We start from the raw sequence: 66814 nt of genomic DNA, 5'->3' as shown, positions 1-66814 counted from the left end.
GACTTGTGCACAAGTTCACAGGGGTTTTATTTGTAAGAGTCAAACGTCCATCAATAGGTGAATGGATGAATAGATTATGCTCTATCTATACGATGGAATACTACTCAGCAATGAAAAGGAATTCACTGATTCGTGTAACACCACAGATTCAGCTCAAATATGCTGAGTGGAAGGAAGAGACCAAAAAACAGTCCTTACTGTAGGTTCCGTTTATATAAAATCCTAGGAAGAAAAAAGGAATCTATAGCTGTCGGACGAGCAGTTGCCTGGGTGGGGTGGATAAAGATGGATACACAGGAGCGCAAGGATTGTCTGTGATGAACATTATCCTCATGGTGCTCGTGTCCCGTGGCCACATAAACGGCCTCCCAAATTGTGCACTTGAGACCCGCGCAGTTTATGGTATGTCGATTAAACCCCAATAAAGCTGTCTGTAGAGCGAGGACACAAATGGCAAAATAATGACAGAAAATACAGTTAAGTTTTGCACAGATGGTGGGATTACAAAGTTTCCTTTGTCCTCCAATCTCGTTATTTTTCGGCATTGTTTTGGCTACTCTGGGTCCATACGCATTTTAGAACCAACGGGTTGAGCTGTTCAGAAGAGCCAGTTAGAATTTTGGTTGGAACTGGGTCGAAGCTATAGTCAGTTTGGGAAGAAATTAACACCTTAATGATACTGAGCCTTTAGATCATGGACATGGTCTTACCACTCCACTTCCTTCAGCCCTTTTAGTTCTTCAGCAGTGTAGTCTAGATTTCAACATTCATGTCTTGCACGCACACATTTTATGCCTAAGCATTTTGTTTTGGATACTATGGTAAATGAAATTATTTTAAATTTTATTTTATAGTTGTTTCCTGCTGGTATATAGAAATACAGTTGATTTTTGTGTATCCTATGACCTTCTAAATTCGCTTGTTAATTCTAGCTTTTGTTTTGTAGATTCATTAAGATTGTCTCCATAGGTGATTATGTCATCTGCAGATAAAGGTCTTGTCATCAATTTCCCAATTTTCTTTGAACTCTCTTATCACACAACCAAACACTAGCCAATGTGTAAGAATCACTGAGACCCAGATCTCTGACTGTCCTCTTCTTGGCTAGGAACAGCCCTGTGCACTACTCAGGTATCTGCCCACCAGGAAGATTTTCCTGTGTCTTCCGAGCGTGGCTGCAGTGCTGCAGGCTTCCACTCCCTGGTGGGATGGGTACACTGTGGGACCCATGTTTCCGCAGTCAGATGGTCATAAGAAACGCCCGTGAAGCCCAGGTACGGGTTAAGGGGGTGATACCGATGCAACAAGGGGGGCACCTGTTCCTGCAGCTTAGTTGTGTCTGCAGCACCCGCCCCAGCCTGAAAGCGTGTATATTGCCTCCACTTGATGACAGCAAATTGCTGTCTGTACCAAACTTTACGGGTTGGCTGGTTAATTTATGACGGGCAGCTCAGCTTATATGCTAACTGAATTTCCATGAGTTTCTGCTACGGCTCAGCGGTATACTAATTCAAACGGAGCATAAGGGTTTTCAGAAGACTGTTTGGTTATTCTCCAAAACTCCAAGTGTTTGCACTGAGTCCCTGCAGGGGCTGCCAGGGGCTCCACGCTGCATCTCTATCTTCCAGAATCCTCCACGCCCCATGGGTCCGGCCAGGTCAGTGTTTCTCAGAGTGTGGCCCCAGAACCTGCAGCAGTGGCATCCCCCGAGAAGTTGTTAGGAATGCAGGTCCCCAGATCCCACCTCAGACCTGCTGACTCAGAGTCTCTGAGGGTGAGACCCAGAATCCTTGCTTTGGGTGCGGGCCAGGGTTTACGCGGGTGACTTGGGAACTGCGCTAGGCCACAGCCCCCTCTTGCCAGTGCCGCTCGCTCTGGGCTCCCCTCAAAATGAACCCTATGAATAACTTGGGAAGCAGGCCAGCCCACTGGCCTCCTGCTCGGTCTCTGCAGCTGCCCCTGCGGGCTTGGCCGGGCTTCCCACCGCAGACCCTGAGCTGGCCTGACGGAAGCCCTTTGGGAAGCGCAGGCCTGGGCTCCAGCCTCGGCACGTGGGGAGCTTGGGGTGCAGGGTCCAAGCATCTATCCGGACAGATGGCCACAGCAGCATGGCGTGCCCGGGGGCGCTCCCAGGCTGCTGGCGGCTTTTCTTTCCGTCTGCTCGCCGCCCTTTGTCCCTCGGTGAGGAGCAGCCGGGCCAGGGTGGCCAGGACCCTCTGAGGGCAGGAGGCTGCTGAGCACAGAGCCCGGCGCTGCCCTGAGGGTCACGCCGGAAGCGATTGTTATTTCGGTCCTTTTCGCACTGTGTGAGGGTGGTCAGCAAGCAGAGGGGAGAACGGAGGCTGGGACACCTCATGAACGTCGTGTGACCCGTGAACTTGGGGTGAGGCCTTGTCCGGCCACCTGGAGCCCTGGCATCCTGGTCGGGTGTCGACGCCTGCAGCATAGGGTCAGAAAGGGCAAGGGAGCTGTAGCAGAGGTGCTCCCATGGGCTCCGAGCCCAGCGCCCAGTGAGGGTCCAAGCACCATGGTTCTGCTCGTCCCCTTACGTCTAAAGCAAAGCCAGAGGGAGCAAGGCCGGAACTGGGCCACACGTGCCCTGCCAGTGCCCTGGGCAGGGCATCCTCTCCCACCCTCTGTTGGCACCGCCCCCGAGAGTCCCTTCTTCCCTGAAAGCAGCAGGACGCCTGAAGCCAGCTCTCCTGCACCCCACTCTTCCCCCTCCAAGACTTTGCATGTCCAGATTAAACTAGCCTGAGCTGCTGGGACCACGTGTCGGGAGGCTCTGACATGTTCTAAGCTGCTCCCCTCGAGAACGGGCCTGTTAAGGTTCTTCTTTGTTGTGGGTTGAACTGTGCCCCCAAATTCAGATGTTGAAATTCTAAGCCCCAGGACCTCAGAATGTGGCCTTAATTGGAGCTGAGGTCTTTGTGGAGGTAATCAAGCTAAAATGCAGCATTAGGGCCGGCCCTGATCCAACATGACACAGACACACACACACACACACACACAGAGAACACCATGTGAGCATGAAGGCAGAGATGGGGTGATGCTTCTACAAGCCAACGACGCCAAGGATGCCAGCAAACCCCCAGAAGCTGGAGGGGGGCCTAGAGCAGGGTCCCCCTCAGTCCTTGAAAGGAGGCGGCCCCGCCGACGCCTTGATCTCAGACTTCTGGCTCCAGAACAGAGCGAGGATGCTATTCTGTTGTTTAAGCCACCCCATCAGTTATGGCAATCATCACTCTTAAAATCTAGCCGGGGACCGAGCCCATCGCCAGTGTGGTGACACCCGAGCTCTCCAGCTCTTCCGAACAGAGCTTTGGGGTGGCGTCCCTCCAGCCAGGCACCTCCTGGCAGACGTGGATCTGGGGATGAAAAAGCACCTCCCCTGCTGTTGAACTGCTGTGCTCATCTGGCTCCACTACCCCGCCCTCACCTGCAGGTGGCTTTCGGAAGCTCGGATAGAATTCTGCGTTTATCCACCATGGCTCCAGCCTCTCGGGAATCTCGAAGGCCTTGACGTCAGTGCATGGCCTTTGCCCTCCCGTGGATGGGGCACCTGTCGGGGGAGCACGCACGCTGCCTCCCAAGTCAGGGTGAAGCAGGCTGCTCGAGACAGGACACAGGGCGACGTCCAGCAGCAACTTCCTCGGTTGGCGGCACCCAGACGGGTGTCACCAGTGGGGCAGAGCCGCTCTGGGGGCAGCAGCTGGCAGCCAGAGCCACAGGCTCTCCCCTGGGCCCCCCCACGGGCTCTGCGGCTGCAACTGGTCCACAGCAGACAGTGAGCGACTGCCCTGAGGGTCGGCAGGACGATACTCTGAGATGCTTCGTCCATCCAGGGCTCTGAGCCAACAGCAGCCACGCCAATAATAAACTCTGGGCAAAGTTCCAAGCATGAGAAGGCCGCCGTTTAGTCAGCTCTAACTGCACAGGTTCCACCCGCACAGGTGCCGACAGGGAGGACCCTGCCGGGGATGATGGAGGTGCACAGGAGCTGGGCAGCTGCCTGCTGTGTCTTCTGCGGCCAGGCTGCAGGCCCAGCTCCCATGTCATCCTGCTCCCGAGCGCCCGGGCTTTTCATCCTGAGTCACTGTTGGAAGAGAGGGTCGGGTGGGGCGGGGAGGGGGGGAGCGTTCCCGGATGCACGCAGGACTCTTCTCCTCGGTGCAGGTTCGCCGACACCGTGACAGGCCACCCCTGTCCGTGTCTGTCGTGCACAGAGGCAGCTGCCCCGTGCTGTTGGGCTTGGGCCACAGCTACTCCCACCTCCCCGGCCCCGGCAGGGTTTGCTCTGCTTCCCGGGTGTTTCCATCTAGTATGTGTGCTTTTAACATACACATCTGAGCTCACTGGCTCTGCTCTGTGTTCCTGTGACCCTGTCCATTAGGCCCAAACCCAGGACCACTCCTCTTTCTTGAAACTCACATTGTGGAGCAGCTGTGGGGAGAGCCCGCCTGCTGTGACGGCCACTGGTCACAGATTCCAGGTGGCACATCACCATCTTCGGAGATCCCTGTCCCCTCCCCGGGTGTACGGAACAAACTGCGTCCCCAAAATTCATGTTGAAACCCTAACCCCCGTGCGATGGTCCTAGGAGTTGGGCCTCTGGGAGGTGGTCAGGTCACAGGGGCTCAGCCCTCATGAGTGGCACCAGTGTTCTTATAAAGGTGGCTCCAGAGCACTTCTGGGTGCTTCTGTCGTGTGAGGACTTGACTTCCAGCCAATCTTTCCATGTTCGTAAGCTGCCCCGCCTGTGGCGTTTTTGTCAGCATAGCCAGCGGAAGCCGGGACCCTGAGTCGTGGGTTCTGCCATGGACCTCAGTCCTGCCTGGAAGAGCAGCTCCTGCCGGTTCCTTCCCCGGTACCAGGTACCAGCCCTGTCCCGGGCACCAGCCCCTGGTGGGGAGGCTGCCGGAGGGGCAGTGAGGCGTGGTCCCCGGGATGAGCCATGGGGGCAGCGGCACTGAGCAGCCAGTGTGCTCTGCGGGCCCCTGGTAGAGGGACACTGCCGAGGAGGGACATACGGCCCAGACGGAGTGGAGAGCAGCTGGTGTGGGCGCCCCTCTGCAGCGACCGCAGGGCAGGAAAGTCAAGGCTTACACGGAGCGGGGAGGGGAAGGTTTCGGCCCAGGCTTGGGTCACCAGGGCCTCCACCACGTGCAGAGCCAGGGTGCCACCTACCTTGATGCTGTCCTGCACCTGTGCGTCCTGGGCCTGCTTGGTGGCCTGGGGACTCCATTCCTCCGCATCATGAATGTGCAGTCTTGCTGGGGGTCATCTCAACAATGATTCCGAATCAGTCCGTTCTGAGCCAGTATCGACAGCTGTGGCTTTCCGAGCTGTCCCTGGAAATCGTGTTCCGATGCGAGTGTGATTCGAGCCCCTTGATTCCAGTCGATTCACGCTCCATGTGGGCAAAGCGCGGCGACGCTTCGCTCCTTGCCTGACGCGCGCGGACACTGGGTCCTGCGAGGGGTCGGCTCTCGGGCCACAGAAGGACCCGCGTCTCCGCAGCCCGGATCCGGGCGAGGATCGGGTACCTCGCGGCCGGGGCGCAAGGCCGGAGGAGAGAAGGCAGAGACCCGGGCGGGGTCTGAGCCTGCCCGTCAGGGCAGTGGCAAGGGTCTCCGCGGCCCGGCTAGGGACGCCCACAGGACCCCAAACGCCAGACGCAGGATCCCTGCCCCCAGGCCGGCCCAACTCGAGTGGGACCGGCTGGTGGAGGAGATGCCCCAGGGCGCCAGACCTCGGGAGGGGCGGCCGAGGCGGGAGGAGCGGATGGAACCGACGTCTGGGGAGAGGGGTCGGTGCAGCATCAGGAAGGCGGCCCCTGCGGCAGCGGCGGGAAGAGGGAGAGTGGGCAGGAGAGGGGGAGGGAGGCGAGACCCGGCTCGGCCCCGCGGGATCCCGCGCTGTGCCCCGCGCGCCCGCCGCCCAGCTCCCTCCCCGCAGCGACTGCTCATCCCGGGCAGAGCGGCGGGTGGGCCAGGGGAGCCCCCGCCCCAGGCAGATGCGCGGGACAGCCCCGGGGGGCGCAAGCTAGAGTAGGAGGGAGACGGAAAACCGCCCGTCTCGGTCCTGCGAGGCCTGGGACCCAGAGGTGACCCTGCTCCCGCTCGCCCCAGGTTCCGGGGCGCGCGAGGCCTCGGGCAGAGCGCGCTGCTGGCAGCTGACTGGCGCCGGCGGTCGGGTCCCGCGGGGCGGGGCTCGGGGGCGCGTCCGGGCTCGTCCTCCGCCCACCCGGTGCGGCACGGAGGCGGAGCCAGGGCGGGTGAGCGCCCCCGGTGGCCGGCGGGGCGGGTCCCGGCGACAAGATAAGAGGCCGGAGCGCAGCGGGACGGGAGCGGCATCTTCCGCGGACGCTCGGTGTCAGGACCCCAGCAGAGCCGAGGCTGGGGCGCGCAGGTGAGGCCGGGCCACCCCGTGGCCCGCTCCCCGCACAGGTGCCCCTGCGCATCCTCCGGGCGCTCCGCTCCCGCCTCTGACCCCGAAGGCTGCGGCCGAGGGGCGCCCGGCCGGGGCAAGCACCGTCGGGGGGCGCCGTGTCCCGCAGGCTGCGGCGTCTCCAAAAGTCACCAACAGTTGGGGTGCACAGCGCCGCGACAGTGCCATTGGCGATCTTAAGGTGAGGTGGCCGAGAGGTGCGAGCCCCGGAGCGGGCACGGGGCTGATGCGCGCCCCCGTGGCCCCTGGCCCCATCCTGCCCCAGGCTCGGAGAGACGGGGCAGGGGCCGGCTGTCCCCGGCTTCCCTGAGGCACTGACCCCTGGGCCCCGGGGCTGTTTGTGGCAGACCCCTCCCTGCTGAACCAGACCTGCCCGGGGTTGGGGGCACCTGGGCAAGCGGCCCCCAGAGCCAGCAGGGGTGATTTTCTCAGCCATCGCTTCTTCTCACAGGGCTTAGTCTTTGACCTTTAAGATGGGGCAGGGGTGCAGGGTTGTGGGGTGCTGAGCGTCCAGGCTGTAGGGTCGGACTGCAGCTCTGTTTCTGTCCTGGGTGCGGAATCACACTTTCTAAGCACCACATTCGCTTTCTGTACCCAGACCTGGCCTCTGAGGCCGGGGCTTCAGGGGTGGGGTGAGCTCACCCCAAATGCAGAGCCGGGGTCTCCCTGGCAGGTGGTCCCCGATGCGCCTGCGAGGGCCACTGTCAGAGCAAACCGGCTGGGATCTGGCGCCTGCACAAGCCCAGCCCTCTCCGCTGGACCCCACTGCAGGCCGGTCCCTCCCGCTCCTCCCCACCCCCAAGTCCCTTCTGTCCCTTTTCATTCATCTCAGGAATGTGCTGTCGTGTTTGTCACAGAGACGTGGTGCATACAATGACATGTTGTGGGTTTCTGTTCAAACTTGGTTGCCGAGGAAAATAACCCCTTTACCGCTGCCATCCTGCTACCTTCTGCTTCAGAGTATGTGTGTGTGTGTGTGTGTGTGTACGTGTACACATGCAAGCGTCTGCAGTTGAAACATCCAAATCCCAGAAGAAGTCATATTTGAAGCTGCCCTGGGCCTCGAGGGCCCACCTTGCTCTCAGCCGTGTAATTTCTGTGTTACACACTGTGTGTAATTTCTTCTGTTCTCCTTGATTATATTACCCAGAGTTTCATGAAGGTAACCTGGAGATGATTTCCCTGGTAAAGCTGCTACGTGCAGGAGCTAGTCCTGTAAACCCCCAGGTAAATCCTGACTGGAAGGGTTTACCTGACCGGAAGCTCTTGTCCCTGCCCAGCCCTTCCAGGTGTGGCCGCAGGTGGTTGTGGAACGTGCAGCCATTCCTTGAAGGAAACTCTTGTAATCGTTACTTTGAAACTTTGAATTCCCGTGGCTGACTCTGGTTTTAGAATGTTGCTTTTGACTTTGGTCTCTGAGTATAAAGAATGTATGTGCACTGTTGTGAAGACTTACTATTGAAAACGATTTGAAGATTGTCAAATTACTCCCTGGCAATGTGGGGAGTGCGGAGGTAGCATCTTGCATTATTACTAAATTAGAGAGGACACAGCGTTGCACTTTGACGGGAATGGAGAGGGGTGCGGGGGAAGGGGGCGTGGAGCAGAGACTGTCCTGAGGTCTCCACGGCCTGTCTCCCAGCCCCACGGGGAGGGTAGCTTATCTCCTACTGTCCTCAACCCTGGCTGCGTCCTCTTCGGTGCTTGGAGTGCATTTGTTCTGCCCCAAAGAAATGGCTGGAAATGCCTCCGATCTGCGCTCACGCCACCGGGGGCATCGTGATCTGGCTGCTACATCGGTGCATTCCTGTGTGTTTCTCTTTCCTGCTGGCTGTAGACGGAGAGGGAGGAAGCACTGAGTCCGGGAGGCCATGAGTAAGAGCAGGTGCTCCGTGGCACTGATGTCTTCCGTGGTGGCCGCAACGAAGGAGGCCAATGCCACGGGCCCGAAGGCGGTGGAACTCGTCCTGGTCAAGGAGCAAAATGGGGTGCAGCTCACGAACTCCACCCTCCTCAGCGCCCCGCGGAGCCCCGCGGAGGCCCAGGAGCGGGAGACCTGGAGCAAGAAGGCCGACTTCCTCCTATCAGTGATTGGCTTCGCCGTGGACCTGGCCAACGTCTGGCGGTTCCCTTACCTGTGCTACAAAAACGGCGGGGGTGAGTGCGTCCCCCCCCACCTGCGCCCTCCCGCCGGCCAGGGCCACAAGGCGGGTATCTGGAGGAATGCGGCATGAGTGGGGCGCAGTTTCCCCGGATGAGTGTCCTGGGACTGTAGACGTAGAGCTCCGAGTGGTCTCCTTCCCTGACTGTCCTTTCCAGCCGAGGACACTGAGGCCAGGAAAGCGGGATCCCCGAGGGAGCGGTCAGAGGCACCGTGGCTCTGCTTTCTGTTTCCAAAGGTGACTTTCACTTTGGAAAAGAAAACTCTCCAAGGCCCAGAGAATGGTATCTTTGGCTGATTTAACCAGTGTTTACAAAGCATGCAGAGGCCCTTGCAGTTGCCGGCACCAAAGATGCCCTGGGAGTGTGCCCATCTCCCTCCCCCTGCACAACCAGTCCCAGAACTTCCATGTGTGGGCTTGAGGCAGAAAACTAAGAAATGGGCCAGGGTCACCACAAAAATTCAAGCTGAGAAGCAGTTAGGTTGGCGCCTGTTTCCTGTGAGTCCCCCGACACTGCCACCCCCTGTCGGGGGTCACTCCATGCCACACACTTGGGGCTTCGGGAGACTTCCTTGGGGAGGGCCTGCCAGGGTGCCTGTGAGTGGGTCGGCATTTCGGCACCCCGCTTGAGGCCTAAGCAGGGACAGAAGTTGCCCCAAGACAGGCATCACTCTGGGGTCTCCCTGTCTCCCCCGCCCCTCCCTGGAAGAGAGCCGAGACAAAGCCCCCTTATCTGAGGCGGAGCGAGAGGGCTTAAGGATGCTGAGCCTGCAGGGGCCTGAACTTTGTGCCCTGAGCGAGGCTGCAGCCCTGATGGAGGCAGGCTCCAAATGCCAGGGGCCAGGCAGGGTCACATCCCGAGGATTCACAGCTCAAGAGGGCAGACATCTCCACAGAGGAGGTGGGGGGGACACAGGGCAGGCCCTGCCGCGCAGGTGGGGAAGGGACAGCGCCCAGGAGCAAAGCCACGACGTGGGCGGTGCGTCATCTGCTCTGCTCTCAGGGCTGACCCATAACTTGGGGAGGGAGCTGACCGGGAGTCTTGCAGGGATGCGTTGGGGCACAGATGACAGCGGGGGCCAGGCATGGAGGCAGGAAGCTCACCACCCCTGCCTGCAGGGAGCTTCAGGGAGAAACAGGGACAGGACACGGATGACAGTGGTCATGCCCAAGACACACATGGTCGGCTGGGACGGCTGAGCCCTCGCTCCAATGACAACAGGCCAGCCCATCCTCGGCCCCAGGCTGAACATGCTGTCGTGTCCCCCAGGTGCCTTCCTGGTCCCCTACCTGTTCTTCATGGTCATTGCCGGGATGCCGCTTTTCTACATGGAGCTGGCCCTCGGGCAGTTCAACAGGGAGGGGGCTGCCGGCGTCTGGAAGATCTGCCCTATCCTGAAAGGTAACGGTGGGGACGCCCCCTTGCACCTGGCGTGGTGTGGACCAGGGCAAGGCTGGAGCAATTTTGAAGCAAGTCAACCCCAGCTGTGTGCATTCAGTCCTGCTTTGCTAGGTGTCTAGGCACGTGGACACATCCTTTTAATTTTGGTGCTACTTTAAAGATCTGTAGTGACTAAGGATTTGAGTGTGTCTCCTTGTTCCCAGGTGAGGCCAGCCTGCAATTGATGAGTAGTGTTGTTTTGTCAAAGTGCTAAAATAGTAGCAAAGATAAAAAATACTCCTATCTCTAGATCTGTCATCTGTCATCTATAATCTATCTGTCATTCATCTATCCATCTGTATTAGTTTGCTAGGGCTGCCTTACAAAGTGCCACAAACTGAGTGGCTTAAATAATAGACATTTGTTGTCTCAAAGTTCTGAAGTCCAAACTCAAGGTGCTGGTGAGCTTGCTTCCTTCTGAGGGCTCGGGGGGGGGGCCTGCTCCAGGCCTCGCTCCTTGGGTTGTGGGTGGCTGTCTTCTCCCTGGGTCTTCACATCCTCCCTGCATGTGTGTCTCTCCATCCAAACTTCCCTTTTTACAGGGACATCAGTCACACTGAACTAGGGCCCACCCTGACTTGATCACCTCTGTAAAGACCCTGCCTCCAAATAAGGTCACATTCTGAAATACTAGGGGGAAAACTTCAACAAATGAATTTTGGAGGCCATGATCCAACCCATAACACGATCTATCTACCATCTGTGGTGGAGTTCTTCCTTTCTGACGGCCTGCTGGGTGAACCCAAAGGCGTGAGCAGCTTTCTCCTAGGCTAGATGATGCACAGCTCACTCAGCAATGGAGCTGCAGGGAACCCCTGGCCCAGCTCACCCCACACGCCTCTGCAGGGCGAGGCGGCAGCTCTGGGTTCAGGTGCCCGTGCTGGGCGTCCCCTTAGCAGGATTTGCTCACAGAAGTCAACGCTTAAATAAGAAGTCACTGGAACGGCCTCTGGTGCGCTCGGGGTTCCCGAGGGTGGAAGCGCAGGAAGCTGAGACTGCGGGCGCCTCTTCAGAGCCGGGCAGGTCGAGGGCACGGCCGGTGTCTTTGCGGGCAGGGCCGATGCCGTCAGGGGCGGCGAGTCCCCCCTGACACTTCAGGATGCGTGAGTTCATCCTGACCTCCGGGCCTGCCGGGCAGCCAGCATCTCTCGCGATGGGCTGCGCAGCAGTCGGTAGTTACACAGCACGAAGGTGCCGGGTCGGACGTGAGGCGGGCCCGCCCTCAAGTGACCGTCCTGGGGGGTGCCAGGGAAGGACGTCGGCTGTGCGACACGTTTACTTCTGGAGCAAGTTGTCAGTTTGCGACGTGACATGACCCCAGCCCACACCTCCCACCAGGGAGTCCAGAGCTGAATCAGAGTAAATCAGCCTCTCCCGAGAAAAAGGACGCTGACCCCAGGGCTGCGGGCCCGCAGACAGAAGCAAATTTCCAGCTGTGTGTCCTACCACAGAAGAATTTTCTCCAACAAAACTGCCAAAGTGAATTTCTGTACTGCAGTTTGTAGAACATCCATAAGTGGTCTCCAAGGGTCTCGAAGGACTCGTTAAGCCTGAAGAATTTGGCTACTGCAGAAAATCCAACTCGAACAGTGAGAGTGTCAGCCCCTCCGCAGGGAAGTTACGCGTGCAGCTGCGGAGCAGTCAGCACGGCCTGGCCTCAGAGGCTGGAGACCCGGGCGGACGCCGGCTGGCTCCGAGCTGCGCCCCACGCCACGGCCCCGCCACGCTCCTGCCTCCCAGGTCTGGAAACTCATCCTCCTGGAGGGCTGTGCGGGGCCAGTGAGGCCACATGGAGAAGCACCCTGCAGCGCCCGCGGGCGGAAGCTCAGCCGGAGCCTGGTCAGCCCATCTTGTAACTGGGGATTTTGGGAAATCGCACATCACAGAAAGTCAGCCGTCGAGCCTTGGAATCTTTGTGTTATCAACACAGGGCTGTTTGTTGCAGATCAATGAATCAACGCAAGAACTTCTATGTGTGTAGAAGAGACGCCTTGAATAGTTTGATACTAACAAAGCTACAATCGCTAGCAGGTGATCCCCTGCTCCTTCAGGTTAAGTTTCTCCATGGGATGCCCACTGGACAGGAGGTCGGCATCGCTCCTTGAGTTAGGTGAGGCAACCCGTGCTGTTCTGGATACCCTGATACACGTGCCTTCCTTTCCTTCCTTGTCTTTAAAAAAAAGTTTAACTAATAAAATTGCACGTACTTTCATGTGTCATTAAATAGGGGGAACACATGATAAATGAAGACATCAGTTAAAATGCCCCAAACGGTCATCATGGGGCCGCAGGTCCTCCAATGGGGGATTGGCGCATCCGGGCCCTGCGGAAGGGAACCCAGCTCTCTGGGGAGCCCTCTTCCCCGTCCTTCCCTTCCCTGGACCTGGGAGTCCTTCCATGGGCCTGACTGCACTGAGATCAACCCGAAAAGGCCAGGCAGTGGCGCCCACGGTCAGGGCGAGGGCCCTCAGAGGGCCGTGCCACGTCCTCGGTCCCCGGCACTGTCCCTCCAGCGGCTGCCGGTGATGCCAAGGGCAACCAGTGTGACCACAGGGCCTGGGAGGGGGTCTCTCCAAGCTCTCCCTCCCTCTCCTTCCTCTGTCTCTGTCTCCCCTCTCCCCCTCCCTCTCACTCTCTTTCCCTCCCTGTCCCTCCCCTCCCCCTGCCCCCTCTCTCTCATACACACACACACACACACACACACACACACACACACCCCAAGTAGATACGAAAGGCGCTCAGACCGACAGCGGAGGAATTCTCTCCTGTTTTCTTCAAAGACCTGCCAATGAATCTTGCAAGGAATGGGAGGCTGTTCCATCAGGGCGTGTCCTCCAGCTGGGGTCCTGGAATTACTATTTGTCCCCGACACCCTCTTCCTGCTAAAGCCAGCTCTGGGGAACGCTCTGGAGTGACCTGGCTTTAGTGGTGGAGAAGGGGGCTGTTGTCCCTCCTGAGGCCCGAGGATGCTCCGTTTCAGGTCGTCTGGTTAATTGCCTAAGATAACCCCCACTGTGTGTACGGCATGGAAAACACTTATTTTATTGACTATAAAATAATTTATTATATTTTGTGGTCAATTATATTTTAGTGTGGTTTACCAAACTCTTCCTCTTTCTAAAAAAGAATTGTAAGTGGCTTAAAATAAAACAAAATGCATGCAGAGTTAATATTAAAAATACTGAACAAACTGAAATTTAAGAAAATTGACCTTAAGAGCTGTGATTGAAGTTCACACTTGGTCTTGAGCTTCCTGGTAGTTGGACAAAAGAGGAACTCATCAAGTTCTCATTCATATTTTCACTGGAAGTATTAGAGGGGACCGAGCCTTCCACCTCCTTGGGAGGGACATTTCCGGTGGCACAGAATAATAGAAGAAACGTATCAGGTGGAGCTTTATTTAGAGTATATGATGACGTATGAACCCTGATCATTCACTGACCAAGAGCATTCTCAGAGCAAACAGGGCAGTGGATTTCGTGTGGCTGGATCTTAAGTGAGACAAAGGAAGAACTTGAAGGCAGGGTCGGTGAGGGGCTGCCCTTGGGCGGCCCAGGGCCAGGGCTTCCTGGGGCTCTGTGGTCCTGGAGGACAGAACTCAGAGGCACTGAAAGAATGGCTGGCGCTCACAGCCACATTCCTAGGAAATCGTTCCTTCACGCAGGACTTTGGGGCCGCTGGACAGCAGCGCCCTTGGATGGGGGACCCTCCAGGGCTGGTGTGTTGCTGCTGATGGGGTAAAGCCCACGTGCCCTGGGAGCCACATCAGCCCGGGGCACCCTTGTCCCTCTGCTGTGACAGCGAGAAACCTGGCCTGCCCAGCGGAGGGCTATCCACACGGCGGTGGGTTCAGAAGGACCAGAGGCGAAGGCAGCTCTCTCTCTGACACCGGATTGGATCTGCTTTAGTGTTTGATCAAAAGCTCCGTTGAGTTCCCCAAACTTCAAGTGGAGGAGTTGGTGTGTGGCGTTGTCACCCTCCAAAGATTTCCAGGCAGGCGCCCACGGCCCACTCACCACCAAGGAACACCTTCCGTGACGCAGTGGAAGCAGCGTGGCTTCCGCCGACGTGGCTGCGGGGCGAGTTCACGGGGAGCCACAGCATCTCCTAAGGAGCTCAGGGAGCGGAAGTGCAGTCAAGACTCATTTCGCGTGGATGAGCCCACGTGGGAGGAGCCCTTCTGAGGAGCAGTCTGGGTTTCGTCATCGCTGCTACTGAGCACGTTTTCCAGGAGGGACCACGTACCAGGGACTGTTTGCTTTTAAATAAATCACTCCTGATACTGGATCTGTTTAATATCTACACATAAATAAATTGTAGTCCCTCTCTTTTTGCTTTCAGGGTAGGAAGAGAATTTTAATGACGTGTCCTAAACAGGAAAATAGCTTCTCCTAAGGGCTAGACCCATAAAAAACGAGCCAAGCCACTCCCCAAAAAAGTCGGCTTGAAGACGAGCCCCTCCCCGGCCACAGGCAGGCAAGACGGGGCAGGGCGCCCACCAGGTTCTAAGACAGTGACGTTATCGTTATAGCCCAAACTAGTCGTAGCAACAAAGCCGGGAAAGAAGGCTGAAACAAGAGAGCTCTGCGTGGAGCCTGACACAGTGACCCACAGTAATGGGCCCCGGCACTGCTTGTCCAGCACTGAACAGGGAGGAGGTCTCACGGCCAGACCACCCGTCCACCACAGCCAGGATGTCGCGTCTCCAAAGACTGCTCACCACTCTGTTCTGCTCCAGGAGCCAGGAGCCCCTCAGGGACTGTCACAAATTCCAGGGCTTGTGATCCTGGAGAGGGCACTCTGACGAGCCCTGGGGGGCCCTGTGTGGTCATAGGTGACCTTTGGAGACCCTGGATGGTCATGCATGGTCCTGGGTGATGTTGGGTAGACCCAGCTGACTCTGTTTGCCCTGAGTGGCCTAGAGGGGCATGGTTAGCTATGGGTGGCCATGAATGGCCCTGGACAGCTCTACGTAGCCCAGGTAGGCATGGATTGTCTTGGAGGCCCTGGATGGTCCTGGATGAGCCTGGGTGGCTGTGGAAGAGCGTGAAAGACCCTAGTTATCCTTTAGTGACTATTGGTGGCCCTGCATGGCTCTGGGAGGCACTGGGCATCCCTGGGTGACCCTGGATGGCCTTCATGGCCCTAATGGCATGGGTGGCCCTGGATGGCCTTAGGTGACCCTGAGTGGTTTGGGGTGGCCTTTGTCGACTTGGTGTTGTTCCTAGATGGCCCTGGGTGGTCCTGCATGCCTGCGGATGATTCTGATGGTTTTGTTTGGCCGGTGGCCCTGGATAACCCTGGGTTGAGTTGCCCTGGGTGACCCAGAGTGGCCCTAGATGACCTTAAGTGAGCCTGGATGACCCTGACTGGCTGTGAGTGATGGTGGACAGCCATGGATGGCCCTTAGTTACCCTGTATGTCTGTGGGTGACCTGGCTGTACCAGGGCATCCCTGGATAGCCCTGCATGTCTGCATAGACGTCAAGGGCCATGGATGGTTTTGGAAGTGGGCAGCCCCTTCTCTGACCATGACACGAAGTCTGGGACCCACACTTTCCCTCGTCTTCTGGCGTGTCTAAAGGCGCTGCCTGGTTTCGGGAAAGCCCAGGTGGAGCTGTGACCGGTGAGGGGAGGGGCAAGGGTGAGCTGCTGATGGGGCCGTGCTCTCCCCACCAGGCGTGGGCTACACGGTCATCCTCATCTCACTCTACATCGGCTTCTTCTACAACGTCATCATCGCCTGGGCGCTGCACTACCTCTTCTCCTCCTTCACCACGGAGCTGCCCTGGACCCACTGCAACCACACCTGGAACAGCCCCCGCTGCTCCGACGCCCGCGCCCCCGCCTCCAGCCCTGACCCCAATGACACCTTCAGGACCACCCCTGCCGCCGAGTACTTTGAGTAAGTGGGGGCCTCGGGGTCTGATGACACCCCCGGGGGTGGGGAGGGGGAAGCCGGGCCAGCCACCCACCCCTGCTGCCTCCCGAGGATGTGGGGAGGACCCCTCCCTGGCCTGTGCCACGTCCCGTTCCTCTGGGCTCTTGTGGGCTTATTTCTGACCCCACCTCAGCAGCTCAGCACGGCTCCTGCAGGGAGACCTCGCAGGGAAGGGAAACTGGATGGGCTGCCCCGCCTGCTCCCTGCGGCCCTTTGGGGTCTGTTGGGGGGGATGGCCTGTGACCCTGCAGATGCCGCAGGGAGGAGGCGTGTGGGGCTGGGCTCCGGGGGCTGCAGCACCGCCTCCAGAGGGGGCCGGGCTCCCCTTTCTCAGTCACCTTCCCCTTCTCCCTCCGCTCGAGTCTGGTCTCCAGCCGGAGGCGGGATCATCAGACAGTTGCCCGAGGTCTTCCCTGAGGGAAGGCACTGTCCCACTCCTGGGGCCTGTGGAGCTGGGTGAGACACCAGGTGTGCAGGAGAGAAACTGAGCCTTCGGGCCCTGGGAGAATCTGTCATGTGGGTGTAGGAGTGACACCGCCAGAGGGCAAGGGATGTTCATGGAACCTGCGGACATTCAGCGTCTGAAGTTGCGTGTTTCTTTGCTCTAGAATCCCCGCCACATGTGGGGAGCGTATCTCCAGGACTGGCTGCTTCAGAAAGTGGCAGCAATGGGCAGGAATGGAGTGAGGCGGGGTTTGAGGGGCCTGGGGGGACCGCCGGAGGGATGGGGTGCCTTTCTCAGGCATTATTAGGAAGAGCATGGTTAGGGTGGGGACGAGGGTTGTGTGTGATGGGACTTGTTTTATTTTTTGGAAGATACTCTTTTTGGCGGTTTGGGATTAGAGAGTGAAGGAGTCTGGGGAGGGCAGGGAGGGAGGTTCTGTGAAGAGGGGAAGAGAGGGGCCACTGAGAACCCGCCTGCCTGGAGGAGGGAGAGGCCAAACCTGGGGGGTGAGGGCCTGGGTCTCCAGGAGCTCTCAGGAGGGGGCGAGCGGGTTTCAGAGGACAGGCGGGAGACGAGAGTCCACCTGGGATGGGTCCCATTAGATCTGCCTGAAAGACACCGATGCGGACATACCCGCGAGAAATGGAAACCCAGGCCCTGTCACCTGAGTGTGTGGGCAGGACTCAGAGTGACAAGCAAGCAAGAAATGATGGATTCATCCAAGTAAAGGAAAGCAGAGCGTTCACCCAAGTTGCCTGTGCCTTCTTCTTCTTAGGAGATTGCTGCCGGCCGGTTCAGTACCGCATTTCCCGAACTTAAGAGCATCTCATGGACAGGTCAAAGCCCGGGCTGCAAGTACTCTCACCAGTGGCCCAGCTCTCAGGTTTAGCGTGTGATGGGAGACAGGGGACCAGAAAAGAGAGAGGGAGGGGTGGGGACCCCTGCACCAGAAAGCAGAAAGGGGAGACACAGACATGGCTGTGGGCGAGCACCTGGGAGCATCCCACCCGTCCCACCACTGACAGACGTGCGGAGACAGCTCTCGCTAGAGTTGGGTTTAAGTTATCATTTCACCAACAAAACGATGGCTAAGTTTTCAAGCTAGTGTGTCTTTTACAACTTTAAGATGGATTTTGGTGCAATTTAGAATGTTTAGAAAGCTTTAAGAGATATCAAATGTGTTAGGTGAGGCCATTTGGGGATACTTACCTTTTGTTTGGGACGTGTGGAAAGAGTTGGTTTATCTAAGTGATTTTTCAGATAAGAAAAATAGAGGGAAAAAACTGATTAGTCAATGATTTATTATTAAGAATGCTAGAAGGAAATATATGTGATAGATGAATTAAAAAAAAAAAAAAAAGAGCTGACTAGTGAAGTGTGTTTGGAAATTCCAAGTCTGGAAGAGAAAGATTGAGCTGGAAAGCTGCCTGAACCCTCCACATAAAGGGCTGTTAGCAAGAGCAGATGTCCAACCGTAGTTGGAGGTGACCCTGGGACAAAGGCGGTGCCTTTGAAGGTTTACGATGAAGTCATAGATCATTAACGACACGATGAGTTATTAAACTGCACTGATGACACACCAGGTGATTTCACTAACGGTGGTGACTGGGTTTCCCTAAGACAGGCCCCACTGACTGTCAGGTCTGCAAAGGTTTTCTGGAATGTAAACCCACTTTATAAAGCGGATCTTTGTGGAAAGCATTACATGTTCTTGAAGGCACATGTAATTAGGGAGCTCACATCCCACCATGAAATTCCATAAAGGCCAGGATAACTATAATCATTGAAGTAGTAAAGCTGTAAGTGCTACAAAGTGCATGTGGGCTTTGGAAACCCCAAAATTGGCCCCTGTAACTCCAACTAGTTTTAAATTTCCCTCAACTCCGTAAACACTTATTAAAACCACCTTCACCTACTTTCTAATATAAATTAGAAACCTATATATTTAAAGCTACAAACTTGCCTTTAAGAGACTGCTTTAGCTGCCTCCTGCACGTTTAATATGTTGTGTATTAAAGTATTCCCTGATCTGCCTTGTGATTTCTCCTTTGATTCACAGGAGATTTTTAGAAGTTTGTTGTTTGATTTTAAAATATTTGGAGGTTTTCTAGATATATTTCTGTTATTGATTTCTAATTTAATTCAAATTTGGTGAGATAATATATTTTAAAACCTCATTATTCCTAAAGATACTGAGATTTGTCATATTGCCCAATATATGGTTTATCCTGGTAAGTATTCCACATGCACTTAAAAAGAATGTGTATCCTGCCGTCATTGGGTAGATGTGTTGGCTAGGTCCTGTTAGCTCCTAGTGCTGTTTAAGTTTTCTACATCCTTACTGTCTATTTGTTCTATCAGTTACTGTGAAAGGAGTGTCGAAATCTCAGTTATAATTGTGGATTTGCCTATTTCTCTTCACAGTTCTATCAGTTTTTGCTTCATTCATGTATTTTAAAGCTCTGTTCTAAAGTGCACACATGTTTATGAATATCAAATCTTTTAATTGAGCCTTTTTCCATTATGAAATTCTTTTTTTCTTTTTCTTTTTTTTTGGCTACTTCGGGTCTTTGTTGCTGCGCGCGGGCTTTCTCTAGTTGCGGTGAGTGGGGGCTACTCTTTGTTGCGACGTGTGGGCTTCTCATTGTGGTGGCTTCTCTTGTTGCGGAGCACAGGCTCTAGGCACACGGGCTTCAGTAACTGCGGCACGCGGGCTCAGTAGTTCTGGCACACGGGCTTAGTTGCTCCGCAGCATGTGGGATCTTCCCAGAGCAGGGCTCGAACCCATGTCCTCTGGACTGGCAGGCGGATTCTTAACCACTATGCCACCAGGGATGTCCCTATTCCTCATTCTGATGTCAGCTTTGTCTGATATTAATATGATCACGCCAACTTTCCTATGAATAGTGTTTACATGGGATATCTTCTCCATCCTTATGTTTTAAACCTTTATGTATCATATTTGAAGTGGGTTTCATGTAGACAGCACAGAGTTGGTTCTTACTTTTTTATTCACTATGACAATCTCTGTCTTTTAATTAGAGTGTTTCCAATCAATAATTATCAGTATGGTTGGGGTTTAGTCTTTCATCTTGCTTGTCCCTCTGGTTGTTTCTTGTTTCCTCTGTTTATTTTCTTTGGAATTAATTAATTATTTTGGCTTCCACTTTATCTACTCCATTTGCTAATAAGCTCTAGCTCTTTTTTTCTTGTGTTGTTTTGTTTTCTTGCCCACACCACACGGCATGTGGGATCTTAGCTCCCCGACCAGGGATCAAACCCGTGGCCCCTGCATTGGAAGCGTGGAGTCTTAACCACTGGACCACCAGGGAAGTCCATCTATCTCTTTGTCTTAATTTTTAGTGGCTATTACAGGGTTTGCAATCTACGTCTTTAAGTTATCACAGTCTACGTTCTCCTGACAGTGTGGCCCTGGGCCAGGGCTGGGCTTCTGTGGGCTCCCAGCATGCAGTGGCCCACCTGCTCTGCTCACCTGGAGGGTGGGCCCTGCATCTCCACTAAGGCTGGGGTCCTGGCCTTTCTGGGGTGGGGGGCGAGGGGTGGGGGTCTCCAGGCCCATCAGGCCAGGTCCCTGCTGCCATGCCGAGTGGGGGAGGGCAGGTCTCTGCACAAGCACAGCCCCCTGTTCCAGTTCTGGGCAGGGAGGCAGCCCCCCAGGACCCCCATCTCCTTCCTCTCCAGGCGCGGCGTGCTGCACCTCCACGAGAGCCAGGGCATCGGCGACCTGGGCGCCCCCCGCTGGCAGCTCACGGCCTGCCTGGTGCTGGTCATTGCCCTGCTCTACTTCAGCCTGTGGAAGGGAGTGAAGACTTCCGGGAAGGTGAGGCAGCGAGGCTCGCCAGCTGGGGAGTGGACAGGTGGCCGTGGTGGGGTGGGGAGTGGGCTGGTGGGCCGTGGTGGGTTGGAGAGTGGGCTAGTGGGCCATGGTAGGGTGGGGAGTAGACAAGTGGGCCGTGGTGGGGTGGGGAGTGGGCTGGTGGGCCGTGGTGGGTTGGGAGTGGACTGGTGGCCGTGGTGGGTTGGGAAGTGGGCTGGTGGGCCATGGTGGGGTGGGGAGTAGACAGGTGGGCCATGGTGGGGTGGGGAGTAGACAGGTGGGCCGTGGTGGATTGGGGAGTGGGCTGGTGGGCCATGGTGGGGTGGGGAGTAGACAGGTGGGCTGTGGTGGGTTGGGGAGTGGGCTCGTGGGCCGTGGTGGGTTGGGGAGTAGATAGGTGGGCCATGGTGGGTTGGGGAGTGGGCAGGTGGGCCGTGGTGGGGTGGGGAGTAGACAGGTGGGCCGTGGTGGGGTGGGGAGTGGGCAGGTGGGCCGTGGTGGGGTGGGGAGTAGACAGGTGGGCCGTGGTGGGTTGGGGAGTGGGCTGGTGGGCCGTGGTGGGCTGGGGAGTGGGCAGGTGGGCCGTGGTGGGGTGGGGAGTAGACAGGTGGGCCGTCGTGGGGTGGGGAGTGGGCAGGTGGGCCGTGGTGGGTTGGGGAGTGGGCAGGTGGGCTGTGGTGGGCTGGGGAGTGGGCAGGTGGGCCGTGGTGGGTTGGGGAGTGGGCTGGTGGGCCGTGGTGGGTTGGGAGTGGGCTGGTGGGCCGTGGTGGGGTGGGGAGTGGGCTGGTGGGCTGTGGTGGGTTGGGACAGGTGGCTGTGGTTGAAGAATGATGTCAGGAGAGTCCTTTAAACATGAAGACAAGCACAACAACATATTTTTGCTGATGAAAATAGTTTGGTCATTATCTGGGCACCCAAAGCAACGATGACCAGAATGCCCCCGTCACTTGGGCTAACACTTGCAGGGACCTTCCAGCACCTGAGAGTCTTCCGATGGCCACAGGTGCTCTCCTCCACTTCCCCCACGGCCCAGAGTCCATCTTTCACAAGTGATCCAGGTGCCCATTTGCGCAATCCGTGCAAATCACTCACATCTCCCTCATCAGAAATTCAGCCACTGCTGCCTACTGCCACGGCCCAAATGCAGAGGAGGAGTGCTCCTTCCTTGCCAAATTGTTCGTCCTATTTTAATCCCTGGGAAAGACAACGTACAGGATAGAAGGCACTGGACAGTCTCGCTCCAGGAGGCATTTGTTGAGCTGGTGTCCTGTGACTGTTTGGGACGCCGGGCTTCCCAATCCAAGGCCCCCCTCTCTGAGCACAAGCCATGAGGGCGACCCTGTGCCCAGCCATGCCAGCCGGTGGCCGGTGCGGCCCAGTGACACTGTGCTCTCCCCAGGTCGTGTGGATCACGGCCACCATGCCGTACGTGGTCCTCTTGGCGCTGCTTCTGCGAGGCATCACCCTCCCTGGGGCCGTGGACGGCATCAGAGCGTACCTGAGTGTGGACTTCCATCGGCTCTGCGAGGCCTCGGTGAGTACGCCCTCCACGCGCGGCCCCAGTCCGTGCAGGCTGCCAGGTGGCTCATGGGGCTCTACGACCCAGGCAGGAGACCCCAAAGGCTGCAGCCGGGCAGCAATTCCCACTCAGTCCGCTGTGTGCTGGGCCCACCCAGCAGAGTTCCCCGTCCAGGTGGGAAGGGGCCGTGTGGGCAGAGCGAGAAGCTGAATGGACCAGAGTAAGGCCATTAGGGGAACAGGTCGCCTAGGCTTCTGCAGGGAGAGAGCGGGAGTCGGCTGCCCCTCGACCTCTTCGCTGTGGGCCATGCTCTCCCTGGAGGAACGCTCCCGCTTCCTCGGATGAGCACCTGTGGGCCGCCCGGTCTGTGGCCGCTCAGCTGGATCGCAGCCACAAGCTCTGGCCCCCGATGCATCCTCGGAGCTGGGCTGAGGCTGTGTGAGCCAGGGCCCCCCCCTCGGGGAGCCAGACCTTGAGGGTCAAACACCCCAGCGCCCCCGGCACAAAGGCGTGACGTGACCGCATCGTGGCCAAAACTTAGTCCACAGTCAGGCTGCAGGTTTCTTCAGCAAAGGAAGAAGTAATTCTGGGTTGAAATGTGAGAAGACAACCTCGTGAAGAGAAGAGGCTCGGCCGGCAATGGCGGGGCGGCGGGGGGTGGAGAGAGAGAGAGCCAGCAGCATCGCAGGGACACAGGCCCAGAAGCAGGGTGGCCATGGGCGGGAGGCAGGGGTCACTGGAAAATCAGGTGGACTAGACTGGGGCAGAGGGAGGGGCCCCAGGGAGGCTGAGTTACCGGGGGCAGCAGGAGGGGGAGGGCGGTCTCGGCTGAGGTGTGGGGCCGGGGCCTGACGCTTCCAGGTCGTGAGAGAGTCGGCTGTGGGGCTCATCGGGCTGGAGGAGGTACCCTCGGGGCAGCAGTGGGGAGGAAGGGCGAGAAGGGGAGGCAGACGTGGCTCCGACCCCAGGAGCCCTGGGAATGGGGTGAGCTGGCAGGGCGGAGGTCGGGCGATGAGGAGCAGCGAGAGGAAAGCGCCACGGTCTCGGTCCCATAAGCGCACAGGCGAGGGCGGCCGCGAGCAGTGCCGGGCACCAGCTGGGCAGCCCACCCGAGGACCGAGGCTGTGAGGGCAGCACACGGGTCTCCACGGACGGCTAAAGGGAGAGTCCGTCCAGCAGCGGGTCCGGGGCCCCACAGCTGCGGAGCCGAGCCCGGGGAGCTGAGAGGTCAGCAGGGCATCCGTCCTCGGGAAAGCCCGCGGCAGCTGGGGGGTGCTGGCAGGAGGAGGTGGCCTTGGGCGTCCAAGGCCAGGTGGGCGTGATCTGGAAGTCAAAGAGAAGTGGGGCGTCAGGCAGGAAGGACGGACAGCATGAGAGTGTGCAAAACAGATGCCAGGGGTGCGAAGAAAGTGGAGAACAGTAGGAACCGGTGGTTGTCACAAGTGAGGTAGATTGGCAGATGGATGAGACAGATAATAGATTTCAGGTGGACGGATGATAGATCCTAGACAGGCGGTAGATGACGGATGGATGACAGACGGACAGGCGTAGGTGGTGCGCGACGGAGACACAACAGGACTGGACCTGACCTGAGTGTCCCTGCCTCTAACAGTCCCGTCAGCTAGGGAGGGAAGGAGCAGAGACCACAGACCAGGCCCACAAGCACTGGGCTCCTGGGAGACCGCGGTCCCCGAAGGGCAGGTCTATGCAGTCCCCAGCTCGGAGCGGGGGGCCGTTCCCGGTCCCTCCGCGGGGTTCTGGCTGACTTTGCACCACGTCCTTCAGGACAGAGCAGGGCCTGGGCCTCACCAGCTTGGCGGCCGTCCTGAGCTGTCCTCCCAGGGCTGCTCCGGGCCCAGGTGCTGCCCGTACGCCCTCTCCCAGGCTCAGGGCAGCCTCCCTCAGAGACCGAGCGGCCCTGGCACCCTTCCCCTGCGGCTTGGCAGTGGGGGGCCAGGTCCCACAGGCCCCGAGGGGCTGTGGTTGGGGACTGGCCCAGATCGGGGCGCAGGGCCCCAGCACCGTCCCAGGCTCGTCCCTGACCACGCCCTGGGGGTTCAGCCATGGTGGCTCAGTCCAGAGGGGCCGCAGGGAGAGGCCTGGCCAGGTCCTCACTGGTCCAGGCCGGGTGGGAGCGGAGGTTCCACTGAGGGGCCTGCCCAGCAAGCGGATGGGGCGGAAGTAACTGTCGGCTCCGTCCCTTCTTGTGCCCCTGGCACCGGGGACCCTGCGCTGCTCTGACGTGCAGGCTGCCCTGCATCCTGGGGGCCACTTCTAGATCCCCATGGGGATGAAGGGGACTGCCTTTGGGGTCGGCGTCACTGTCCTCAGTGGCATCCAGAGGCCCAGCCCTTTCAGGCCGTCCAGACTCTCAGTCGTTCATCTGCAGCTCTCGTGGAGCTTCTCCATCGGGCAGGCGGGGTCTGGGCTGGGACAGACAGAGTGCTGTCCGGGAGGGCTCCATTCCAGCAGGAGAGAGGAGGCCGGGAAGTAAAGGAAGGGCAAGTCCAGGTCAGTTCTGAGAGGCTGCCCAGGCGGGTCCCAGGGTGGACCGTGGCCTGGGTTTGGAGCTGGGTCCTAGGAGCGGCAGTGAGCAAAGGCCTGGACAGATGGCCGGGAGGCGTATCCTGATGGGTGAGCTGCACGTGCAAAGGCTCTGGGGTGGCCACTGACCCTGTGAGGACCTGGGGTTAAGAGGAGATAGGAACCCCCGGCGACACCGGCTCCTGTCTGCAGCTACCTGCCCAGACGGGCTGGCTGATGACCAGCACGAGGGGGCCCCTTGGCCCCCTGCCCACCCAGCCACTCTAGGCCTTGAGCTGGGAAACATGCTGTCCCCAGCTGGGGAGCTCTGGAGTCACTGCCTGAGGACCCCGGCCCACAGGCCTGCACCACGGGCTGTGGGGTGGGGACAGCCCCCAGGACCCGCCAGCCCAACAGGTCTGGCCAGTCCTCCAGGGTGGGTTTCCACTCTCCTCCTCATCCCTGCCCCAGGCTGTGCAAGGCCAAGGGGGGCCCACATCACCATCACCAGGTGGTCTCCACATCACCCTGACCCAAGAGGGTCGTGTCTGACTTTTAAAATACCTCCTTGGTCCAGTATCGACTGCAGGCCTTCACTTGTCATGTGTGTCAGCGCCCGGATGTCACCTGTGCCACCCCCAGCAAGCACACAGTGTCAGAGCCACGGTCGGCTCCACAGGCCTTTCTGCACGTCCCGCCGCGTGCTCACCCTGCACTCCCCGTGTGCTTCCACGGGAAGGACAGAAAGCGGGTGTTGGCGGGCACGTGTCTGATTGAGGCACGCACATCACACAGCATTTTCATAAATTAGTGCTGTTACCAGGGTCACGGGCCAGACCAACCCTCGCCAGCTGGCGTGATGGGAAACCGCAGGTCCTGCAACAAGACGCAGCCCCCTGTGTATCAGGCCCTCTCAGGCCAGCAACATGGGAAAGGTTCATTCCCTGAGATGACACTTGCTTGCTGACAATGATGTCGAGTTTAAGTTCGACCCTGTTCCTTGGAGCCCCTGGCAGCGACGGTGCGGCCGTCTGTGGGACCACCCCAGGGCCGCTCCCTGTCCTTGGGCTGGCTGGGCCCCCGCAGGGACCTCTCACCGCCGCTCTGTCTGTCTCTCTGCTCCGCGCAGGTCTGGATAGACGCCGCCATCCAGATTTGCTTCTCGCTGGGAGTGGGGCTTGGCGTGCTCATCGCCTTCTCCAGTTACAATAAATTCACCAACAACTGCTACAGGTGAGTCCTGGGCTCCCGCAAGAGGGTCTGCAGAGTCAAGTGGGGACACAGCTGATATGGGGGGGCATCGCTGACTTTAGGAAATAATGTGTCCCTGGATGAAGGGAGGGGAAAATGAGCTGTGCTTGCAACTCTAAGCCAAATGGCTTTTAAAGTGGAAATTAAACAGGGAAGCTCTAGGCACAATGTTGATTGTGGCTTTAAGGGAGCATTGAAGCGGTGAAGATGCTGATCACCTCCCTGGGAGGAGGCATCCCGGACCCCCCCCCAACCCAGGCCCCTTCCTCTGCCCCCCTCCTCCATCCCCTGCCCCACCCAGCCGGCCTCATCCTCCCAGCACTCAGGGTCCGTCTCCTCCCCCACGTGCCCCACGAGGAAGGGCCTGCGTGTGTCCCCACCTGGCCTGCACCTAGGGATCCTGGGCCCCAGGGGCATCCCAGACTCTGTGCAGAGGCCGCCGGGGACCCGGCAGCAGGACAAGCAGGAAAGTGGCTGCACTGTGCACCCAGAGCTGTGGTGGCATCTCAGCTGGGGCCGCCCAGCCCGGATGACCTGAGTGACCTGCAGCCACTTGCTGGCCCTGAAATCCTTCTGAAAACAGAGAAAGAATTTCATCCAGGACTGCTTTCTTTGACCTTCATGAGCCTGTATTTATTCTCTTTCATATCATGAGGATAAAAATGCGGTAAAAATACAAAGGCGGTGTGCACAGCAAAATGGCCAAACTGACTGCTACCCAGAGGGCCACACAAAGGTGGAGTCTGGATGGCAGGGCCAGACAGCCCCTGCCTGAGCCTACCCTGTGCCCACCTGAGTCTGAGCACGCTGCAAACGTCCTTCCACTCGGGCACCAGGAGGGCTGACCCCGCACCCCCTCCTCCCCTGCTCTCTGAATTCTCAGCCGTCAGAGGGGGGGTCCACAGGCCGGCAGGAGCGAATGGGAAACACAGCATGTGGGGCCCACCAGACCCGCCCCGTCAGAACCTTCATCTTAGCAAGCTCCCAGGAGACATCTCAAAGCCCCGCCTGGCAGCCCCTGTCGAGCAGGGGTAGGGACCCTTGTGGTCGTCTGTGCTGCCCACCTGAAGCCCCAGCTTTGCTGGTGGGACTGTCTTGCCTTCAGCACTGAGTCGGGAGTCCCAAGAGTCCCTTGGTCCCCAGGCAAACATGGACGGGCCGTAGGGCCTGGCCTAGCCAACGTCTGGCCAGAGCCCAAAGCCGCTCAGTGGGGGGTGTCCGGGTGGGAGGTCCTGTCACCGTCACCATCACCGGGTGCCAGCCTCCCTCCCGCAGGGCAGCGCTGGGCAGCCTCTGGGGCTGCAGGAGGGGCAGGCCTGCTCGACTCGGGAAGCGCCCCCGGAGCTGCCTGCCCCAGACGCAGTAAATTACGAATAATGACTGGAAATTGCAGCGGCTCCAGGCCGGGTGCTGAGACAGCGCGTCTTGTTCCTGCAGAGACGCGATCATCACCACCTCCGTCAACTCACTGACGAGCTTCTCCTCCGGCTTCGTGGTCTTCTCCTTCCTGGGGTACATGGCCCAGAAGCACAGTGTACCCATCGGGGACGTGGCCAAGGACGGTGAGCGCCCCCCACCCCGCCCCCCACCCCGCCCGCCCCCGAGGTTCAGGCTGCCCAGTTCTCGACGAGCGTCTTCCCTGCAAACCTAGAGGGGAATGCATAGGCCTCCAGAGCCCTTCCCAAGAGCTGCTGACGCACTGAGAACAGGATCCTGGGTGCAGCGCACCCACCGCCTCCCCGCGCCCCCCGCCCCTGCCCCCTCGGACCACGGTGCTGCACGCAGAGGCTGCCGCATGTTTGCCCCGTGTCGCAGTGCTCCTTGCAGAGGCCACTCGGCTGCAGGACGAGGGTCTGGTTCCCCTCGCTGGGCGGCCCCCGCCGTTGTTTACACCTGGCCAGGGACGTGAAGTTCAGGGCTCCGAGTTGTACCAAGCGGCACGGACCTCGGTGTGGTCAGCCAGAAGGAAGCTGGGCTGGTTTGGACATAGCAGTTAATCTGTTCCAAAGCTTTTCCTCCAAATACCCAGTGGCCATGGCACGTGTAGATGGGATTTGGATAATAGCCGAGAATCCCCTGAAGTGTCTGGACACGGTGACAACAGAGACCCATGTTCCCAACCTGCTCACCATGCCGACACGGACACGGAGTGTCTGCAAACTAGGAAGTTAGCTGAGGGGGAGTGGGCGGGGGAGGGCATGGGCCCAGGTGACACAGGGACCAAGCTGGGCGCCGCAGGAGAGAGCCCCCGGGGTGCTGGGCAGAAAGTCACGGCTTAGGCAGCCTGAAGCTAGGTCAGTCCAGGACCCCAAGGCCTCCCGCGACGGCTGCCACCCTCACCGGCCTGCAGGATCGTTCTGTGCGTGAGCCAGGAGGAGCCTGCCCCGCGATCGTCCCGCTCAGGGCTGGGCCCCTCCCTTCCCCTGGGAAGCCCCTCTTCTCCCGGGGGCTGGGGGACTGATCTCCTCCTGGGTCTTCTCACTCTTGAGCGCGAGGGTGGCCTTCAGGGAGGGGCTGAGGGGAACAGAGGGCCAACCCCACCTGCGCCCTGAGCTCTCAGCGGGTTGGCCCCCTCAGCCCATCCAGTTCTTGAGAAGTTGAGTGTTGGGAGCCGCACTTTTTTTTTTTTTGAATTTTTGAATTTTATTTTATTTATTTTTTTATACAGCAGGTTCTTATTAGTCATCAATTTTATGCACATCAGTGTATACATGTCGATCCCAATCGCCCAATTCATCCCACCACCACCACCACCCACCTCCGCTTTCCCCCCTTGGTGTCATACGTTTGTTCCCTACATCTGTGTCTCAATTTCTGCCCTGCAAACCGGTTCATCGGTACCATTTTTCTAGATTCCGCATATATGCGTTAACATACGATATTTGTTTTTCTCTTTCTGACTTACTTCACTCTGTATGACGGTCTCTAGGTCCATCCACGTCTCTACAAATGACCCAATTTCGTTCCTTTTTATGGCTGAGTAATATTCCATTGTATATATGTACCACATCTTCTTTATCCATTCGTCTGTCGATGGGCATTTAGGTTGCTTCCATGACCTGGCTATTGTAAATAGTGCTGCAATGAACATTGGGGTGCATGTGTCTTTTTGAATTATGGTTTTCTCTGGGTATATGCCCAGTAGTGGGATTGCTGGATCATATGGTAGTTCTATTTTTAGTTTTTTAAGGAACCTCCATACTGTTCTCCATAGTGGCTGTATCAATTTACATTCCCACCAACAGTGAAAGAGGGTTCCCTTTTCTCCACAACCTCTCCAGCATTTGTTGTTTGTAGATTTTCTGACGATGCCCATTCTAACTGGTATGAGGTGATACCTCATTGTAGTTTTGATTTGCATTTCTCTAATAATTAGTGATGTTGAGCAGCTTTTCATGTGCCTCTTGGCCATCTGTATGTCTTCTTTGAAGAAATGTCTATTTAGGTCTTCTGCCCATTTTTGGATTGGGTTGTTTGTTTTTTTTAATATTGAGCTGCGTGAGCTGTTTATACATTTTGGAGATTAATCCTTTGTCCGTTGCTTCATTTGCAAATATTTTCTCCCATTCTGAGGGTTGTCTTTTCGTCTTGTTTATGGTTTCCTTTGCTGTGCAAAAGCTTTGAAGTTTCATTAGGTCCCATTTGGAGCTGCACTTTGAAAGCAGGAAACAGAGGTTTGGAGACGGGATGGACAGACCCCTCCAAGACTGCGGTGGGAAAGCTGGGGGCTGGGATGAAATCTCAGCAAGTGTTTCCAAATCCATACTCTTTCCTGTAGAAAAAAAAAAAAAAAAAATCCAATATAGGCAGGAGGAAGGGAACATAATGCAAATAAATACAGAGCAGTGAAATTTACTCACTGTTGCATTTATGCATTTTCACCGCTCTTTTGCCCTTTATTATGATAAATAGCAATAGTTTGCAAGAACCTCCATTAACCCCTGAAAGTAAGCTGAATGTATTCTATGCATTTCCATGACAAGCAAAGTAAATGTCATTTATAGCTCTAATTCTCAAGAAAACAGGGTGAAATGTTAACCCAGGAACAGAAATGAAAGGTGAGGATATTGGCCTTACGTTCAGCCAAGCAGATGGTTATCTTCCTGGGCTTGTGGCATTTAGACTTTAGAGCTTTTCAAACGAGCCACCCCTTCGGTCCACACTGGAAACCCTGCTCCTTCCAGGGGTTGGGGATCGCAGAGCACAGGCCTGACACCAGGGCTCCTAAGAGACCTTGGAAGATGGACCCTGGCTCTGGCCTTTGTTTGATTCTCTAGAAGGATCAGTAAGTGCCCTGTTCCTAACAGCTGGCACCCGACACAGGCCTTGCTGAGGACGAGGGAACCGGAGAAGTTATGTCACACCTCTGTGATCAAGTACTCGGGAGACCGTGCCAGTGAGCTACAGGGCACATCTTTTTAAGTTAACCATGAAAATGATCAACTAGCGGTTTCCTGTGGGCATCTTTTTTACTTTGGGATCATTTGCAGCCAAAGTGCCTGAGTCTTGGTTGAGTCCTGAGCCGCTCCATCCCCACCTCCACCCAGATCCCACCTGCTGGGGGTAAGGGAGCACGTGTGGTTCCCGCATGTGCCCATCCTGACCCAGCAGTCCCACTCCCAGGAGTGCGTCAAAGGGTCAGAGGAGGCTCATACGTGAGCAGAAACACACTGCCTTGCCAGGAGTGTATGGAGAAGCGCTCCCTACACTGTGGTGTCTCTGTAACAGCACGTGGTTTTTAAAGGCGATACTTAGAGTAATATGTTGGCACAGAAAAATATCCACAGGGGCTACATGAACCACAGCACGCCCAAGTGTGTGCGCATGTGTCCACGACAGGCACAAAAAACCAACCAGGAGGCGCCCCAAGTGTTTGGAGGGATGAAGGGTAGGACCCCGGGAAGCCGCTCCCGCCCTCTTCCCGTTGGCTGTGCCCCCTCCTCTCCCAGGGCCCGCGCAGCCCCGGGACACGGCTGGGGGCTGGAGGGGACACAACAGAGGCCCTCCCTCCCATGGATCCGGTTTCCATTCTCCAGAGTCCTGGGCCCTGAATTCCAGGAGGGAGGACTTTCCAAGGAGAGCGGAAAGAAGGCAATGGGCAGGGTTTTGCGCCCTCTTGTGGTCTCCGGGTGGGGGCAGGACTGGGGGTGACGGGAAGCAACGGCGGGGTCTGCTTTCAGGGCCGGGGCTGATCTTCGTCATCTACCCCGAGGCGCTTGCCACGCTCCCGCTGTCCTCCGTCTGGGCCGTCGTTTTCTTTGTCATGCTGCTCACCCTGGGAATCGACAGCGCCGTGAGTGACCTCGGCGCTCCGCGTGCCGTGGGCCCACCAGTGACAGCCAGCCCTCACAGGGCCAGGCCGGGCCCGGATGCCCTTGCGGGTCTCCCAAACCCCTGGGCCTGCACAGAGCCCCTGCGTGGGAGGCAGGGTCCCACAGTAACTGGCAAGGAGGCTTCGGACCAACTCTCCCCTCTTCTTTCCCTGGGGGGGAGGGGGCACAGCAAGCCCCCTGCGAGTCCTAAACACACAGGCACAGGGCCGGCGGCAGCAGGGCAGTGCAGGAAAACAAGGCAACGGGGTGACGGGACACACAGGGCCCAGGAAGCCTGACTCACGCTTTCCCTGCCCCTCAGCCGCCAGGAGGAAGGGTGCCCTTGCGGGGTGGGAGGCGGAGGCTCCAGCCTGGCCCTCTGAGCATCCTGTGGCGGCCCTGCGTGCGTGTGGGCGCTGGCTCGGCAGACGGACTCCCTCAGGCTCTTCCTGCACGTGGCCTGCTGGGGACCGACAGCCGAGACCTCAGGCCCCGTGTTCATCCGAGCTTCCTGGAAAGTGCAGAGGACCACGGATCCCCACCACGTGACTGCTGGTCACGCACTGTAGCCCTCCACCTCCGCCTCGCCATCAGCCTTGTCACCTGCCCACTGGGTGGGCACAGCCCTTGGCGGTGACTCCCATAAACAGCACTTCCTGGACGAGGTGGTCCCAGCAGGGCAGAGAGGCTCCCCAGCTGGCCGGGCTTCGTGGGCGACACCCCATCACGACAGTACTGAGAGTCAGGAGGGCTTAATCAGTGAGGACATGGCCAGTGGCCAGGCCAGGTCCTCCCTGGGAGCAAAACGAAGCTATGCTTGTGGGACAGACACTTGCTTAGAAAAGCCCAGCAGAGCTGAGCCTTTGTGGCGATGCAGGGGACGGTATTACGTGGGCCACGTAGCACTCCACCCCCCTCTGGCAACTCCTCACCAGAGGGCAGGGCATCCACCCCAGGTCCTCCCTCTCCAGTGGCCGTGTCACGAGAGCAGCCCTTGCCGAGGGTGCATTCCGCACCCCGGACACCGTGCAGCTCCTGATGCTGCGCGCGTCCGCTGAGTTACCCGTATAGGGGCCTAGGCGGGGTGCAGAGCGCCGGCCCCGCCCCCAGCGCTCCTCTGCCCTGTGTCGGCTGCAGATGGGCGGGATGGAGTCGGTGATCACCGGGCTCATCGATGAGTTCCAGCTGCTGCACAGGCACCGGGAGCTCTTCACCCTCCTCATCGTCCTGGCAACCTTCCTTCTCTCCCTCTTCTGCGTCACCAACGTACGTACCTGCGTACCTGCGCTCGCCCGCCCGACGATGTCTCATTAGCATTTGGTGTTGGGCAGCAATGGTTAGTGCTGTCAGACCAGACAGAACCACAGCATTTCCAAGGGCTGCACCCCTCCAAACAACCCATGGCCTGTAATACACGGGTGGCTGTGGTCACACTCGGGGTGGCCTTGAACACATGCGGGGAGCCACGGTCACTCAGAGTCGCCATGGTCTCACGCGGTCCCTGGGTGCCTGAGCACTTGGTCCGGAGTGTTTCAGAACCCGGGCAGCTCCCTAGGACGAGCCCTTGGATTTGTGGGGCAGGAGGGTCAGGGGAGGCCGGTCGGGGGGATGCAGGACCCAGGTCCTCCCCCTCACCGAGGCCCTGCCAACTTTGACATTTGCTTGCTTTCATCCCTAATTGTTGGGGAGGAGAGGAGTTTTTCTTTTTTGTAATAGGTGGGTCCCTAAGTAGCTGCTTGTGGACTGAATTTTAGTGATTCAAATAACACTCTCTAGGGAGTAAAATAGAAGTTGTCTGTCAACTGAAACTGCAGGCCAGGTTTATGTTTCGGAAAGAGCACGTTCGTGGGCGAGGCGTGCCACACCGGGCACCCCGAGTTCAGCAGGCGCTCCCCTCTCTCCTAGGGTGGCATCTACGTCTTCACGCTGCTGGACCACTTTGCGGCGGGCACGTCCATCCTCTTCGGGGTGCTCATGGAGGTCATCGGGGTGGCCTGGTTCTACGGTAAGGACGGAGCTTTCCTCGGGGGGCTGGTGTGCTTCAACCGCAAAGACCCAGCCACTGTGCCGTCATCGCGACCGGCCGGGCCGGCGTCCTTGGGCTTTGTCGCTGTGCTGCTTCCTTTTTGGCAAAGCTGCCCTGCACTGTGGTCACCACACATCCCAGAGGAGGCTTGGCAGCCAGCTGTCCAATGGATCAGTGAAGACAGCCTGGACGGCAGCCCGAAGTCCTCACTGCGGTCAGAGCACCCGGTGTGGCCACATAATCATGCTGCTGGTTCTTGAGGAGGAAGGATTTGCGAGGGCGCTGGGACACTGGCTGGTGCTGGAGGCGAGGTCTCCGCATTTGCAGAGCGCAGTCGACCAGGACCGAGGTGGCAGGGGAACAGGCTGAGTGGGCTTCTCTCTGGGGACGTGCCACTAAGGCCCTCAGCTGATGGGGGGATGACGGTGGTGTTCGGAGAGCCGCTGCTCAGCGTCAGGCCAGAACTCCTGACCCTGCACGGACAGCACCACCCGGACCCCAGACCACCCCCCACCCCGGTCCAGCGCTCATTCACGCCTTAGGACTGGGAGCCCCTCGAGGTCAGGGACCTGCTGGTCAGCAGGCAGCCCCTGGAAGAGGCGCGGCCCAGCCTGCAGCCGTGCGCCCCGGCCCCTCCTGGGGTGTCCCCCATGTTTCCCGGGATGTCCTGCTGTAGGTTTGACAACTGCAGAAGCTGTGCGCTTTCCAGCCTGCTGCCCGGGCCCACCTTGCTTTCTCTCCGCTTCTTCCCTGTGCCCTGGGGCCGTGGTGCCGCTCAGCCCTCCCGGCCAGGTGTCTCTGGGGGAGTTTGCGGTGAAAGCTCGAGATGCCGGGCGCGCTTCCCTGCGCGTGCGTGTGCTTCCGCCCGAAGCCGCGGGCCTGTGCTGCGCGTGTGCTTCCGCCCGAAGCCGCGGGCCTGTGCTGCCCAAGAACCACAGCTTCGCAGCAGCCCTGGCGCCACAGGAGGGCTCATGGTCTCTGCCTCGGCCCTGGAATTATAACCCGAAAAGCACTCTAGCTTTGAGAGGCTTAACCTGGCAACTAGTTCACGTTCCAAGAACACTCTTCCAATTATACTTACTTTTCTACAGAAAAGGGAAATATCAAGCTCTCTGTGCTTTCATGGGCACCTGGAATCAATACTTGCCTATAGCTTTAAATGATAATCTCCCCACCCCAAAATAAAACCTCAGAGAAAGAGAGAAAGTGCTTCAAACGTGTCCCACAGCCATGAACGTGGGGCTGGTGGAGACGGGAGGGAGGCAGGCCCTGCAGCGAGCGTGTGCTACCCAAGGCCTCCGAAGACAGAGGTCACGCCGTTTCTCCGGACGGCAATTCGCACCCAGAATGCGCCCACCTCTCAGTGCCCCCAGGTCCCTGTGGTCTCAGAGAGGAGGACCCGGTGCAGGAGGGGCTGGCCTGCCCTGGACCTGCTTCAGGGGCCGAGGGGCCTGGTGGACACACCCATCTTTGCTGGCCTTTGGGTTCAGCCTCCTCCACCCCACTTCTGCAGAGTCTGAGTCCGGGATCTGACGATGGGGCTGGAGTGTGAAGAGGGGATTCTGCATGGAGGTGTGGCTCTGCTGTGTCCCCACATGTGACACAAGACTCGGCCAACCAGCTGCTGTCACATGACCAGAGGCCAGGCCAGGCTCAGGGCAAGAGAAATCACTGTAAGATCTGGAGAAAGCTGCAGCACATGGAGCTTCTAGAAGTAGCTTTCCTTACAAAAGAATGACCATTTACATAAACGGAATGTCATTCAGCCTTAAAAAGGATGTTCTGACGCGTGCTACAACATGGATGAACCTTGAGGGCATTATGCTCAGTGACATAAGCCAGTCACAGAAGGACAGATCCTGTAGGATTCCCATGAGGTCCTTGGAAGAGTCAGGTTCACATAGAAAGTAGGATTGGGGGGGGGGGTGGCATGGGCTGGGTGAGGGGATGGGGAGTGAGCATTTAATGGGGACAGAATCCCAGTTGGGGAGGATGAGAAAGTTCTGGAGATGATGGTGGGGATGGTTGCACAACAATGTGAATGTATTTAATGCCACTGAGCTGTGCACTAAAAATGGTTAAAATGGTAAGTTTTATGTTATATGTATTTTACCATGATTTTTGTAAATGAAAAAAAAAGTGATTACAGAGGGGAAGCAGGGATGGCCGTGGGCCACGGGGAGGAGGACCTGAGATGGGAGGAGGGCGGAGGCCCCACGGGCCCCCTTGGGGTCATCGGTGATCCCAGTGTCGCCACGGGGACATGCATCGGGCCCAGGTCAGCAAGACCCCTGGGCGGCTGGGTGGGGCGGCCTGGGCACCAGCGTGCAGCCCGAGCTCCAGGTCTGCTGGGGGTGGCCCGGGGTTGGTGAGGGCCCGGCGGGGCCCGCGTCTCGGGCAGGTGCCGTGCTGACCGCCTGCTTGGCCACCTTCCCGCAGGCGTGTGGCAGTTCAGCGACGACATCAAACAGATGACCGGGCAGCGGCCCAGCCTCTACTGGCGGCTGTGCTGGAAGTTCATCAGCCCCTGCTTCCTCCTGGTGAGGCCCCTCCTTCCCCGCTCCCCTGCCACCGGGTCCAGCAGGGGCCACGCACGCCTGATGCTGGGGGAGGGGCTCGGTGCTGCCCGGGGACCAGGGTCTCCACGGGCGGGAGTCAGCAGGTCACCAAACTCAGGCAGGAGGGCAGGCTGGCCCCCCAAATCCTCTGGTCTCCTGAAGATCCCCCCCGACTGGAGCCACTGAGAAACCACTCACGGGAGGCAGGGCTCCCACCCGATTAAGGCCCGTGTGCATCCCGCTCGGCCCCTGTGCTTGGAGGGCGTCAGCTGACCTCTGCCTGGAGGCCCGAGAGAAGGATTAGAACCTGGGAAGACAGGTGCTCAGATGCGAGGCCGGATGGGAGCCGCTCAGGTTCTGTGACAGCGCGGCCCCCAGGGCTCCCCAGTAGCTGCTTGTCGTCCCGGCTAGGGGTCTGCAAGCTCGGGCCTGCGGCCAGGGCCACCCACCGCCTGTTGCGTTGGAGCATGGCCGTGCTGGTTCACCTACGCATCCACACCACAGCCTCAGAGCTGGGTGGCTGTGACCGAGCCCCAGTGGCTCACGAAGCTGGAACTGCCTGCCCTGTCTGGTGGCCCCAGGCTGCCGTTCAGCGGCTGTCCAGCTCTGAGTGCAGAGCCCAGGCCGACGAGCACCTCGTGACCTTGGCCCTCCTCCTGCCCAGCCAGCCCAGCGGCCCCCAGGGTGTCCACGGACTGGGCAGGGGCCTCGGGCAGCACCCCCTCCACCCCGAGGGCCAGTGAGAGAGGAGGCGGAGTGGGGGTGAGGCTCCCAGTTCAAGCCCCAAGCTCCCTGAGCTGCTCCAAACCTGCAGCGGCTGCTGGTCACCACCAGCGACCCAGCAGCCTGGGGCATGTGACCTCCAGACCAGCCAGGTGTCCTGCTTCTCCCCGTGTGGCAGCCTGAGAGGTTTACAAGGGACAGTGAGAGAATCCCCGCCCATCAGACTTAAGAATTGGAGGGATGTGCGCCCCCCAGGCACCCCTGCCCCGTCCTGCAGCAGCGCCAGTCTGCAGAGTGCACACAGACGCCCACTGCCCAGGTTCACGGCCTAGTCCCGTTGTGCGGGGGACCCTCCGCTGGAGCCACCCGCTTGGTAGCCCTGCCCCCGGCCGCCCCTGACCCCTGTCCCTCGGTTCCAGTTTGTGGTCGTGGTCAGCATCGCAACCTTCAGGCCCCCGCACTACGGAGCCTACATCTTCCCCGAGTGGGCCAACGCGCTGGGCTGGGCCATCGCTGCGTCCTCCATGTCCGTGGTGCCCATCTACGCTGCCTACAAGTTCTGCAGCCTGCCCGGCTCCTCGAGGGAGGTGTGTATCTGGACGGGTCTCCCTCACCTGCCCTTCCCCCCCCCGATTGTGAGGCCACCAACAAGGTCAGGCGGGTGTCCCTGTCCCAGGCCTGCTCCTGCCTGCTCATCTCTGCCCAGCAGGAGGGGCTGGAGGGGCCAGTGACCATGCCAGAGACACGTGGGCTGGTGTGGCGGGTGGGCTGTGCGTGTGTGTGTGTGTGTGTGTGTGTGCGCGCCTGTGTGTGCCTGTCTTGTGTGTGTGTCCTCACGTGGGCACATACACGTGCGTACTTGCCTGTGTGTCTCTGTGTGTGTGCACACATGGTCTACAGCGTGCAGTGCAGGTGGAAGGGCAGTGGTCTGAGGGTGGGGTGGAAGCAGGGGACCTGCCCTCTTCACCTGGGGCCAAGCAGGGCCAGGGGGATCCCCAGGCAGGCACCCTCGTGTGGGCTGGGGGTGGCTCTGGGCCTCACAGTTGGTCGGGCATGCTCCTGCGTCACCTATGAAGGAAGGGGTGGGTGAGCTGGGCACAGGGGTCCCTCCACCTCACATCTTGTTGCCGGGATTCCTGGAAGAGACAGAGGACACCTTTGCTCAGGGCCCACCGCGAGCTTGACGTGGAGACGAACCTCCTCCAGTAGCGGCTACTTCGAGCTGGGCTGGACTTTGCTCCAGGGTCTAAGGAGATCCAAGCCATCAGCTCCCACATCGACAGCAGTTGACCAGGGCCCGTTCATGCCGCTGAGGCTGGGCCGGCGCCCACAGTTGCTCCTTCTCTTCTAGAAACTGGCCTACGCCATCACGCCCGAGAAGGAGCACGAGCGGGTGGACAGAGGGGAGGTGCGCCAGTTCACAGTGAGTGCCACTCTCCCCACTGCCGGCCAGGGGCGGAGGTGACCTGGGTGGGTGCTCCCTGCTCCAACACCAGGGCGAGCTGCTTGGTCAGGATGCCAACGTCAGCTGTGAATGCTGCCCAGCCAAGTCCTTCCAGGACGTGGACACTCTGACTCAGAAGCTGTGTAAGGGGCATGATTTTAGGCAGGGGTGGGGTGGGGGCCTATTGGGACAGAGAACTTCCCCTTATGCAGTTTGAAGGGTCGCGACTTGGTGCAGGATACTCTGTTTGTGCTTTGCTTTCTGTCTCGTTCATTTCAGCTCTGTCATTATTTCTGCCTTCTACTTTCATTGGTCTACTCTGTCATACATTTACTAACTTCTTAATTTAGACCGTGGATCATTAATTTTCAACCTTTCTTCTTTTCTAACATAAGCATTCAAGGCTAAGAATTTCCCTCAAAATACCTTGTTGGCTGTGTTCCACAACTTTTTTTTTTCTTATAATTAGAAATTTTTGTTAACATCTTTATTGTAGTATAATTGCTTTACAATGTTGTGTTCGTTTCTGCTGTATAACAAAGTGAATCAGCTATATGTCACAACTTTTAACATAGCATTTTGTGTATCATTTAGTTCTAAGCATATTTTAATTTTCACTGTGACTTCTTCCACCCATGAATGCTTAGAAGTTTGCCTTTAAATTCCCAAATATATGGGGATGTTTCATTTATCTTTTTGTTATTGATTTCTAAATTAATTGCATTGTGTTCAGACACCTTTTTACTCATTCTTTGGAGTGTATTGATACTCCTTTATGACCAAGCACCTAATCAAATTTTATAAATGCTACGTGTATCTTTAGATGAGATGTATTCTCCAATTGTTGATATGCAGTTCTCCTTCTGTCCATTAGATTGGGCTTGTAACTGCGTTGTTCAAATCTTTTACAATTTTGCCCATTTTAGCTCTGTTTAACCATCAGTAATCAGTAGATATTTATGGGATATCTGACCTTGAAAGCGTATTTGTCCAATTTTCCCTTGTAGTTCTACTGGGCTTTGCTTTATCTATTCTGAGCCTGTTTTCTGGGACAGGTATGGGTTCAGAATGATCACATCTACTTGGCCGATCCTTGTTCCCTTGCTGTGTTTTTGCTCTTAAAGTCCTTCTTGTCTGAGGTGACTACAGCTGCACTAGGTTTCTTTTGAGTTTACCTGAAATGTCTTTTGTGATCTTTTAACTTCCAACTTTGCAGTCATCTTAACATTTAGGAGTCTTTTGCAAACCTCGAATACACTGGAATGCTTTAGTCTGGCAACTGGGCAGATTAATCCATTTATATTTGCTGTGATTATTGGTACAGTTGGGCTTGATTCTGCTATTTTTTAACTGTTCCATTTTTTAATGTTTATTTTTCCACCTTATTATTGCCTTTTATGATTGATTTTTTGGTCTTTTTTTTTCCTTGTTCCACTGTTTCCTCTCTGTTTGGAATTTATATACTTTATTCTATTCATTTTATAGTTGTTTTTGAAATTGTACCATGCATATTTCACTTTAAGTATAAAGTTAAACATTATCTGAACCCCCATCCTGAATACCACAAGGACTTAAATTTTCCTCCTACAGATTAATAAGCTATTATTGTCCAATATTCCATTTATGTCATTTTTAACCCACAAATTAGTCACTATTTTTATTGTTGTTATTTTGTCCAGAAACTTCCCTGGACAAGTGTGCATGTCCAGTGTTTATTTGTTCTACTTTTTGGCATACACCTTTCCTTTGAGGACCGTTTTCTTGCCTTTTGAAGAAGCATCCTTCAGACATTCCTTTAAGGGGGTGTCTTAATAAACTTCCTCACTGTTGCATGTCTGTGAATGCCTTTACTTTGCCCTTATTTATGACAGAGTTTCCGCAGGCACGTGGCTCTCGATCAAGTTATGGTCTTTCAGCATTTTGAAGATGTTGGTTCTCCACCTGCAGCCCTGCGGTCCTGCTGAGACATGTGGCCCCATGGGGCGGGGTCCCCGGACCCGTTCCAGCTTCCTTTGCATTGGGTGCTGCAGTTTCCCTGTGATGTGTCTGGGCATAGATTTCTTTTAGTTATATTATTGCAAAGCTATTCTAATTAGTTTTATTTACTTATTCCTCCTGGCATCTCTTGTGTGCCCAGGGTCTGTAAATTCAAGTTTTTTGTGAGTTCTGGGAATTTTGCAGCCCTACTGAAATCTTGCCCCTTGCCTCTCTGCTTCCGTCCTGGGCTCTGCCATATGAGGCTCCTCTGGGTCTCATACTCTTTCAGGTGTCTTTTTAGGTTTTGTGTCCGGGTGCACCATTGTACATTAGTCCACCCGTGGCTATTTTTCATTTATTTAACCACATTACAGAATAAACCCTTGTGAACAACCGTACAAAACTCCACCTTGATAGTAACTCACATCTACCTCTGTGTCTGCCACCCTCCTGCCCCTGAAGTCAACACCATCTCAATCTAGCTGAATATTTCCCATGCATTTTCTGCTGCACAGTTTTGTTGCATCTGTAGGTGCTGCTATATTCCTGAAAAGTAGACTGTTTGGTTTCAGTTGTTTTTAAACGTATTGAAAGGGCATCACGCTGACTCTTTGGGTTCATTTCTCCACTGTGCTCGGTTACAGCACCGTACTTCATGCTTCTCACACCCACAGTCCACTGAGCCTCTTGGAACTGTGGGTTTATCATTTTCAGTGTATTTGGAAATTTTGGGCTATCATTTCTTCCATTTTTTTCTGCCCCACCCCCTTCATGGGCTCCAGTTACACATATTTTAGGCCACGTTAATTCTCTTCCCTCTGTGTGTTTTATTTTGCGTGCTTTCTGTTGCTTTTGTTTAGTCCACTAATTTTTTTCCTCTGCAAAGTCTAATCTGCTAATGATCGCATCCAGCACACCTGTCATTTCACACATTGTAGTTTTCATCTCTAGAAGTCCACGCTGGGTCTTTTTATGTCCTTCATGCCTCTACTTACCTTTTTGGACATATGGACTGCAGTTATAATCACTGTGTAAGTCTCTCATCTGCCAGTGTCAACATCTGTGTCTGTTCCGGGTCAGTGTCAGTTGACTTTTCTCATAAGGGGTTGAATTTTTCTGCTGCTTCACACATCTGGTCATTTTTAATTGGATTCCGGATATTGTGAGTTTTACCTTGTTAGAGGCTGGGTATATTTGTGTTCCTTTACATATTCTTGAGCTTTGTTCTGGGTCGTCATTAAGTTACTTGGAGACAGTTTGATCTTTGGGGAACTTGGTTTTTAAGACCTGTTAGGTGGGACAAGGGCAGCATTTAGTGTGGGGCGGTTTCCAATGCTGGTGCAAGACCTGGGTGACACTCTACCCGGTGCCCCGAGATCCAGGAGATGCTCCAGCCTGGCTGCGGGGTGGGCACAGCTCCCGTCCTGTGAGTTTCAGAGACGTTTCCCGAATCCTGCCAGGAGGGTGTCTCCGGCCTCGAGTGCCCTGAATGCTCAGCTGAACCCTCGGGTCCCTGTGCACGTGCCCAGGGCTCCCAGTGCCGCACTCGCCCCTCTGCAGCTCCATCCTGTGAACTCCAGCCGCCTTGGGCTCCCCAGCGCTCACCCCACCTCATCAGGCCAGGGGTTCACTGCCCCACCTGGGCATCCCCTCCCCCGCTGAAGCCTAGAAAGCCCCTCGAGGACGCAATGGGGCAGTTGGACAGATCCCCCTGCTTGTCTCCCTCGGGGAATCCGTCCTTTGTCGTCTGGCCTCCTGTGTCTGAAAACCCATTATTATATATGTTTTGTTCATTTTAAGCTGTGTCAGATGGTAGAATGTATTCAGTCCCCATTACTCCATCTGGACCAGAAATATCTTTTTTTTCTTTTGGCTGAGCTGCGCATCTTGCGGGTTCTTAGTTCCCCGACCAGGCGGTGAAAGCGCCGAGTCCTAACCACTGGACCACCAGGGAATTCCCTGGACCAGAAATATCTTTGTCTGCAGCTGTGGCCGTTCACTTTGACGCTGCACATGGAAGTGCCACGTGTGCAGTTATGGAAAAGCGTCTCCATCACGTACCCCCTTCCTGTGTCCCCCTCACTGACAGTTACACTGTTCACTCTCTGGAAGCAGCAGTTGAACTGTGCAGAACTGTAAGTGGCATCTATCACTTTTTAAACCATTTCTTACACAGCTGCCCGGTAATCTGAGGACCACAACCGCTCTGGTCCGTGGGGATCTGAGCTGGAGTTTCTGGTTCTTGCCGACCCGCTCGGGGTGGCTGCTGCCTGTGCTTCTGCTTTCCTGCTTGCAGCTTCTGGCTTGATCTCCACCTGTGGGGGCTCTGAGGGGCCCCGTAAGCACACCTTCCTCTGAGAAGGTCACCTTCGGCTCATCTGTGGCCAGGACAGAGGGCCACTTCACCCCCGGGGTCGGGTCTCAGCTGGGGTCCCAGGTGTGGCCCCCTGGCCTCGGCACTGGTCTGAAGTCACCACGGAGCCACTGCTCCGGCCCCCGGGGCGTCCCTGGTCCAGCCCTGCCCTCTGGCTGCCCTCTGGCTGCTGTGTGGGTGTATCCTAAGCAGGTTCTCCCGATGGTGACGGAGGGCCCTGCGGTGGGGCCAGAGGCAGCATCTTCCTACCCCCGGTGTGGCTGTGTCAGAAACAAGCCCTGCCCGTCTTTGTCTGGAAATGTTTACAAAACACGGTTCTTGCCATTTAGTGTGATCGAATGGCTTGTTCTCAAAAATAGGCTGAACTAACAGCTGGGTAATAACAGGCGATGACATTTGTGGACAACTAAATAGGGCCCCTGTCCATCTCACCCTTCCCCGAGCGGTGAACGAGGCCTCATCCCACACCCGCAGGTCACACAAAGCAGACAGCACCACAGGGTGCAGGGTTCCACTGGGTCGGGATCAGAGGCCCCAGGAGAGAGGCCACAGGGGGCCAGAGGCATCACAGGTCACATGCGAGCCAGTAGGCGAGCGCTCTGGACCAGCCCAGGCACGCTGGCATCCAGTGTCCGTCCATCAGCTGATGTCACACTGGCCTGGGATGGCAGAGGCTGCTGGTCCACGCTCTGGCCCCTTGAGGCCACTGTGCCCGCCGACATCTCTTTGTGAAGTGATGGCTTGTCTCCATAAATTAAAAAGGGCGTCAGGTCTGTGGTGCCCCAGGAGCAGTGCTGGTCCCCCAGCCGCCCGCTCTGCTCAGGGATCTCCCAGCTACAAGCCGGGCCGCGGCGCAGGAGCTGCTTTTATCCAAGGAGCTCCTCACTTCACGTCTGAATAAGCCTTGTTTTCTTTCCAGCTCCGCCACTGGCTCGTGGTGTAGAGGGGAGCGGAGGCAGGAGGCCCGCAGGGCACCATCCACGGCAGGACAGAGGCAACGAAGAAGGAAAATCTGAGTTTTGCGAGAAAGGAGGGCCGCTCCCACTCCGTACCTTCTGCTTCGCTGGACACTCTCAAGTCCTTCCCTCTGACTGGTCACACCCTCTGTGCCACAGGGAGATGACCCTGTGTCCGCCGTGTCGCGGTGTAACTTACCTAGTCTGTGCCCATCCTGCAGGTAGAAACGTCTGAGTCGTGTTCTGTGCGTTAGAGCTGCTCCCTTCACCCTGTGCCCACCCCGGGACCCCCTGGAGCCCACAGCTTGCTGTCATCTATGTGTGGAGGAGAAATACGATAATTATAGATTACGGATTCTCTGCTGAGAATCCCAGCGCTCACAATAGCTTCTTGGATCCTTTGTTTTGCTCGTATTAAAAAAGCCAAGTGTCATATTTTGCCTAATTGTGCAGAGGTGAAATGGCGGAAGCCATACAAAAGGTGACAAAGTGGGACCACGTGTCCCCACGTCACACAGGTCTGCTCAGAGCCCACGGAGGGCCGGGGCCCGGGTGTGAGATGGGGGTGCTGTTTATTTCCTTGTAGCTACAAGAAAACTCCATAAAATCCATGTGGGCTGCCACCACTGCTGCCCGACGTGGACCCCCAGCCACGAGCAGTGAGTGCGTCCCCCGTGGTGTCCCCGGCCATGCAGAGCCCCCGAGGTGGCAGCCTGGAGCCCCGCAGTCTTGGGAGGGAGACCCCGCCGGAATTTTCTCTGAGGCACGTGTCACGTCAGGAACAGCACTTGTTTCCTTAGGGAACGGCTTTTAGAATCGTATTGACACGGGAATCAAAGCCAGTTCTCAGAATGCAGGGCTGGTTTCTGAAATCTGTTTGCTGACGTTCCTGTGGTCCTTGGGGAGGATGTTGGACTCTCAGCTGAGAAATGCTCCCAGCACTGCCGTCCTGGAGGGAGCACGGCCGCAGTCCAAGGACGTGCTGCTGGGCCGCAGGAGAGGCACTGCCAGACAGGCCCACGGAGGCTTCTTGGCCATCCCTGCGAATGGACCTCGGCCCAGGCCTGTGGAACCGGCCGCTCAGGGGAAACCAGCTTGCGGACCGGAGCTCGAGAGGAATCGGGCCCACCCCGTCCTTCCCAGGAGTGTTGAGCACTCGTGTAGAAAACCCACGTTGTCCACGTCCATCTGTCTCACAGTGGCCTCTTGTGTGGTCGTCACCAACAATAAAAGAAACCCATGGGAAAGCGGCCGTGGCTGAGTCGCCGTGTTCCTGCTCGATGTTTTGTGCAGGACGCTGCCTCGGGCCGCCACCTCCCCCTCGCGTGAGAACCTGCCTTCACTCACCTCTCCCTGGCCAAGGGCAAGCACAGCCCCTGGGCCTCCCAGGTCCAGTGGGCTTAACCCAGACCCACCCCAGGGCCCCCGCTGGCTGTGCGCCATCCCCTCCTGCCCCCCATCTGTCCCACCTCTCTCTCAAGCCCTCACCTGCCTGGTCAGCTCCCCTGCAGTCTCCCCAGGTGTCCAGACTCCAGCCATGTGGTCTGACCGCTGCTACTGCCCAGCCCAAGAGCCTCTTCTGGGGAGACAACGCCAGAGTCCTGAGTGGCTCCCTGCCTTTGGTGCCTAAGGATCTCTTATCCACTCTGGCCAAAGGGGTCCTTCTAGACACCAGTCAGCTCTGGCCGCAGCCCAGAGGAGAGCTCTGTGGTTTGTCACTATGCTTGGACGCCACCTCTGGAAGTCTTCTCTGGGTTCTGCCCCCGCTCAGTGCTCCTTGAACCTCCAGTCTCCCCAGGCCTCCCCAGCAGGTGTCCCATGGAATGGAGAGTGCTCACTGTCTCCCCAGTTTGCGCAGGAGCTCCCCTGGGAGCAGGGGCTGAGCTGGTCTCATTCGCTTCTGCCATTGTCTTAAATAGACCTGGTACACAGTAGACAGTGGCACTCAATTTATATTTACAGATGAATGAGTTAATGGATGGGTATTTAGGTGGATGGGTAGGTGGATGGATAGATGGGTGGTTGGTGGACGGGTAGATTGATGGATGGATAGAAGGAGGAAATGGAGAAAGGAGGGAGGGAAGAGGGGTAGAAAATGCATGGATGGGTGTGTAGACAATGAATGGACAGATGATGGAGGGATGGATGAATGGATGGATGGAGGGCTGATGGGCAAGTGGTTAGATTGATAGGTGGATGATGAATGTATAAGTGGAGGAATGGTGGATGGATGGATGGGTGAGTGGATGGATGAGTGGATGGATGGGTAGATGGATGGATGGGTGGATGGGTGGATAGATGGGTGGGTGGGTGGATGGGTGAATGTATGAATGGATGGATAGATGGATGGACGGATAATAGGTGGATGTATGGATGGATAATAGGTGGATGGACGGGTGGGTGGATGGACAGGTAGGTGGATGGGTGGAAACACAGATGGTGGAAGGTCCTGTATTACATCTGAAAGTCATTCTGGTCCAGTCTCACACACCCCAGTGGGACTAGCCATCTGAATGCTGTGTTTGGCGTCTGTTCTCCAAGGGGAGGTCAGGCTCTTTAATACAAGTGAAACGTGTCAATTTTGAAACACCTGAAGAAGTGTTTTCTTTCCACACTAACCTGGTGCAGAAACCAGCTCCCTGGGCAGGAAGAGGCTGCCTGTGCCCTGATTCTGTTGATGGGAGGCCTCGGTCCCTCTGTCCACACTGCACTTTGCCATCAGATTGACACTCTTCACCCAGTGACCTTTAGACACAAAATCTGGGTGTTAAAGCCCAGAAAAGCCGTGTGATTCTTCCTTTGAGAGAAGCATTTTAATAAAGGTTTGGCAACAGTGAAATAGGTGATTTAAAGGGTAAACGGATTCCTCCGCAGTTGGCTCTCTTTGGTTTTGCTCCACAACTTCTCCCTTAATCTCTGTAGATGCACCTGACCAGCATCTTTACCTGCCTTCTGGTCACTGACAGCAGGAAAAGGTCACTTTTTTTGAGACACTTAATTAGCAAGTCCTGTGTTCCGTGGTCCCCTGTGGAAGATGCTGCCACGCCCTGACCTCGGGGGACCTTCCTGCTCCCCTCTCCCCCCAAGGACCCCAGGGCCCCAACACCACTGACAGAGCCTCCTAGCAGATCGGGGGCCTGCAAACCAACCCCCCACTGAGCACAGAAGGCCCACCCAGAGCTAGGAAAACAAAACGAAAGACAATAGTCCACCTTCCCAGCCGCTGGCCTTAGGTAATGGTGCCCCAGGTGACCCCGGCCGCCCCTGCACTGGGCCACGGCAGACAATTTTTGGTGCCATTACGCAGAATGGAAAACATTGGACTATGCCAATTTAGTGAGTCTGGCTTGAGTTTTTTTCAATTTAACAAAATAGAAAATATCAGAGTCAGTGCACCTAAGAAGGGCAAGGTCTGCTTTGTGAAATACGTGTTTCAGGTATGCATCTTACCTGCGTGAGGGAGTGACAGAGAGAGAGACAGAGAAAGTCAGAGACAGAGAGAGACAACAGGGTTGGGGGAGACAGGCCCTTGCGGGTCAGGGTCAAAGGCCTGGGGGCCCCGCCCTGGGTAGGGCAGCGACCACCCCAGTCTGCCCGGTACCTCCAGAATGGCCTAGTCCCCAGCCCCCTGGGGCCCCACTGCGCCCCCCTGCGCAGGCTGGCGGGGTGGCTTCCATTTACTTAACAAAACTTAAAAATCAAGTCAGGATTGACTCGGTGCTGAAGATATTTACCTAGAATTTGAATAATTCTACTTATTCCAGGAACTAAGTTCTTCTTTGCTTCAAGTCATTTGCTGTGTAGACGAAGGATTCTGTGGGGCAGGACGTTTCTCTGGGTTAAAACCCGCCTGGTGTCTGTATTTACGCAGCAGCGCGGTCGGCCAGCTCCTTCCCACCGGGATCAAAGGCTAATATTTGGAGCAGCTTTTCAATAAATGTATTCAAAGATGGTGTTATGACCCATCAGCTATTAAATGCTCTGATATCTTTAAAGCCTTGTTCACACAGAGAAACTAAATGTAAATTCTAAAATGTTCTATTACACCAGAAATGATCACCTTGAAAGCTTAGAGATCCAGCCCCGAAGGCAGTGAATGAGAAGCCGCCCGGAGGGTGACCCTGGGCTCCACCTCTGGTGATGATGCCAGGCCGGGCTCACCCTTTATCTCCCGGGTGGGGACTTCAGCTTTCTGAGGAGGAGCGGTAGAAGGAGGCAAGGGCAGGGCTGGCCCGACTGCCCAGGTGAACAACTGGCCCTGCCGCTGCCTGGGTCCTCACTGCCCACCTGTTTGCCCACCTGTTACAGGTGCCTCCCCCTGCCCACCTGGGCGGCTATTGAAAGGATTAAAGTGTTACAATGTGGAAAGTGCTGAGAAGTCCTGGGTGAGTGTGGCTGGTGGTATTTCGGTCTGCTCTTGGCGGTATCTCAGACAGACAGCTGACATTTTCTAATATGCTTCCTGGTTACTGCTGTCATGTAGAGAAGTTGTTTTTAATCCAGTTAATAGTTTGTTTTTATGACTCTATCTGACTTTGGAAATGCAAATTTATTTGAACCCCGAAGTTGTCCGTCCTTCACTCTCTGACCACAGCACCATTACCTCGTGGGCGCGTTGGGATGCCTGTCACTCTGACGCGCCCCCTGTTGGCGTGGCCCGGGTACGCCTCCCTGCAGGCATCCACGGTGCCCACGTGGATACGGGGGCCAGGGCTTTGGGGACGTGGGCGCAGCCTCGGCCGGGAGACGCTCTGCCCGTGCAGTGAAGTGTCCGTAGCAGCCGACGAGGACCGGGAAGGAAGTGCCTGTTGGGCAGGAAGGAGGGCGTGGATAATGCCAGTGCGGATGGGCACGCACGGGTCCGAGGCGCACCCCCCGCTCCCGTGGGCCCCGCTCTGAGAACCTCGTAGATGTAGACTGAGCGCAGCGCCCACAGCCCCTCCTCCAAGCCCCCATCCCCTGGCGCCACGCCTGACTGATGGGCGTGACCCTGGGTGAGATGGGAGGGCCTGGCCGCGGCCTCCAGCCCTGCGCTACCCTGCGGGGTCTCTGGGTCCAGGTCTGGAAGTCAGGTGTTACATACCTGCCCCCTGTGCTGAGGCTCTTCGGCTGGGAGAAAGTCTGAGACCTCCTCATGCTCTGATGGAAAAACACATCTCTGCGTTTGGGCTCATATCAGGAAACTCTTCCCTGTTTTAGCAAAACAACAGACTTTTACCAAAAAAACAAAAAATGCTTTGAAATTAAAATGGCGCAAAGTGAGATTCCACACGACAGGCAGGGCTGGGAGACTCCAGGGACACGAGGGCAGAAACCGGCTCTTACGCCAGCGCCTCGGGCGAGTCCCAAGGCCTCCCACACAGGCCTGTCGCCCGGGACCAGGAGCAAACGGGGCAGGTGCGGAAGGAGCAGGGCTGGAGCAACTCCCCAGCCCCCGCCTGCAAACGCCCTGTGTGTCTCCGAGGGTCCCACCGACCACCGTCCGGCCCCCTGGGTCCCTGAGCGGCTTCCCCGTCCTACTCAGGTCGACCAGACCCCGATGCACGTGTGCACTGGCCTGGCTGGGGCATCTTCTCTGCTATCCCCGCCCCGGGAGGGTGTGGCTCACGCACCCAGGCTGCCCCACCAAAGCCCCCACCTCCACCCCACAGAGGTGTTCACCCTCCCGGGACACCTCCCGTCTCAGCCACAGGTGCCCCAGGCCCCGCCGTGGACCCTGTCTCCAGTCGCCATTGGAGGAAACGAGCCCGAATGGGGACGCGTGACCCTTGCCCCATGGCCTCTCCCCTGTCCCATGCCGCAGGCCTCCTCTGCTCCGAGGGGTCTGGCTGCCCCGCCTCCCAGAGCTCACGCCCTCGGGTGCCCTGCCCCCGCCGCCCAGCCTGCAGTTCCCATCTAACTGACGGGACGCAGCAGAAATGAAGGGACAAACCGCGGATGCTGCACCCATTTTACTGGAGTCTCCCCCGTGATGAGGACGCAGATGGCCCAGGTCACAGGGGCAGCGGGAGTAGCCTCCGGCCAGCAGCCAGCAAAACCGAGTCCGGGCCTGCGGCCACGAGAGCAACCTGGGGGCTTAGACACAGTCCTTCCCCATCAGGCCTCAGACAGGCCGCGGCCCGAGACCCTCTCCTGCCCGGCCCCCAGCCTCCCGTCACGGCAGCAGTGGACAGACTGGCAGACCAGTGGCTGAGCAGGCCAGGGCGTGAGGCCCCCATAGCTCAGGGGAGGCCGGGAGGGCTCCGAGTCCCGCAGGGCTGGGGCAGGAGGGCGGAGCGTTCGAGGGGCCCCTCGATGGCCCACCGCCCTTCCTGCATTCGGGTTTGGGAGCCAGCTGGGTCCTGCGTGCATGTGAGCCCCTGGCCAGCAGGACTCAGCACTCAGTGTGGACGCGTTGAGTTGGGGCTGAAGAACGACAGAGGCCCCGAGGGAGAGCTGGGGCCTGCAGCCTGGACACCAGCCCCCGGGATTTCCAGGACTCTCCCCACTTCTTGTCCATTACCTGAGAGTGTGACCTTGTTAGAAATGGGGTCTTTGTGAGTAGATTTGGTTAAGATGAGGTCGCACTGCAGGAAGCCAGGCCCTGATCCAGTAGGACTGGTGTCCTTGAAGAAACAGGACATTCGGAGATAGACACATTCACGGGAGACGCCATGTGAAGATGGGGCAGAGATGGGGTGATGCTTCTACAGGTCCAGGGCGCCAAGGACGCCAGCAGAGCAGAGAAGCTGGAGGGGGCCTGGACCAGATTCTCCCTCGGCCTTAGAAGGAACCAGCCCCACTGACACCTTGACCTCAGACTTCCGGCCGCTGAACAGGGGTTATGGCAGCCCCGGGACACTCACACCGCCCCTCCCTCATCTTTCTGTCCAGTGAACACACATGACATCCTACTGGTGCCAGGCACCTGGGAGGTGCTGAGGAGACAACGGGGCCCCAGACGGGCCTGGCCATGTCCTGGGGTCCACAGCTCACCGGGGAGACTCTCAGCCTAATAAACACGGCAAGTGCACTTACGCTGTTGCGCAAAGAGGCCCCAGAGCCCCAGGGTCCCAGCACAGCAGGCGGGATGCAGAAGAGATGCTTCAGTGGCAGCTGCAGTGATTCGATGAGCTCATGGGGACGCGGGAGAGGAGAGGGCCGAGGCCCCGCGCGGGGGCTGCCATGGGGCGGGTGTGGCCGGCACAGCCTCTCCCTGCCGCGCTGTGAGCCCCACCAGAAACACACAGACAGGGGTGGGAGGGCCGAGGGCCGTGCTTCCCGGCCTGCAGGTCGTAACCGTCAGTGTCTGGAGGATCCAACCCAAGGGTAGCAACTCTTTCTTTGAATAAATTAGAAACGCCACGTGCGCTGTACGTTACAAGGTAAGAGTTGCTTCCGGAGACTCTTTGTTCAGTCACTTACACGCAGGTCGCGCGTGCGCTGGGCTGAGGAGTAGGCTGCTTCCTGCCTGACGCCGCGAGTGCCCGCCAGCAGCCAGACGGACACGATTGATCCACACCTCGATGTCCATCCTAGGACGGAGGAGGCGCCTGGGTGCCGAGACGGCCCCAGTGCCTTTCACAGCGGGCAGAGCCCGGGTTCTGGAGCCACACCGCCGTCCTCTTCCTGAGCGACGGCCGCAGGACAGACCCTGGGTGCCGGATCCCAAAACCCCACGTGCCGACGGATGCCAGCTGTGCGTGCCCTGTGCTGGCCGTCCCCATCTGACGCTGCACGGGACCCCAAGTCCCACCCGCTGCCCATCCTGGAAAACGCAGGATGGCCCAGGGAAAAGAGGATTCCCACCAACGTCACTGGTGTCGTGGTCGAGAAAGCACGTCACGTGGTCAAGGGCGTGATGTAGGTGTGCTCGTGCCAGTGCACGCGTGAGTGTGCACATGTGTGTAGATGTGTGCTCATGTGAGCATGTGCACGCGTGTGGGGGGTGTGTGTGCACTCACCCACACACACCATCATGGTGCCGGGCTAGGGCTGCAAGGTGCCTGGATCTCTTCCCCAAGTGACTCAACAGTCACTGGACGGTGAAATCCGGGGGAAAGCAGGGGTCGCTGAAGGCGAGGGAGGCGTGGCCAGCCCTCCAGGTATCACAGCAATCCGGGCCCGGGGGGTGGGGGGCCGAGAAGCGGGTGCTGGGAGCACCCAAGGCGCTGCCCTCGCACCCAGTCCAGCCAGGGCTCACCTGAGGCCACATCTGGACCGTGCGCTGCACCTCCCTTTCTGCCACCCTGCGAGGGGCTCCCCTCCGCGCCCCGTGCCCCACTGGAAGCTGGAGGACCAGTCGCACGTCCACGTGCTCCACGAAGTAGCTGCGGCCCGAAATGTGAGTCTGCACAGGATGTGCTAACAAGGACGGGGACCACGAAGCTTCTACAGATCCCACCCACGGCGCCAGGCGGCTCAGCAGCCACAGCGGACCACGAGTGCCTCTGCAGAGCTGCCCGCCAGGGCTGGCCGTCCAGACAGCCACTTCTGACCCCTGGCCAGGCTGCTGACCGCTCGTCCCACACGGGAGGGGCTGCTCTGCCATCGGGCATTACCCCCGTCGTCCTCCCTCTGGTCCTCGTGGGAGTGATGCTAAGCCGTTGCCTCACTCGTGAGGTTAGTTTAATTAAAACTGAATGACCTGGGTGACCAGGGGCAGATAAAGCACAAACACATGCCAGGCCCGACCACCGGCCTGGTGCCCAGCTCCTGCTCCCGTCCAGCCAGACGGGGGCCAGCACCCCCCTGGCCCAGGCCTGAGTGTCCCCACGCCCCTCCCTCTCCAGCCCTGTATGCCCCTTCTCCCTCAGCCCCTCCCCACTGGGCTGGCCAACCGTCCACTGGACCTAGGGTGTGTCAGCCCAGCCTGTGTGGGTGGACAGATGGACACCTGACCCCAGCCCAGCCCGGGTCACTGGAAGACGGTGTTTTGACTGAGAAGTGTAAGACGTAGAACTGTGCCCTAGTTAGGGCGTTTGTTTTGCACAGAGATGAGTGAGCCATCCTGAAATTGCTCTGTATTTATTCTAGAATTGGGCAAGCAGGCAAACGCGTAGGTAATCAGAACGGCCGCACAATTTGCAAGTTCTGTTCAAAATGAGAACGCGGGGCTCTCATTCAAAACTCATTCAGAATTTCAGGACGGCAACAGCAGAGCCGTGAACCAAGCCCCTCCAAGCGCGAGGCCCTGGATAATGCGAGTCCGGGCTGGAGGAAGGAGCCGCAGGTCAGCAGGGGAAGCGGGGAGAGGGGCTGCCGCCCCACGTGGGAGTCCGCACGCGCTCAGGACTGTAACACAGACATGGGTGTGGACACACACGGCCAGGCAGGCGGGCGGAGACCTGGGCACAGGTGTGTGTGGAAGCATGTTCTGAGCTCTGATGCCGCAGCGCCCAGGTGGGCATGGAGCCCGCTCTGAGCCCAGACCGTGGTTCCGAAGATCCTTCTCCTGCCAGAGGCATCAGGGCGCCCTGGAGAAATCGCTGATTCCAGAGCTCAGGCCCAGAAGGCGCCAGCGAGCCTGGAGTGTCCTTTGGGGCCACAAAGGGAGGACACAAAGGGGGGCCCATGGGAAGGACAGAGCCACCCCGAAGGGCTCCCGAAGGCCAAACCTGGGACAAGCTGACCAAAGAATAACAATAATGACAGTGACGGGTTACAGACTCCTGCCTCAGCCCAGGCTGCCCCAACAAACAGCACAGACGGGTGTTTAAACAACAGGCAGATTTCTCACGGCCCCGGAGGCTGGAGGCCCCAGGCCACCAGGCTGGCAGGGTCCTCACGCAGTGGACAGTCACCAGTCCCGCCATGGGCCCCACCTGCATGCGCTCGTCTGAACCTAAGCACCTCCAAGGCCCACCTCCCCGTACTTCCCACTGGGGGTCGGGGCTTCAACATACGGATTTGGGGTGCACAGATGTGCAGTCCATCACACCAGCTAGGAAAACAAATGCCCAGGTAAGGAGGAGAAGCCGAATTATGGTTCATAAACGCAGAAGGGCCAATGGACTCAGAACGGCCCCCCAGCAAAAACCACAGTGATTGCTGTTTTAGGCCAGAAGCATCAAGGGATGTAAAAATTGGTGGGAAAATTATGATGAGAAGTGCGATAGTCTCCCCATGAGACAGTGAACGGAGAAGCAGCAAGTTCACGGTGGAGCAGACCACCTGCCGTGCACACGCGGACAAGAGGCCCCCAGAAGGGCCCAGTGCTACCCCTGTGGGTTCCTGCCCAGGGGCGCGTCCTCAGCGTGGCCGCGAGGCAGCAGCAGACGAGCCCCAGCTGAGAGGCCTAGCCGGGGCCAGTGTCCCCCAAAGGTGCCAAGAATGTGCCTTTGGAGGAGACCCAGGAGACATGGCGACTAAACGCCGTGCGTGTCCTGCAGTGGGTCCTGCTCAGGAAAAGACGTTCAGATGAGGCCACGCTGCACCGGTGTCAACAGTGCTCACGGAGCTGGGTCAGTGTCCCCTTCCCCGCCGTGAGCAGGGCGTGGTGGCTATGGGGTCGTTGGCTCCGGGGGTGCAGCTGCAGGACACGCCGGAACGCCCTGTGCGGTTTTGGTCCCTTTTTTATGAGTCCGAAGTCATTTCCAAACGAACAGTTAGGACGTGACTCTAAAGTAAACGATGTTCCTTTGTCTTTGGCGTATACCTTACTGACATACAGTGTGAGTGCTGTGCTCGAAGGTGGTTTGGAAAAATCCTTCGATTTGCATGGTTACGTCACCGCCGCTTTGACCTACGGCTGTGCCCGCGTGGAATGGCGCCTCCCCAAGTTCACGTCCACCCAGACCCAGAACAGGCCCTTATTTGACATAGGGTCTCCACAGACGTGGGTGGTCAGGACGAGGCTGTACTGGGTGGCGCGGGCCCAGTCCAGTGCGGGCGTCCCGTAAGAAGAGGGCAGGCACGCAGAGGGGAGCCGCGGGAAGAGGAGGGTGGCCCCCCGCCCAGGGACCCGGCCCCGAGCTGCCAGAGCGGGGCAGGTTCTCCCCGGGCCTCGGTGGGAACCACCATCTGGCACCTGCTCCCAGACAAGAGACAATAAACCCCTGTCGTCTGAGACCCTGCAGTTTGCGAGCTCGCTGGGCAGCCCCAGGCGCTTGTTCCCGTCGGCATGCGGGATCTTAGTTCCCTGGCCAGGGATCGAACCCGTGTCCCCTGCAGTCCTGCAGTGGAAGCGCACAGTCCTAACCACTGGACCACCAGGGAGTTCCCAGCGGTTGCCCGTTTCTTTCTTTCTAACATCATGATATTATTCCATGTGTGGGAACTCCACGCCCTCAAGTGAGAAGACGAAGCCGATTCACCCGAGGTTGGCCATCCTCACCCCCCCATGGCTAGATCAGTGTTTCCATCATTATAGTGTCGTACAGAGTATCCACCGCCCTAGAAGTCCTCTGTGCTCTGTCTGTTCATCCCTCCCCACAACTCCTGGTGACCACTGATTCTTTTACTGTACCTATAGTTTTATCTTTTCCAGAATATCATACATTTGGAATCACACAGTCTGTAGCCTTTTCAGATTGGCTTCCTTCACTTGATAATATGTATTTAAGGTTCCCCAGTGTCTTCACAGCTTGATAGCATACTTCTTTTCAGTGTCTGATGTACCACAGTTTATTTATCCCATAACTTACTAAAGGACACCTTGGTGGTTTCCAAGTTTTGGCAGTTATGAATAAAGCTGCTATAAACATCCATATGCATGTTTTTGTGTGGACATAAGTTTTCACCTCCTTTGGGTAAATAGCACAAAGTATGACTGTTGGATCGTATGGTAAGAGTAGGTTTAAATTTGTAAAAATCTGCCCAACTGTCTTCCAAAGTGTCTGCACCATGTTGCGTTCCCACCAGCAGTGAATGAGAGTTCCTATTGCTCCACATCCTTGTCAGCCTTTGGTGCTGTCAGTGTTCTGGATGTCTGCCATCCTAATAGGTACATGATGGTGTCTCATTGTTGCTTTAACTTGCACATAGGATGTGAAGCATCTTTTTTTCATATGTGAATCTGCCATCTGTGTATCCTCTTTGGCAAGGTGTATATTCAGATCTTTTCCAATTTTTAGAATGGGGTTGCTTGTTTCGTTATTACTGAGTGTAAAAGGTCCTTTGTATACGTTGGATAATAAGTCCTTTATCAGATGCGTGTTTTGCAAATATTTCCTCCCCATCTGTGACTTTTTTCATTCTCTTAGCTTTCACAGACACTTCATTAATTTTATTCTTTCTTTCACAGATCGTACTTTTGGTGTTGGGTCTAAAAACTCATCTCCAAACCTGAGGTCATCTAGGTTTCTCCCATCTTATCCTCTGGGAGTTTCATAGTTTTGCAGTTTCATTTTAGGTCCCTGATCCATTTTGAGTTGGTTTTTGTGAAGGGTGTGAGGTCTCAATTCATCTTCTGTGTGGACGTCAGTTGTTCCAGCACCATTTGTCAAAGAGACTGTCTCCGCTCCGTTGCATTGTCTTTGCTCCTTTGTCAAAGATCAGTGACCACATTTATAGGGTCTGTTTCTGGGCTCTGTTCTGTCTGTTGATCTATGTGTCTATTCTGTCCCCGACACCGCACTGTCTCGGTTTCTGTAGCTTCACAGTAAGTCCTGGAGTCGGGTGGTGTCCGTCCTCCAACTTGGTTCTTCTTCAATGTTGCCTTGGCTGTTCTGGGTCTTTTACCTCCTCTCCATGTAAATTTGAGAATCAATTTCTTGATATTCACTTACAATAACTTGCTGGGATTTTGACTGGGTACATTTCATCTTAAATGGTTGAACTTACTGATCTTTTATTTGTTCTTCTGAATTGTAAACTGTAACTAGAAAGGCTTTTCTCCCCCGTGTTTTCCTCTAGAACTTAACGTTTCATTTTTTTATATTTATATCTCTGGTCCTTTGGGGGTTACTCTGGTGTAGAGTATGAGCTAAGGATTCAGTTTTATCCTTTTCTAATGGCTGCCCAGTTGCCCCAAGAATATTATTTTCAAAAGTCCATCTTCTCCCACCTTTACCACAGGCCAAGTGTCTATGTGCATCGGATTCTATCCCTTCTATTCCACTGGTCTGTCCAAAAACTGAAATTTCAAATATTCAGACCAGTAGAAGAATTTTCAAGAATTAATGACGAAAACCCTCACCTCCATCCACCTGGGCACGAGAAGGAGCCGAGAGTTGCCTCCAGGGCATCCTCCGGCTGCTGTCGCCCCTCGGGTGGCACACTTTCCATGGTCACCCTTCCCTCGGCCGTCGTAGAGGATGTTCACTGGCTGTCCATGGGTCCCAATCTTGCCGACCTCGGTGCCTGCCTTTTATAACAAACATTTTCCCGTCCCCTCTTGCTCTGCGGAAATGAAAGTCAGGGTCAGTGTTACCTACTTGTACGTATCATTTTGGAAAAAATCAATGTAACGGCCTGTCATAAAGGAGCAGAGGGTGACTAAGTTTGCACATGCAAACAGGTACTTTGGTACCTAGACGCACAGATGCCTCCCCTGGAAGGCAAGGTATTGGAACCAGCGTCCCCATCGTGGCGCTGTGGGGCTGCAGCCGCGGGGAGGGCAGGTGACACGAGTGCCCTGTTGTCCAGAGTGACGGCCACTACCTGCTTGTTCTCCACAGAGTCGAGCACCATCCACCCCAACCACCTTATTGCAAATTCCTAGGAAGATCAGACTTGTTAAAATCATGCAAAAATTATGTGTTTATATGTAAATAATCAGAATCTGGGCTCAAGCTTTCCACCGGGCATCCGGCAAGACCTTGCAAACCTCTCACACAGGGCCAGGGCATCCTAACGCCCAGGCACGGGGCAACCAGCCAAAGGCCCACAGTGTCCAGAGCAGCCCTTGGGCCTGGTCCCTCCCGGCAGGGGGCACCGGGTCACAGGTGAAGACAGAGGGAGGAAAATGACAAAGGCAGTGGGGGAATCTACGTAACTGGCTGCCTGGACCCATGGCCACGCAGCACCCCCGTCCAGAAGCTGCCTGTGTGCGAGGCCCAGCTGCCTCCTTCAGCCCTCAGCCCCCGTCAGAGGCCGTGGTCGTCACCAACTTGCCCATCCAACACCGGCTTTGACGCTGGACAGAGGCGGAAAGAGCTGGCTGGGCATGTTAATTCTTGCCCAGGGTCTGTCTTCCTCAGGCCTCTCCTCACCGAGATGACGACCAGGACGGCTGAGCAAGTCGGGCTTCCACCCTGAAGGGCGATGAACGGACCTTGCCTTCCCCTGGGGAGATAATCCCAGCCCCTACCCTGCCAGCCTCCGCCCCCCAGGTGCCTCCCGCCCCTCCCTCCCTGACTCCCCCCAATCCCCTGCGGGGTGACTGGGGGGCCTGGCCGCGTCGCACCCCCAGGGTGGTGGTCTCCTCGCGGCGCTGAGCGGCCGGCCTTCTCTGCCGACTCCCCGTGTCCTTCTCTTTCCCCTGCTCTCCTCCCTCGGCCTCAGGACCTTCCACGTCCTGACTGCTTGGTCTCGACTCCTGTCCCCCGAGCCGTCACCTCCCACCCACCTCGCCCCACGTGGCCTCCTCTCTCTGGCTGTCCTTCCAGTCCTCTGGGGTCATGCGTCCCACCACTGCCACCCCAGCCATTGGTCGGGCTGGTGTCACGCCCCCCTTGCCCCAGTGCAGACCCCGCGTTTTGGGCCTGAGCCCCTCCTTCCATGCAGCCGGCCCTCCCTCACCTGACAGCCCAGCCACACTGCACTCAAGGCTCCAAACGTGCCCAAGCCTGGCGGCATTTGTGCCCCCGACGTCACCCACCTCCCAAACCCGTAAGGAGCTCCCATCCGCCCGCTCCTATTACCACCTCAGACCGCGGGCCCCCGAGTCCCCATGCCTGGTGCGAATGGGGTTTTGGGGGGGCGCCCTGCCCTCTCCATGTGCTGCAGATGCGTGGTCCTGCTCCGCGGAGGCCTCGGCGCCCTGTGCTCTGCAGCCCTGCTCGGCGGATCCCCAGAGCTTTGGCCTCTGCGTCTCCCTCCATGGGGGCACCCCGCCAGCCCCAAAGTGGCACCTGCAGTTGCCCCGCTGACCGCCCGCCCCTCCTGCTCCGCTCCCCCAGCCCTGGGACTCGCCAGTGCTGGTCTCCTCCTCCTTCGGGTGTGCACGTCGGGGACCGCGTGGCAGCCTGGGGTGACAGCACACCCACCGTCGCCAGGGGCCCGGGAGGATGCAGCCATGGCCAGGGCTGTGCCCCCCTCCGAGGGACTGTAGGGCCTCCCCAGGGACCCCTGAGGCCATCCCCCCGTCCTTCGCAGCACCCCTCTCCGCAGGTGAACCCTGAGCTGCGGGGCGTTCGACGTCCACGGCACCACACCTGGCACAGTCTTGGCCCCCGGCAGCCCACCCTGCCCCCAGGTCATGTGACATCATCCCTGTGGGGGGGAGGGGGAGGGAGGGAGGGGGCAGGAGGCACCATCTTGCTGCAAGTCCCCCCCCACCGGCCCCGCCCCGGGTCTGCGCCGTGTCCAGGCACCGGGGGTTCCGGCTGACGTTCTGCAGCTGCTGGCTGTGCAGTGCAAGCGTCCCAAGACCGCCCTGAGGTTCAGTGACTCGCTAGGACTCAGCTCAGCAAAACCGACTTATGACTTATGACAGCCAAAGCGTCCAGATTACAACCAGCCGCGGGGGTGGCGAGGGGTGTGCAGGGGGAAGACACAGAGGCAGGGCCCAGGGGAGCCCCGGCACCCTCCCTCTGAGGAGTCCTGGACGGTGGCAACACGCCCGGGGTGCCGACGGCCAGGGAGCCCGGCCTGAGCCCTCGAGTCCAGGGTTCTACTTGGTGTGACCACATGGCAGGGCTGACCTGAGTCACGTGGCCAGGGAAGCAAGGATGCTCTCATCAGGCCAGACATCCCAGGGCCTTGGAGTCGGGGGCAAAGGGCCAGACCCCACCTGGGCAGGGCAAACCCTCCGCTGCACAGGCCAGGCCATGGACGGCGGCTGACAGCCTCAGTGCCCGCATCATGCTGGTCCTGGAGAAGCTGCACCATGGAGATGGTGGTGTGTACAGTCCCGGTCAGATTTTTAGTTAATTCAAGTGGGGACAAAGGACTGGCCAATGGAGCTTCTGCTCTTCTGGAGAAAAGACAGCAAGTTCTGAGACACTTAGCTTCACACGAGAAGGAGGGACCTTGAGCCAGCTTAAAGGGAAGCAAAACTCGAGATCAAATTAACAGAGACGTGAAAACTGGAGGCCACCAGTGAAGAACTGGAAAACCTCAGATCTTAACTCAGGCTGGAAAGAGAGACGTTGAGAAAAGATGTGAAGGAAGAGAAAGCTAACCGTTTGGAACAAGATGACCTGGTGGCCAGAGGAGCATGACCTGGAGTTCCCTCGGGACGTGTCCAGCTGTGAGCAGCTGAAGGGAGTGGCCTCGGAAGCCCATCAGGAGATGTATGGCTGCAGACAGCAAGGAAGGCTCCCTGAGTCGCGGGATCCCTCCTCACCCACGCGCCCCAGACAGAACGGGCGATTCTGGAGGCCCAGGGCCCACCTGAGGTCACATGGCTGTGCACCAGCCCCGGGGGGGAGGTGTGACGGGGGTGCCTCTCCCGGGGACAGCATCACACAGATGCACTCTGTTCAGACAGAAATGCAGTTATTTCATGAGCAGATTGTCTCCTGTTCTCCGAGTTCTGGACGCCGGACGGCGGGCTCGCAGTTAACGTTTCTGCCCAACCCCCCGCCACGGTGAACCGCACGGAGTTTGCCTGAGCAGCTGATGTCACTGGAGACGTTTGGGACCCAAAGGCCACTGAGCGAGGGCTGCGCTCCCCCTGCAATGAGGTGTGAACGCTGAGCTGACCAGTCTGGCCTGGAAGAAAGCCCTGCCCACAGCTCTAACGAGCTCAGTGTAAGCAAGGCCCGGCCCGAGACGGGTCAGCGGGAGGGGCCGGGCGGGGACACCGTGCGGGAAGCCACCCGCCCCCAGGAGCCCGGCCCCAGCTGTCCAGGTCTTGAGCACGGGGCCCGGCCTCTCTGTGCCCACCCCGCTCCCTCTGCTGAAAGGCTCCCTCGCTCCCGCCTGGCCCTCGCCCTGCGTTGGGGCAGCCTCTCTGGACTCAGCCCTGGCTCCCCGTGTGCACCTGGTGGTGGGTGCCATCTGCATCTGCGGCAGGTGTGCAGAGCCTCTGTGCCGTCTCCTGGGAGGGATCCGCACCCTCGCAGTGGGGTCTCCACGTGGAATATCCAGGGCTGTCAATTTTGCTCTCGGTCCAGAGGGTAGTTACAGCAACAATCAGGGCCCAGGGCTGGAGCTCAGACAGAAGCATCAGAGCACAAGGGAAGCAGGACAGAGCTCCAGACATGGCCACGTCAAACTGGCCTCTTCCTGCCATGAAGCGCTATCTCCTGAAGATTTTTGGCCTTCAAAAGCCGTTTGGCTCCCCGCATGTTCCAGAGAAGAGAATCTATCATTTGTTCAAAAACCCGTTTCCAATACTGACACGGAGTCATATTAGAGGCTCTGCAGGGAGGCTAGCCCGGCTTTTTGTGAGATAATAACAGGGCTGAGTGCTCTAAGGCTGAAACCTGTCATCAGGTTGATTTTCCTCCTGGAAAGTTGGTCCGTCGATGAGGGTACGGCACTTCGCTGGGGGCAGAGGGACCTACGGGTCTACCTCCCGAGCCCCTCAGGACACGACCCACACCAGCCCCCGGCTCGGGCAAGGACGGCGCATGCTGCCCCCGGGGTGGGGACCGTCCCCTGGGGCCAGGGCCAATCCAGCTGTCAGAGAACCAGAGGGCATCCAATTCCTGTGGGGGTGAGAGCTGCTGCACCCGCTTGTCTGCACCCCTCCCCTCCCGTGACCTCACGCGCCTCCCTGCCATCCCCTCTAAGCCTCAAAACAGCATATTTTGGTGACATTCCGGGAGGATTCGCAATGGAATTGGAGGAGGGGCTGTATGGGATGAACTGTTTCCCTCCAAACTTACATGTTGATGCCCTAACCCCCAGGACCCCAGAATGTCACTGATTTCAGACATAAGGTCTTTAAAGAGGTAATCAAGCTGAAAGGGGTCACCAGGGAGGGCGCTAATCCAATCCGAGCGCTGTCATTGTAAGAAGAAGAGATTAGGACACAGACAGGGACAGATATGAGGGCACAGTGAGGAGATGGCCCTCAAAGAGACCGTGATCTTGGGCCCCCAATCTCCAGAACTCAGACAAGGGATGTCAGATGCTGAAGCCGCCACGGCAAACCCACACGGGCCCAGAGCCAGACCCTTCGGACCCTCCCTCCAGGCCGGCCAATGCCTCACAGGGCAGCCGTCCAACAAACGATGGTCCGGCGGCCAGGACAACCTAGTTGGACCTGGCTGCTCCTTCGTGCTGGGCTCTGGGCCGCGGGTTTCCAACATCCGCTCTCCTCAACTCTCCGCCAGTAGGCGATTATCCCTATTTCACCAAAGGTAACTCTAGGAGGAGTTACACGTCTCACCTGAAAGCTGGGTCCAGTGTCCAGGACTGACTGGTCACGGCCAACTTCACTCCGCTAGCTGTGACCACACCTAGGAATACAAGCCAACCCGCCCCAGGGGAGAAGGGGCCCAGAGGCCAGCGCGCACCCCATTCGGCGCCTCCTAACTGTTCCTGCTGTTTCCACGTAGCAGCACCTCCACTGCATTTCTCACAGTTTCTCTTCACAGGGTTTTATTTTTACTGATAAAGAAACCCTGCCGAGTCACCTCCGAGGCGCCAAGATGAGTGGGCTCAGGAAACACCCCAAGTTCAGCACAGAAGGGGGCTCAGGACGGCCACGGCTCTGCTCCAACACGGCCAGGCGTCTCTCGTCTTCAGAGGGACGCCCACGAAGACGCCCACCACGTAACAGCAGCTCACCTGTCGGACTGTTTGACGCTGGACCCTGAAGGCAGAGCACCAGAAAGGCAGGCACGCTCACACTGGTGGTGAGAATCTGAGCAGTGTGGCAGCCGGGGAAGGAACGTGGTTGCATCTGGTGAGAACACCTGCACTTACCATCTGAATCTACGCCTCCACCCCTTAGAACCTATCTCAGACACACCGTCAAACACTATGAGAAATTGTATATTCAAGGGTATGCATTACAGCCCTAGTTTTAATAACTAAAGGCTGGAAACAACCCAGTTGTCTATCAATATGGAGACCATTGAATAAACTGTGGTACATCCACAAAACAGAGACATGTGTGGCTGTAAAGAAATACAAGGAATACCACTATTTACTATAGGGCGTTTACTCCAGATGCAGGGAAAAAAAAGAATAAAAAACTCAATGGAGGGGCTTCCCAGGTGGCGCAGTGGTTGAGAGTCTGCCTGCCAATGCAGGGGACATGGGTTCGATCCCTGGTCCAGGAAGATCCCAAATGCCACGGAGCAACTAAGCCCGTGCACCACAACTACTGAGCCTCAGCTCTAGAGCTCGTGAGCCACAACTACTGAAGCCCGTGTGCCACAACTACTGAAGCCCGCACTCCTAGAGCCCATGCTCCACAGCAAGAGAAGCCACCGCAATGAGAAGCCCACTCACTGCAACTAGAGAAAACCCGCACACAGCAACAAAGACCCAACGCAGCCAAAAATAAATAAATAAAATAAATAAATTTTTTTAAAAACACAGTGGAACTTCTAGAGATGAAAAATATAACATCTAAAATGAAAAATTCACAGGATAAGCTTAATAGCAGTTTGGAAACTTCAAAAATATACCAGGGAGCTTGAATACATAGCTTTAGAAAGTACTCAAACCTAAGCAAGGAAAGGAGATAAAAGCTGAAAAAGTAAACAGCCTCACTGACATTGGGAGAGCAAGCTGTCTAATATACACGTCAACATACATACCCCAAAGAAGAGGCAGACAAAAAGTATTTGAAGAAATCCTGGCTGCAACATTTTAAAGTTTGATGAAACTCACAAATTGAATAAGTTCAACAGGCCTCACACAGGACAAACAAGGCCTCACACAGGACAAACAACAGGCCTCACTACAGCAAACTGCCAAAAACCAGTGACTTTTTATAAAAATTCTAAAAGCAGCCAGAGAAAATAGATAGCCTACATAAAGTGAAACAAAGATAATATAGCTATAACCGCTAACTTCTCATCAGAAACAATGCAAACTGGAAGATAATAAAACAATATTCTTTAACATGCTGGAAGAAAAAATGCCCATCAACCTAGGATTATACACTTAGTGAAAATCTTTCAAAAAAGTGAAGGCGAATTAAAAAGAGTCGCATACGAGCAATAGTTGAGAAAATTTACCACCAGCAGATTGGCAGAACAAGAAATGCTAACGGAAGTTACTGAGGCTAAAGTAATAAACACCAGCTAGAAGCCAGGATACGTACACAAGAGCCAAGAGCACAGGTGTATGTACAGAAATAAAATGTATCTTTGCTCATTTTAAATTTACTTAAAATATAGTTCACTGTTTAAAGCAAAAATAACAATGGACTTGATTGCGTGCCTGGAAGTGAGGGGGTACGGAGGAGGTTTCTCCCCCTGATGGCAGCCCCCTCCCTTATCCTGGGAACCTGGGTCTGTGGCCTCCATCCAGGGCTGTCCACAGTTATTCATCCTCGGGGGCGCAGTGAGTAGTTCTTGGGGCCAAAAAATAAGATAAAAACTTAGGATCATACCAGGAGTCCGCTCGACTTGGGAATTACCATGAATGAAGTAAAGAAAGGCCCTTGGGCGGGGGGGGGGGGCTCCCTGCAGCCCTGGGCGCAGCAGCAGCTTCCCCTCTTTCTCCAGGTGACCCCACCCCGTGAGGAAACAGCGCAGAGCACCGGCTGTGATGGCCTGTGTGGTGTGTGTGTGAGCACTGGAGTTCTGATCTCACACAGCGCCCGGGGGCTGACATTTGAGGGGCCCTGAGAACAAGCCTCACTCTGGAGGAAAGTGATTAGCATTCGAGGGACCCCAACCAAATGCCCACCCTCAACAGTAAGTTCTCCAGATATCACCTACAAACCAGCACCAGGAGGGCCGCTCAGAAACAGGAGAGCTGTTTTGAGTAACTTTCCAACACTGAGTATTTTTCGTGGGTGGAAAAGAGAACCCCGTGGGAGCCACATCCTCACCAGGAGGGCTGGGCATCCGACACAGGGCGTGACCTGGAGTCTGGAAGCTGTGTGGGCCCCAAGCTCCCACACACCAAGGCCTTTTCATAGTTCCTGGACACACAAACAGCGGGACACCCAGCTCTGCGGGACGGTTCTCCTCCCTGCAGAACAGTAACTAGCTGCAACTGGAACAGAGTTCAAACTGGATCAAAACTCAGTCTGCGAGATTGGGAGAGGGATCTGAAGCTGCACCCCAGAGCCCCCCCCCCCCCGAAGCCCGGCTGTATCCTGACCTCTGGATGCCGTGAGATGCCCTGCCCTGGGTACCCCACCCATTCCCTCGTAGGCTCACACAACTGGAGCTGGCCTTTGTTCCCTGCAGACTGACAGGCCTATAGCATGCCTTCCTCCGCTGCACAGAGTAGAGCACCGAGGGCAAAGCTGCGGGGTGTGGAGCAGCCCAGCCCTGTAGGTGTTCCCCAAGTGTGGCAGGAGGACAGCGCATGACAGCTGAGGGCAAAGGGCTGGTAAGCCTGCTAAGGAGGATGGATTTTATACTCAGGGTAACAGGAGTCAGCAAAGGGTTTCCAACAGGAGGGCAGGTGTGCTGAACAGGGAGCAGGCTGGAGGGGAAGGTGGAGACGGGGGTCCAGCTACACCCTATTCCAATGGCTGAAGCCAACATGGCCACAAGAAGATGCTACAGGGGAGGGTGAGTACATGAGGGTGTAAGAGGCAGGGAAAAGTCTCCGATGCCCCTAAGTCTCTGACCCATATCCCAGGGGGGTGACCCAGAGCCACCGCTGTACTCTGCCCCGATGCCTTGCTCCTGGGAGGCCTCCATCCCTCCACCGTCTCTGCAGCAGCAAATCACTCTCCCATCTACTCAGCGAGCCCCCACCCCCTTCTCTGAAGCCCTGAGCAATGTATTGGGTCTTTAACAGCATCTACTGTTTCTATAAATGCTTAGCAATGTTTTTGATTGTGAGACAGAAGGAAAAGAGGAGAGGAGAGAAGTGGATGCAAACGCAAATGAGGATGGCACATTCTCCATCACAGAGAGCCGGCCACTGGGCATGGGAGGCTCCAATGAATCAAAGGTCCTGATTCCACGGACTCTTTAATGCAAACAGAAAGAGCACGTGCCCTTCCAGGGGCCAACTGGGCAGCTTTCAACAGGAAAACATGAGCACCATCAAGCCTGGACAAGGGGAATGAGTTCCCTCGCTCCCTGGAGCCCCAGCTGAGCTCTCCCGCTAGCGGGCGGGCAGCTGGCCCTAACAGGAGCTACTGAGGATCCGGTCCAGCCCCCAGCAGCCTCGGCTCCTAGGAGGCACTGGAGGGTGATTTTAAAAAAAAACAACTGTTCACATATTGAGATATAGGGAAGTCGTTCTGGCTTATACATGAATTAACTTGAATTTGATGCTAACTAAAAGAGCCTGTTTGTGGCCTGTCAAACATACATTGTACATCTGCTCTAATTATTAGAAAAAAAGGACACATTGACCATAAGTCAAGAATGTCCATGTTAAAAAAAAAAGATTAAATGGCGCTCTTTCTGGGACGCCAATGCTGGTCCTCCTTTGATGATAAGAAGCCCTACCTAGGCGCCAAGGCCATACTGATTCGCTGTGTACGTGCTGATCTGTTCTTTTTATTAAAACCTTAAAGAAATGTTATCTCTGACTTGTTTAATGTTCTTTGTTCTGACAAGATATAAAACTGTGCTGAAAATCATGCTTATCCGGAGCAGTTTCTCAGGGAAACCTGGTAAGCGGGCTTCTGGGCTAGTCCTCAGTTTGGCTCAAATAAAACTCTTTTCTATTTTTATTATAGATTGTTTATCGATTACTTTCGTTGACAAGGGCCTCGGCCTTTCATTTAGAAATGCTGTGTTCTTCTTCAAAGGCGCCCCTCTGGGGGTTCATATTTAAAGATGACGGAAATCAACACGAAAGGGTCGCTGACTTTTGTGAGCCTATTTCTTTTCTCTTCCATTTTTCACGTTGACATAACGCCAGACTCAGAAAGGCTGAGAACAGCGCACACTCCCTCCGCGTCTCCAGCCCGGCTCCTCCGCATTCACACGCCGCCTCGCCGTTTGACCCGGGGGCGAGGGTCCCTCCAGCTTCTCCGGTGGGGGCGGCGCTGGGGAGCCCTGCGCCCCCGCCCTCCCGACGCCCCCGCCCCATAGGTGCCCTCGGACCCGCCGAATTCCCAGCACCCGGAGCCCGCGGGGTACGCCGGGAGGACGGCGCAGGCGGGTGACGTCAGCGCCGCGCCACTCACGCAGGCGTGCGCGCGTGCGCGGCGGCGGGGGGGGGGGGGCTACGCTTCCCAGGGGGCCGCGCGGCGCGCCCACTTCCGGCGGGCGGCGCGGGCCCGGAAGCGGCGCACCGGCGAATCCCGGAGCGACAGGTCGGCGGCGGCGGCGGCGGCGGGAGCATGCGGGGAGGCTGGCGGCCCTCGGCGCGCGGCGCGTTCTTTCCCCGGCGTTGGCGGCGGCGCGCGGCGGCTCTCGCGTGAGCGGCGGCGGCCGGAGCGTCCGGCAGGGCGCCGGGCGGGCGGGCGGCGGGGCCTGCGGCTGCGAGGCGGGCCGGGCGGCGGCGGCGGCGGCGGCGGCGCCATGTGGAGCGGCCGCAGCTCCTTCACCAGCCTGGTCGTGGGCGTGTTCGTGGTGTACGTGGTGCACACCTGCTGGGTCATGTATGGCATCGTCTACACCCGCCCGTGCGCCGGCGACGGCAACTGCATCCAGCCCTACCTGGCGCGGAGGCCCAAGCTGCAGGTGAGCGCGGGGCTTCGCACCTGACCTCTGATCTCGGGCTGGGCGGGGCCGGG

The 66814-nt window shown here is 57.0% G+C and overlaps 2 protein-coding genes across 3 annotated transcripts in view; both read left to right on the top strand.

Annotated features, from left to right (window-relative positions):
- The first annotated feature begins 8321 nt into the window (after nt 1-8321).
- SLC6A3 (solute carrier family 6 member 3) lies at nt 8322-42926 on the top strand. The gene is made up of 14 exons (XM_061187633.1): nt 8322-8607; nt 9883-10014; nt 15732-15957; nt 20141-20279; nt 21676-21810; nt 25448-25551; nt 27007-27131; nt 30750-30862; nt 32019-32147; nt 32787-32886; nt 35347-35447; nt 36608-36775; nt 37540-37611; nt 42903-42926. Exons 1-14 carry the CDS (start codon nt 8322-8324, stop codon nt 42924-42926), a joined length of 1854 nt encoding a protein of 617 aa, XP_061043616.1.
- A 23626-nt stretch (nt 42927-66552) lies between these two features.
- The window catches only part of CLPTM1L (CLPTM1 like), a 12992-nt gene continuing 12730 nt past the window's right edge, over nt 66553-66814 (top strand). For both annotated transcript variants that reach the window (XM_061189103.1, XM_061189102.1), the window contains exon 1: nt 66553-66761. In XM_061189103.1, the coding sequence (XP_061045086.1) occupies nt 66600-66761 (162 nt within the window). In that variant the 5' untranslated portion in view covers nt 66553-66599. The remainder of the gene's footprint in view (nt 66762-66814) is intronic.

Source organism: Eubalaena glacialis, chromosome 4 (genome assembly GCF_028564815.1).
Source record: "Eubalaena glacialis isolate mEubGla1 chromosome 4, mEubGla1.1.hap2.+ XY, whole genome shotgun sequence".
In the NCBI taxonomy this organism is placed as follows: domain Eukaryota; kingdom Metazoa; phylum Chordata; class Mammalia; order Artiodactyla; family Balaenidae; genus Eubalaena; species Eubalaena glacialis.
This window is presented reverse-complemented; position numbering and strand designations above follow the sequence as displayed.

What these genes read in the sequence shown, in the direction of transcription:
- SLC6A3 (XM_061187633.1), top strand. Translation starts at nt 8,322, where the DNA reads ATGAGTAAGAGCAGGTGCTCCGTGGCACTGATGTCTTCCGTGGTGGCC. An exon ending in CCCTCTTCTGCGTCACCAAC is followed by an intron (nt 32,148 to 32,786) that starts GTACGTACCTGC and finishes CCTCTCTCCTAG; the next exon opens with GGTGGCATCTACGTCTTCAC. An exon ending in CGGGGTGGCCTGGTTCTACG is followed by an intron (nt 32,887 to 35,346) that starts GTAAGGACGGAG and finishes ACCTTCCCGCAG; the next exon opens with GCGTGTGGCAGTTCAGCGAC.